This window comes from Monodon monoceros, unplaced genomic scaffold (assembly GCF_005190385.1).
Source record: "Monodon monoceros isolate NGI ecotype Baffin Bay Population unplaced genomic scaffold, NGI_Narwhal_1 Super_Scaffold_20, whole genome shotgun sequence".
NCBI lineage: Eukaryota > Metazoa > Chordata > Mammalia > Artiodactyla > Monodontidae > Monodon > Monodon monoceros.
In genome coordinates, this window is record NW_021703777.1 from 64,826,461 (window position 1) to 64,889,235 (window position 62,775).

The 62,775-nt window shown below is 45.2% G+C and overlaps 1 long non-coding RNA gene across 1 annotated transcript; it reads left to right on the forward strand.

The window, feature by feature from the left end:
• The first annotated feature begins 29,535 nt into the window (after positions 1 to 29,535).
• Positions 29,536 to 33,637, forward strand: LOC114902229. Its single transcript, XR_003795422.1, has 3 exons — positions 29,536 to 29,570; positions 32,254 to 32,340; positions 33,134 to 33,637. It is a non-coding gene; the product is annotated as an uncharacterized LOC114902229 (long non-coding RNA).
• Positions 33,638 to 62,775: the final 29,138 nt, after the last annotated feature.

Sequence of the window (62,775 nt, forward strand, 5' to 3'; positions counted from 1 at the left end):
GGCAATCAGTAACAAAGACCCCCGTACCCGCTCCCCTGAAATGTGACTTTAACTTTGGGGAAAAATAAAGTCACCCAGTTTGCTCTAGCTCTTGTTGGCAGGGTGGCGGATCACTCACCCTCTGACAAGCTCACGTGAACACACATACGGTCGAGTGCATGTACAGCATACCCAGAGGCAAATCTAGAAGTAATTATAGAACAAGCTTTCTAGCGCCTCACACGCACTCACACCTCCTCCAAGAGCTATGAAAAGGAAAGAAACAGTTATCCCAGCTGTCTCTGGATACTGACTAGATTGGGAGGCAGATATCAGAAAGCGTCTGCACTTAGTCTCTGGTTATGAGGGATGGCAAGCTTACTTAAGTGACTTGATGCCAATTTGCGCTCATAAAATCCCAAGCTCCACCCCTTACATTCTCACCACAGAAAGGCGTCTTCAGTGGTAGGCTGAATTCCCCATCCAAGCAACATTCTGTGGCTGGAACTGCTGTAAAATGTCAACAAACACTCAGGCTGACCACCTCCCCATTCCCTCCATCTCACCCCCTCTCCTTCCCACCCTCCTAACCTGGTGGGCCCCCAAATGTTCCAGAGGCTTTTATCCTAAAGACAAATGACAGCAAACACTGTGGCACTGGGTCCACACCCACGTTAAAGGTTGAAACGTAAAAGTAAAGTAAACCAATTCCCTTATCTACACATGCCAGGCATCTAGTTTGACTCCTCCTTGCAACCTTGACTTAATTGACCAGGTATTTGACAGAATTTATGATGCAGACCCAGTTCAGACGTTGAGATGAACCCTCGGGCCTATCACGGTTTAGATGTTTGCAGGAATTCAAGGACGAAATAGAGTAATCTCAAATGGCTCAGCAGCAAGTCTTCTAGGATGGGCAACATAATTAGCAAGGTGCACAACCTTAATAAACACAAGAAAAGGTTGACTTCTGGGGAGGTCACAGGAATGAAAGAAATTCAGCCATTTGAGTCAGAAGGGAAAAGAGTATATCCAAAATGCACTATGTTTTTCTGCATGGTTTAAATCAAACCTGAATTTTGCTCTTCATAAAAATTGCAAAAACGTACTATGTTTTTTGCCATAAAATCAAACTTAGCAAGACTATAATTACAGGTAACCATGTACTTTTCAACGCCCCCCCCAGGAAAAAAAGCCTGTAATTCTGTCATGCTTATGTGGTAAAATAATTATGTAGTCTAAAGTTTTTGTTTAACTGCTTTTTACACACACACACCACACACAGAGACATGACGAAAGTTGTCAAGGGGAATTTTGCTTTGAATCATTTTAGCTTCTGGGGCTTGATTTTCAGTACCATGAGCCTGTACCAAGCCTGTGAGTCTTCTGTCTGAAACACGAAGGCTGAATTTGGTATTCTTATTTTAGGTCTAAGAGATCTGGCTGTGCTTTAAAGAACACAGAAAAGAAAGAAAGAAGAGAAAGATGGAGAAAATCTCTTCAAATTCCAAACGTCTAGCAAATAGCCCACCTCCATGCCACTCTGCCTCGGTGGACGACACGAGAGCTACCCCTTCTAAGAAATTCATAGAATTAATAAAAAGGAAGGGGAAGGGGCAGGAGAACTGATATACATTGAAGGCTTGTTTTATTTCAGGCTGTGGGCTAGGGATTCAGCAGACAAAAATCTCCTTTTACCTTTTACCTCTTCCTAAGAGGTAGGTGTCATCATTACCTCCTGTTGCAGTTTTCTGTTGCTGCTTTAGATGTCCAAGATGCCTTCTTCAGTGACATGTCTGCATTTCAGTTGGAATGGCTGGAACAGCTGGGACTGGCCAGCATCTCTCCCTGCCTGCCTCCCACTTTGGTTAGCTCAGGCCCCCTCCCAGCATGGCAGGTGGCTTCCCTTAGAAGGAGTATTCTAAGAAAGGAAGCGGAAGTGGTCAATCTCTTAAGGCCAGTGCATGGAAACTGGCACAGCATCACTTCAGCTATATTCTGATGGTCAGTCCCAGAACCCACCCAGATTAAAGGGCAAGGGGCATAGATCCCACCTTTAGAGGGGAGTAATGTCAAAGAATTTGTGGCCATCTGTAATTCACCACCCTTCCATTTTATAAATGAGGAAACAAAGTCTTGCTTTAAAACTCCTTCAGGGTCATATATCCTATAAAAAACAGAGCCAAATCTGAAAAGGATGAGTAACACAGAAAATATCCGGGATGTTCACCATGAGATGGTCTCCTGTGATGCCATGCTATAGTGGTTAAACTGTTCTCTCTCTCTCGGCACCCACCTCTGGTTAACCTAACACACTAGAAATGGAAAGGAAGGTGAGTGTGAACCCACCATTTCCTCCACACTTTTCTCAGCATCCCAAAGAACATAGGGGACCAACAAAGGAGAGTTTGGGCCCTACCTTACATTTCATTTTCAATTATAAAAGAGTATAAGGAGATTCTTTTTCAACGGATGGCTTTGAGACCACTGTTCAAGACCACTGTTTTCGTTGCTTTTACGTACTCTGTATTGACACCCCTCTCTGCTTTTCTGAACTGTTTTCCTACAGCCTGGCACAGGGAGTATTTACTGATGTCACTTGCTCAGATCCTTTTCCATTCTTTAGTGAGAGCACCTCAATTTTCCTTTGGAAAACTCCTTTGCCCCATTTCATGTTGCTCTGATGATGGCAATGGGGAGATACCAATCCCTAATTGCAGGAGTAGATACAAATAAGCCTCAGGGATTCGTTCAGGGCTGGGCCAGTGAAATATCTCCCTGAGAGGTTTTGTTTTGTTTTTTTGTGGTACGCGGGCCTCTCACTGTCGTGGCCTCTCCCATTGCGGAGCACAGGCTCCGGACGTGCAGGCTCAGCGGCCATGGCTCACGGGGCCAGCCGCTCCACGGCATGTGGGATCTTCCCGGACCGGGGCACGAACCCGTGTCCCCTGCATCGGCAGGCGGACTCTCAACCACTGCGCCACCAGGGAAGCCCCTGCCTGAGAGTTTTGCTGGGGGAAGGGGTGCTTCATTTGCACTGATGTTAATCAGCTGGTAGAAAGTGAGCCTGGAGCTCCAGGTAACCATCCTGCCACCATGTGGGGAAGTCTGCCTCAGAATGAAGCCAACCCACAAGAAAGCAAAGTCAACAGGCAGAGAGGCAGGACCCTGATGGCATCTTTTCTAGCTCTGCATTCAGCCATACCTCAAAATCCAGACTCACTCCTTGAAATTCCCAGTTACAGGGGTCAACACAGTTGCTTTCGAGATTAGGCTAGTTTGAGTTGGGTCTCTGTCACCTGCACTGAACGTGGCTTCACACACCCTGTTTGTGTGCAACTGTGGTCTCTGCACAAGCATCAGCAACATCCCTCATTCAGAACTCTGAGCTCAGCCGTACCCTGCAATCTATAGAAACACGCACACAACTGAAAGGATATTAGTACGTCCAGACAATGGAGTATTCAGCACTAGACAGAAATGAGCTATCAAGCCACAAAAAGCCATGGAGGAAGCTTACATGCATATGACTAAGTAAAAGAAGCCAATCTGAAAAGCCTACATACTGTATGATCCCAACTTTATGACATCCTCCAAAAGGCAAAACTAAGAAGAGGGCAAAAGGATCAGTGGTTGCCATGGGGACCAGGGATGGAGGGATGAACAGGTGAAGCACAGAGGCTTTTTAGGGCAGTGAAACTACTCTGTATGATACTACAGTGGTGGTTACATGTCTTTATACAGTTGTCCAAACCCATAGAATGTACAACACCAAGAACGAACCCTAATGTTAACTATGGGCTTTGGGTGATGGTGATGTGTCAGTGTAAGTTCATCAGTTGAAACAAATGTACCACTCTGGTGAGGGATGTTGATAACTGGGGGAGGCTCTGTGTCTGGGGGACGGGGCACGGGCTGCATATGGGAAGTCTGTACCTTCTGCTCAATGTTGCTGTGAATCTAAAACTGCTCGAAAAATAATCTATTAAAAAAAAAATATATATATATATATATGAAAGGGCATCTAGTCCAACTTTCTCCTGCAATATCCCTGCTAAGAGATTGTCCAACCTAATCTAGAATTCTTCCAGTGATGGGAAGTACTCACCATCCACAGCAGCACATTTATACTGAGCTGTTATCTTTTCTCCTAGAGCCCCCTTCCTGAAAGGCAGACATTGGCATCCTCACCAGCTTTCCAAACACCTGATCCATTGCTCCTTTGCCTTCCATAGTAGTTTGGAAAGGACTAAAGGACTGATAAGGGAAAAGGAAAGGTGCTTGCCTACGCATGGACGTGTAAAGGAACAGGAAACACCGGAGATGCGTCGCCTGCATCTTCACTAAGGATGACTTGTGATAGAGTTTTTATCATTCAATTTTAAAAATGAAAAAGAACCATGGCTCAGAAGCAGCACCTGGATGAAAGAGGGGAGAGAATTCATTTTGAGCTGCTCATTTTCTAAGAGCTCTGTAAGCGTGGAAATAGAAAGAGATAGAAGTAAGCATAATGGAAGGTTTTCACCCAATGGCTCTGTGCACCATGTGTTGGATGTCTTGCAGTTCTATGGATTCCGCTACAGAGAGCTATGCCTGGTACACAGTGGGGATGTGATGATTTTTTTAAATTGTCAACCTTCTTTTTAGTAGAGGCTGGGACGAAAGGTAGAATCACTAAGTTCAAAAGGCAAAGGAGGGAAGGCAGATTGGAACTCAAATAAAAAGAACACAACACACACACACACACACACACACACACACACACACACACCCCTTGCCATTAGAAAGATCACCAACTGACCAGAACACTTTAACTTTGAAAAAAGTAAGATCTTTAAGTTCCTCGAATGGGCCTTCCCTCCCCTCCACATACCTTGGTCGGTTTCTATGGTAGCAAATGGCCCACACTCTCCCCTCCCTTTCCACACTCAGGGAGAAAGAAGGACTAGTGTTCTACAGTTATATTCCCTTGCTACTCTATTAGGTTTTATCTTTCTTATTCTGGAAGGTTTCCTCCACCCTCTTTCTCTATTTCAATGTAATATATAAACTGAAGGTAAAAGAAAAAGTGGAAATAATTCTCCTTTTCATTCAGGGCAAAATCTGAGATTTTCTTCTCCTCTCAATGATTTAAGTCTTAATAGCCTAAGTCGTTTTTCTGGCGACACAGAAGACCTATTTGATAAGTAATCTGGTGGCAATAGCTCAGAATATATTCAAGTTTTAAACATTACTTGGAACAGCTAGTGAATTTTCACTGTGTTTTCATGGAGAGTAGGAAAACTCACAGGGCTCGTTTTCCCAAAGCCTTTTAAAACGTTGAGCATTAGGAACTGACAGGACTGCATTATTGATAAAGCCATGGTTAGGAGTTCTCGTCATTAAATGAAAGGTCTTAAAATATTGGAGCTAGACAGTGCTGACTTTCTCTGAGATCATTTCTTCTTCTTTTCTCCAGTGGAAAGAACCCTTCAAGCATACAAGGATCCTGCTGCTTCTCTCTCCAACCCATCATTTGTACAGAAGACTAAGGAGCCGAGGGGAATAAGTATCAGTCCCCCAGAAATGATTGCTCTTGGGACACTTGACGGGCTACTGGGATCAGGTGATACACACAAACAGAAATGGTTCAGAAAGATTCAGACAACTGAGCCAATTGTTTAGCAGAATCTTTGGTTCCAAATTCCTCCGTAGATTGGACACATCTAATATTTGCCCTCCGACTTTCCCTTGGGGTGCTTGAAAGTTCACCTAAGGACACTTCAGGCCTCCTTATTTGTCTTTGCAGAGAAGACAAAGCCTCTCCTCACAGCCTCAACTCCTTAGCATAATGTTCGAAGCTAAAAGGAAATCAAAACTTCATACATATCCACCTATGTTATGAGAGAACAAGCTTCACTTCCCTCCATTGCCTGAATCACCTGGATGGTGGAATGAAACCTTGTTTGGGGCCAAAGCCACTGATTCTCGTTGCTTTGTCCGGCTCTCAAAAATCACAGGAACCATCAAATTCTTTCTAAGCTCTAATCAGCATCCCTGGCTCAGGGTATTCAGGAGTATCTAAAATATCATGGGTCATAGTGTGAACTATAGAAATGGGGCCCCGAGGTAGCAGAGATATGTAAGTTACTTGGTTTGTGAACATGGAAACGGTGATGTGATCATTTCTTTAACAAGCATGAAATTCAGTCACTGCCTAAAAACATTTTCATTCTAATGGTATTCTGTGAGAGTTTAGGATTTTCACCAATGCATTGTTAATGCATCTCCCTTCTGATTGAAAAAGAAAATGGATAGCAGATGAGAAAAATTTGATGCGATCGTTTTTAGGAAATGCACAAATGACTCACGTACTCACTTGATTTGACAGGAGTACTGGTTTCTATATAAAGAAGCAACCTAGTCCCAAAATAGAGCTGCACATAGCAGAAAGTAGCTTGTAGAAGAATTACACATTCCAAGCCTGAGGAGCATGAAGTTTGGTATGCTGGGGCATCTCTGCTGGGAATGTTCTGTGAGGTCCATTATTAATTCATTTGGAATGTAAAGTTAGCTGCTCCAGGATCTTAACTGTTTTACAAGATAGGAAAACTCCCGTGTATTTTGAGACAATTCTTAACTGGCTCTAAAAGAAAACAACAACAACTTAACTTTCTTGCAAAGAATGTGTACCCCCATTCTAACTAAAAAATATATTTAGCTCAATGGTAAATAAATTATAACAGATTTTGTGCCATACATATGTTGAATGTCCATTGAGATTAGGCACATGAAAGTACCTGGTAAATTGTAAACGTTTAAGCCTTTTATATCTTCGTTATGAAAATGAAGTGGAGTTCTTTTTCCAGCCTGGATTGTCCCGTGATCAATTGTTGGGAAGTAGTCTATTAACAGCTCAGTCAAATCCTCTCCCAAATCCCTCCTTACCTGGACCTGGATGAGGAGACAGGGTGAAAAGAGCCAGGCTGAAGCCTTTCTTGTGTTTATTTGCCATAACAGCCGGTAGAGCCAGGAGCCAAGGCATTCCTCTCTCCCTATCTGCAGGCAAGAGATGGAACCATGTCTTCTGGATGAGCTAGTGCACTGCTTATCAACCAGACCCGCTGTGATTCTAGGGCAGAATGTGGCAGGCTCCCTGAGGTAACAGCACACACCCAGCCCAAGAACATTGTGGAGAACAATTTCCAGACAGTTGTGCTGGACAGCAGCCGGCTCAAGAAATTCCTCAAATTGGCCAAGCGGCATCTTAAGGGAGCCCTTCACAGCTTCTCCCTCATCATTATGAAATAGCCTGACCCACAGGAGGCCCTTCTGTGGCACGACCTGTCCCCCTGTCCCTCCATCCCTCCTTCCCAGTTCAGCCCCAGGCCCAGGGCCACTGGGCTGTGCTTCAACTCGCTGTGTCCTCCACCCTTCATGCTACACTATTTGCTTGTTTATTGTCCAGCTCTCTACACTGCAGTGTAAACTCCACAGGAGTAGAAATGCTGTGTTCTTCGTTGCTTCGTCTCCAGAACCTAGAAGGGTAAATGTAGCACTTCTAGGTGTCGTGAAAAAGTCAACACATGAAAGAATCTGTGCATTTTCTAAGCACTGAGAAAAGAGGCAGTGGAGAGAGCCTGGGGAAGCTAGAACTGTGGACGGGGATGGCAGGGGAGTCAGGACCGGAGGGGGCACAGGGAGTGTGGGCATGAGAACACAGATGGAGAAGGGCTCTGGACGTGAGGCAGGCTCCCGGGCTGCACCACGCACTGGCTCAGTCTTTTCACTGATTCCAGGAGGCGAACGAAGAGGATGGCTTTGCAGCCGGAGGCCACTGCCAGGGGCAGAAGATGGAGAGGGTGCTGTGGCTGGCCGGCTGGTGTCTTGGGAAGCAGAATTGAGGCCAACGGCCCAAACTGGGGGATAAGACGAGGAAACGACAGGGCGATGGTGAGGACGGCGCAAGGAGAACAGAACAGGCAGGTCACATCCACTGAAAATGCTTCGGGAACCAGAGGACCAGCTAAAATGAGATGGGAATAGGGAGGGTGTGGCTCAGGGAAGCAGAAGCAGAGGAAGGGGTGTGGTGTCTCAGGGAACCAAGGGGGTGAGTTTATCTGGGATTTGGATGGGTGGCTGATTCTGGAATCTACGTGGGAAGGATGTCGACAAGGAGGGAGAGTGACGGGGAGGGACTCCTGGACCTTCCTGGGGGCTGGCCACCATGCTGCACAGCCAGCGTCCAGTCTGTGCAGGTACAGACAGGCTGGCCCGTAAGCTCACAAGGGCAGGGACTGTATTCTCTGTGCCTTGCACATACTAGGTCTCAGTAAATATTTGCCAAATAAACTTAATGAATAGAGCAGATTTTGTGCAGGAACAGGTCAGACTGTTTCCTGTTGTTCGCTGTCTCGTGTGGGTCTTACCCTGGTACCGAGGGGACTCACGTGCCTTCCCTGACAATGATACTACCGATTAGGCACATACCATGTCCCAGGCACTATTCCAAGAGCTCCATATGTAATGACTCAGTTAATTGTCACCACAAACACACAAGACACGGCTAATACTGTTGTCCCGCTATTTACAGACAGACTTAGAAAAGCTCAGTGGTTTGTTCAAGATGATACAGGTAGGAAGTGGGAAAGGCAATGTTTGAACCCAGACAGTCTGGCTCCAGAGCCCTACCACCCACAGCCTGCCGCCTGCCTCTCAGGATGCTCTACCGTCCCGCCTCTCCAGGGCCAAGTCCCTCTATCCTCAGCCTTCCTCTTGCTTTTTCATCTTCTATGCAACTTGCAGGTGGAGGGGCTTTATGTTTGGAAAGGAATGTGTGAAACGCAAGGGTGAAGAAAGCAGCAGGTTGGGGAAAGACTGGAGTCCCAAGCTCTGTGTGTGTGTGTGTGTGTGTGTGTGCGGTGTGTGGTAGGAGCTACAGTTGTTAAAAATGACTTCTCATATATATTTTAAAAAATTGCTTCTCATCTAACCCACCAGGGTAAGAGCACCCGACCACAGCTACAGGGCTGGGATTTGATCAGGATGTTAGTATGTCAATTTAGGGTCAGAGCATAGGAAGTTGAGGACTGGCTAATTGGAAAAGCAAGAACAAAATGAAGACTTGCAGCTTATTCCCAGGGTGGGAAGAGGAAAGACTATCACTTCTTGAACTTAACTTAAGCATTCAGTTCAACCACCTCTGCATTTTGCCCAGAAGTCTCGAGACCTGAAAAAGAAACTACAGTCAGCCCTCCATACCCAGGGATGCAAAACCCACAGAAAAGGAAGCCAGACTGTATACAATATTTTATATAAGAGACTTGAGCATCGGCAGATTTGGGCAACTGAGGGGCCTCCCAGGTACCGAGGGACTGTGTACTTAGAACTGGGTCGGTGGAGTGAAATTCAATTTAACTCCAACGATAAGCCAGGTACTCTGAAAGGTGCTTTAAAAAAGGAAAAGTGGCATTCATCTATTTCTTGGTGTTTTGCTTTTTCCACCTTCTGTCCTTCTATTACATAACATCAGCCCCATTCAGAGCAGAGATAATGCTTTACAATAGTCCCGGTGCTCAGTGACCAGAAACACATTTGCTGAACACTGGTGGCTGTTGACAAATGCCACAGCCCCACTTGAGCATTAAATCATCCGCAGAACCTTGATTGCTCCGTATGTTCTTCCCATGTGACCATTATGTATAGGTAACAGGCTCCAGCAGGGGTTTAGAGGAGAGTATTCTAGTTTGTTCTGCAGCCCTGGCAAACATATGTTCACTTGTCCTCATCAACGTGATGCTGAAAAGTTGAAAAAGCCAGTGCTTTTAAAATGGTTTAAAAAGAAGGGGACTTCCATGTTGGCACAGTGGTTAAGAATCCACCTGCCAATGCAGGGGACACGGGTTCAAGCCCTGGTCCAGGAAGATCCCACATGCCATGGAGCAACTAAACCCGTGAGCCACAACTACTGAGCCTGCACTCTAGAGCCCACAAGCCACAACTACTGAGCCCGCACGCCACAACTACTGAAGCCTGTGCACCTAGAGCCCGTGCTCTGCAACAAGAGAAGCCACTGCAATGAGAAGCCCGCGCACCGCAACGAAGAGTAGCCCCTGCTCGCCTCAACTAGAGAAAGCCTGTGTGCAGTAACAAAGACCCAACACAGCCAAAAATAAAAGATAAATAAATTTATAAAAAATAAAAGATACACCAGAAATATTAGGTATTTAACCATGAAGTAGGATTAGTCAAATTTATTTGCTTACATTATCATGTGTGTGAGGCCATGTGAAGGTCAATGAAATCATGTGGCATGATCCCTGCTCCCAGGGAATGTATAGGCTAGTTAGGAAGGAAAGATTTACAGAGGAAAGAATGGATGATATATTGTGATGCATATAAAGCGTGTCAAGTTGTACTTAAGTAGAAAGAGGAAGATCAATAGGGCTGGAGTGGCCATAGGAGACTTCTTAAAAGAGCTGGAAGTTGAGCTGGACTTTGAGGGATGAGTGAGATTTGGATGAGAGGGTGCATTTGAAGGAGGAATGAATGTGGCATCTTGGAGAGGGGTGGAAAAGGCTGCACTGACAGAAGGCATTGTGCCAGGATTGAGTGGGAACTTGGGTTGGATGAGTAAGATGCTGCCAGATGATGGAAGGATTTGGAAGCTGGAAGCCAGGGCATTTAGACTTGTATTTGAACTTGCTAGTGCCCAAACCTAGTGGGGAACCTCAAGGTTCCAATAGGCACGAGGTGCTCTCACAGTAGGGTTTGAGGAACCAAAGGAAATAAGAGAAGAAACATTGCGACCATAACTAATGTCAGAAATGGACCACAATTTAATGACCGACTTGAATGATTGTCCATTTCTGACATGTGTTTTTCTACAAGAAACAAAGAAGCTAAAACCACTGACCCTGGTGCCTTGACATTCTAGGAGCAAAAGTCCACATGCAGGATCAAGCAGGAGTGAAAGGGAGATAGGGGAGAGGGGGTAAAGGGAACCACAAATCTGCAGGAGGATGGTGAGGGCCCGGAACCCTAAATAACTGGCTGCTGGAGCAGAACGTGCCCAGAAGCTAAAGTAAGCAATCAAATTGCTTAAATGGAAAGCGGATTGGCATGGGAACAGGATTCATCTAGAGGCTGATGCCATCCAGTCAAGATTTGTGAATAGAATGTAAAGGCAAGGTAGTGGAAAGGAGAACCTTGGGTGTTCAAGGAGAGAAGCCAAAGCGTGAGCAACCAGGAGTGCATTCATCCATTCATTCGTCTATTCAGCAGAAAAATATTGGGTTGGCCAAAAAGTACGTTCGGGCAACGAACAAATGTTTTGGCCCAGCCAATATACTGAGTGCAGTCGTTGAGTTGCCCAATTCCAGGGAGCCCCATTCACATTGTTTCCTGTATAAATGGCACCGCTGGAGCCCCATGTAGAATAAATCTGAATGGGGCCTTTGGAGCTGTGCATCAACTTAGCCTGGATTGCGTGGCTGTTATGTGTCAGGCACCGCTGTAGGTGCAGAAGTATTAGGTTCAGGGTCAAGTCCAAGAATAGGAACCAGCCAACCAGATCCTGCCAGACTCCAGGGACTGGGCCAGTTCTTATTTGTGCCCACTCATTCCTGTCCTCCCAATAGAATAGATCTGAAGAAAGCTGCAGGTGGAGAGGTGCCAAAGAGGGAGAGGTGAAAATTAAAGCACATTTATAGACAGATGCTAGATTTACAAACTAGCCTCTACAAAGCCCCCAGGGGGTTGCCTTCCTTCCACGATGAAAGGTCAGCATGAGTACCAACAGATTCAGCCCCTCTGGAGACAGACCAGACGCCTGAAATGGTTTGATTCTCCAGCCTGTGCTGTGGAATAAATAGCTTTACTCCCTCTGGAAGGCCAGTGGCGGAGAATAATTCCAAACCTGTGATGATACCTTTCTCTCTACCTCATTAAACACTTACTTGAGTGAGAAAAGTGAAGTCAGTAAACATTTATGGACTGCTCTGCCCTAGTTTCTGCAAAACTTCAACTTTTCCTTCTCATCAGCTGTGTGATTTACTGAACATCAGCTAACAGTCACAAGCCTGGTATCTGGTGAGTGCAGGGAATAAATGAATGAAACCCTGGCTTTGGGGAAGTGGATACTACTGTCATGTTGATGGCTTATATAGTGGGAAGCTGGCTTAATGTCACAGCTGATGTCTAATTGCTTAAAACGATGAAGAGAGATTTCCATAGAAAGCCTGAGTCAGCAAAGCAATAGAAAGGCTGAGTCTTTTCCATAGAAAGCCTCTGCTCACAGCTGTCTCCCATTCCAACTGAAATCCCTCAGTCCTGAGGTCATTGTTGGAGATGGGGTCATCACAGTGTCAGCCTGTGATGCTGAAGAATAATCCATGATGCCTTTAGCTGAGAGAGCAGAACTGGTCTCAGCTAAGGAGCAGAAGAACAACAAGGCTGGTGGAGTGGTCATCATCTTATCTAGGGAAGATAGGAAAAGAATCCCTCTTTTCAAAGCATTCAGGATACTTCCTGCAGATAAAAATGACAGAAACTCAAGTCAAACTGGCTTAAGGATCACAATGGAATTTCTGGGCTTGTGTAACTGGAAAATCCACATGTAGACTTGGTGGGTTCAGGTATGGCTGGGCTCGTAGGCTCCAATAGCATCCATAGGTCCATAGGTCCACAGGTCCCAGGCCAGCCTCTCCTCTCTTGCCCGTCTTTGTTCTCAGGCAGGCTCCGGCCAGGTGGTTGTCCTTGGAAGCTCCAGGCTTACCTCAGCCACATAGCTCGCAACTCTCAGCTCAAAGGAAAAACCTCTTTCCCAGTATCTCCAGTAAAAGTTCCAGGATTGAGTCTCATTGGCCTGGCTTGGGTTACAATCCCAACCCAAAGGCAATCATCTTGGCCAAGAGGATAGAAAATGCTGATTGGCCAGGTGTAGATTATGTGCCCAGCCCTGGAGCAGAGTGGGTGAGATCAGCGCCACTGGATCCCTGGGACCAGGAGTGAAAACAGGCTGCTTACACTTAGGAAATGAATGCCAGGCAGGTCAAAGAGCAGAACTCCAACTCATGCTCCCCACCGCCCACCATGTGTAAATGAACAGTCTCTTCTGGGGTCTTATTTGGCTCATATGGGTCCTGCTCATGACATTAAAATAGAACAGGGCCTACCTGGGCCAGGGTACACTGCCCTAGAGTCCTTGGGAGCTTTCTACTTCTCTTGCTTGCATTTTGTGTGTCTCTCTGGAAGACAGAAAAATGGAATTTAGATGACATTTCTCAAAGAGCTTTCATGTCCAATGACTGGCCCACATGCACTGGACAATCAAAGCATCATGGGGTGGGCAGAGGGTAGAGATGTTTGTGTCTCCAGGTCTAAGTTCCACCTCTACCACCTGCTTCCCATGTGATCTTAGGTTAATCGAAGGAATTACTGTATACTCCCTACCTCAAAGACCAGTGAGGATGTGAATACTAGAAATTATGTGAAAGTACTTGATGGATTATTATTAGTAATGATAAGAGGTATGTATCAGACAGTACATACATTATTTTATGGTTATTATTATTTTAGGTTAACAGCTGATCTTTCAGCAGAAACTCTGCAAGCCAGAAGGGAGTGGCAGGACATATTTAAAGTGATGAAAGAGAAAAACCTACAACCAAGACTACTCTACCCATCAAGGATCCCATTTAGATTTGATGGAGAAATCAAATCTTTACAGACAAGCAAAAGCTATGAGAATTCAGCAACACCAAACCAGCTTTACAACGAATGCTAAAGGAACTTCTCTAAGCAGGAAACACAATAGAAGAAAAAGACCTACAAAAACAAACCCAAATCAATTAAGAAAATGGTAATAGGAACATACATATTGATAATCACCTTGAATGTAAATGGATTAAATTCTCCAACCAAAAGACACAGACTGGCTGAATGGATACAAAAACAAGACCCTTATCTGTGTTGTCTACAAGAAACCCACTTCAGACCTAGGGACACATACAGACTGAAAGTGAGGGGATGGAAAAAGATATTCCATGCAAGTGGAAATCACAAAAAAGCTGGAGTAGCAATTCTCATATCAGTTAAAATAGACTTTAAAATAAAGACTGCTACAACAGATAAGGAAGGACACTACACAATGATCAAGGGATCAATTCAAGAAGAAAACATAACAATTATAAATATTTATGCACCCAACATAGGAGCAGCTCAATACATAAGGCAAATTCTAACAGCCATAAAAGGAGAAATCGACAGCAACACAATAATAGTGGGGGACTTTAACACCCCACTTACACCAATCGACAGATCACCCAGACAGAAAATAAATAAGGAAACAAAAGCTTTAAATGACACAATAGACCAGATAGACTTAATTGATATTTTTAGGACATTCCACCCGAAAGCAGAAGAATACACTTTCTTCTCAAGTGCACACAGAACATTCTCCACAACAGATCACATTTTGGGTCACAAATCAAACCTTAGAAAATTTAAGAAAATTGAAATCGTATCAAGCATCTTTTCCAACCACACCGCTATGAGATTAGAAATCAGTTACAGGAAAAAAACAGTAAAAAAACACGAATATATGGAAGCTAAACAGTACACTGCTAAATAACCAAGAGATCATTGAAGAAATCAAAGAGGAAATAAAAACATACCTAGAAACAAATGACAACAAAAACACGACGATCCAAAACCTATGGGACACAGCAAAAGCAGTTCTAAGAGGGAAGTTCATATTAATTCAAGCTCACCTCAAGAAACAAGAATAATCTCAAATAAACAATCTAACCTTACACCTAAAGCAACTAGAAAAAGAAGAACAAAGAAAACCCAAAATTAGTAGAAGGAAAGAAATCATAAAGATCAGAGCAGAAATAAATGAAATAGAAACAAACAAAACAGTAGCAGAGTTCAATAAAACTAAAAGCTTGTTCTTTGAGAAGTTAAGCAAAATTGATAAACCTTTAGCCAGACTCATCAAGAAAAAAAGGGAGAGGACTCAAATCAATAAAATTAGAAATGAAAAAGGAGAGATTACAACTGACACTGCAGAAATACAAAAGATCATAAGAGACTACTACAAGCAACTATATGCCAATAAAATGGACAACCTGGAAGAAATGGACAAATTCCTGGAAAAGTACAACCTTCCAAGATTGAACCAGGAAGAATTAGAAAATATAAACAGACCAGTCACAGGTAATGAAATTGAAACTGTAATTAAAAATCTTCCAACAAACAAAAGTCCAGGACCAGATGGCTTCACAGGCAAATTCTATCAAACATTTGTAGAAGAGTTAACATCTATCCTTCTCAAATTCTTCCAAAAAACTGTGGAGGGAGGAACACTCAACCTCATTCTATGAGGCCACCATCACCCTGATACCAAAACCAGACAAAGATATCACGAAAAAAGAAAATTATAGACAAATATCACTGATAAGCATAGATGCAAAACTCCTCAACAAGATACTAGCAAACAGAATCCAACAGCACATTAAAAGGATCATACACCATGATCAAGTGGGATTTATCCCAGGGATGCAAAGATGCTTCAGTATATGCAAAACAATCAATGTGATACAGCATTTTAACAAATTAAAGAGTAAAAACCATATGATCATCTCAATAGATGCAGAGAAAGCTTTTGACAAAATTCAACACCCATTTATGATAAAAACTCTCCAGAAAGTAGGCATAGAGGGAACCTACCTCAACATAATAAAAGCCATATATGACAGACCCACAGCATACATCATTCTCAATGGTGAAAAACTGAAAGCATTTCCTCTAAGATCAGTAGCAAGACAAGGATGTCCACTCTTGCCACTATTATTCAATGTAGTATTGGAAGTCCTAGCCACAGCAATCAGAGAAGAAAAAGAAATAAAAGGAATACAAATTGGAAAAGAAGAAGTAAAACTGTCACTGTTTGCCGATGACATGACACTCTACATAGAAAATCCTAAAGATGCCACCAGAAAACACTAGAACTAATCAATGAAATTGGTAAGGTTGCAGGATACAAAATTAATGCACAGAAATCTCTTTCATTCCTATACACTAACAGCAAAAGATCAGAAAGAGAAATTAAGGAAACAATCCCATTTACTATTGCAACAAAAAGAATAAAATAGGAATAAACCTACCTAAGGAGGCAAAAGACCTGTACTCAGGAAACTATAAAACACTGATGCAAGAAATCAGAGACAGATGGATATACCATGCTCCTTGATTGGAAGTATCAATATTGTGAAAATGCCTATACTACCCAAAGAATCTACAGGTTCAATGCAATCCCTATCAAATTACCAATGGCATTTTTCACAGGACTAGAACAAATTTTACAATTTGTATGGAAACACAAAGGACCCCGAATAGCCAAAGCAATCTTGAGAAAGAAAAACAGAGCCAGAGGAATCAGGCTCCCTGACTTCAGACTATACTACAAAGCTACAGTAGTCAAGACAGTATGGTACTGGCACAAAAACAGAAATATAGATTAATGGAACGAGATAGAAAGACCAGAGATAAACCCACACACATATGGTCACCTTATCTTTGATAAAGGAGGCAAAAAACAGCCTCTTCAAGATGTGGTGCTGGGAAAACTGGACAGCTACAAGTAAAAGAATGAAATTAGAACACTCCCTAACACCATACACAAAAATAAACTCAAAATGGATTAAAGACCTAAATGTAAGGCCAGACACTATCAAACTCTTAGAGGAAAACATAGGCAGAACACTCTATGACATAAATCACAGCAAGATCCTTTCTGACCCACCTCCTACAGAAATGGAAATAAAAACTGAAATAAACAAATGGGACATAATGAAACTTAAAAGCTTTTGCACAGCAAATGAAACCATACACAAGAAGAAAAGACAACCCTCATAATGGGAGAAAATATTTGCAAACGAAGCAGCTGACAAAGGATTAATCTCCAAAATATACAAGCAGCTCATGCAGCGCAATATCACAAAAACAAACAAACCAATCCAAAACTGAGCAGAAGACCTGAATAGACATTTCTCCAAAGAAGACATACAGATGGCCAACAAATGCATGAAAAGATGCTCAACATCATTAATCATTAGAGAAATGCAAATCAAGACCACAGTGAGGTCACTGTGGTCATCATCAAAAAATCTACAAACAATAAATGCTGGAGAGGGTGTGGAGAAAAGGGAACCCCCTTGCACTGTTGGTGAGAATGTAGATTGATACAGCCACTATGGAGAACACTATGGAGGTTCCTTAAAAAACTAAAAATAGAGCTACCATATGACCCAGCAATCCCACTACTGGGCATATACCCTGAGAAAACCATAATTCAAAAAGAGTCATGTACCACAATGTTCATTGCAGCACTATTTACAATAGCCAGGAGATGGAAGCAACCTAAATATCCATCAACAGATGAATGGATAAAGAAAATGTGACACATATATACAATGGAATATTACTCAGCCATTTGAAGGGATGAAATTGAATTATTTGTAGTAAGGTGGATGGACCTAGAATCTGTCATACAGAGTGAGGTAAGTCAGAAACAGAAAAACAAATACCGTATGCTAACGCATATATATGGAATTTTAAAAACCGGTACTGATGAACCTAGTGGCAGGGCAGGACTAAAGACGCAGACGTAGAGAATGGACTTGAGGGCATGGGGGACAGGGTAGGGGAAGCTGGGACGAAGTGAGAGGGTAGCATTGACATATATACACTACCAAATGTAAAATAGATAGCTAGTGGGAAGCAGCCGCACAGCACAGGGAGATCAGCTCGGTGCTTTGTGACCACCTAGAGGGGTGGGATAGGGAGGGTGGGAGGGAGACACAACAGGGAGGGGATATGGGGATATATGTACACGTATAGCTGATTCACTTTGTTATACAGCAGAAACTAAGAAAACATTGTAAAACATTTATACTCCAATAAAGATGTGGGGGAAAAAATAAAGAACATTCAAAAAAGAAATTCAACTGAGTAAAATTTAAAGATCTAAAATTAATTAGTTAATTAATAATAAACTGGTCCAGCCAGTTTTTATTTGAACCCAAAGAGTAATCCCCTCTGTACTTCAGTTTTCCCTTCTGTAAAATAAGGTTGTTGGGTTAGAACATTTCTGAGGTCTCCTCAGGACTCTGAGGTTCCCTGATTCTGCGGCTACCTCTGAACCAGGGTATCTGGGGACCCTATAAGACATTGAGTCCAAGTAAAGATAAGGCCCCAAAGGAGGAGCACTTGGGGTTATTTCAGAGGCCTTGGCCTAAAGGTACATACTGTGAGATTTGGCTTAGAGGGCTAAGTACTGCTTGGCTGAATTCACAAGTCTGCTTTATTGAGGCATGACCCTGGAAATATTCATCAGCCTTATGGCACAAAACCTGAGCAATAAGAACTGCCCATCAGCAGGGACCCGGGGTGCCACACGGTGCACGTAGGATGGCTGTCAGCCCTGACTGAAGTGCAGCTGCCTTGTCACTTTTCCCTCTTGCCACCCCTGCCAAGGCTTATCTCCCAGCGGTGATATCTGTCCGCACCCCGGCACCTGCCACAGCCTGGAGCCACCAGAGCTACCTGCGGCTTGTGGTTTGCCAGAAGAGTGACCTCTACCACCATAAGAGCCAGGGTTTCTGCCTCCAACATTTCGGTTCTTTCCTGAAACAAAATTTGAAGATTAATTGTAATTGCCTAAGGGCATTGTAGCTTCTGCCACCTCCCTCATTCCCACATCATTCACCTTCTCCACCACGGCTGCCACCATAACCACTGAAGTTTTTGCCCATCGAGAAAGTGGATTCTGTCAAAATCAACTCTTAGGCACCACCAAAGAGTCCACAGTGAGGTGGATGAAAAGTTGGCCAACCCTCAGTCATACAATGCTCACCTCACTTTCACAGCAGTGGGACTTCCGCGGTCATCCACAGTGTGGCCTTCCTGGATAATAACTGGTTGCACAGAACCATGGTCACTGAAGGTTACCAAAACCGTGCCTCTCTCTCGTGGCCTTATTTACTGTTTACTGTTCAAATAACCTCTTTTTTTTCTTTTAATTTTATTTATTTTTGGCTATGTTGGGTCTTTGCTGCTGCGTGCGGGCTTTCTCTACTTGCAGCGAGCAGGGGCCACTCTGCTGCTGTGCATGGGCTTCTCACTGCGGCGGCCTCTCCTGTTGCAGAGCACGGGCTCCAGGCACACGGGCCCCAGTAGTTGTGGCATACAGGCTCAGTAGTTGTGGCTCACGGGCTCTAGAGTGCAGGCTCAGTAGTTGTGGCGCATGGGCTTAGTTGCTCCGCGGCATGTGGGATCTTCCTGGACCAGGGATTGAACCCGTGTCCCCTGCATTGGCAGGCGGATTCCCAACCACTGCACCACCAGGTAAGTCCCCAAATAACCTCCTGAGAGGAGTTATGCAGTGTCTTCCTTAATCAGGTCAGCGGGCCTTCTAGAGTCATCTCTTGAAAAAGGCCTGTTTGGCTCACCCCGAGGGTTTCTTGTCCATCCAACTTATGTAGCCTTGCATGCATGGCTGCTTATACTTCTTCCACGGTGGCCTTGTGACAAATGCAATGTCCCTGGAGTGACTGGTGTTTGCCTCTTCCGACACCTCCCAGTTGGTGAACATGCCCCACTGTCCTCAGGCTCCTATTGATCACCTCCAAGTTCAAGTCCCCAGTGAGAAGCCTCTGCAGCCGTGAGACTTAAACATGGTGGCTGTTATAGCAGACACTGCCACCACCCTCCCTCAGGGGCATCCACGACAAAAAGGGGCTGACCCAGACCCAGATCTCAAAACTTGCTTGTTTTATGAACCAAGTCAATGGGCTGGTGAGACACCTTTTCACTCTTTTTCCCCCCAGTTTTATTGAGCTATAATTAACATACAGAACTGTATCAGTTTAAGGTGTACAGCATAATGATTTGACTTACACACCTTATGAAATGATTACCACAATAAGTGTAGTAAACACCCATCATCTCACATAGATAGAATATTAAGGAAATTTTTTTTTTTTTGCGGTACGCGGGCCTCTCACTGCTGTGGCCTCTTCCGTTGCGGAGCACAGGCTCCGGACGCGCAGGCTCAGCGGCCATGGCTCACGGGCCCAGCCGCTCCGCGGCATGTGGGATCTTTCCGGACCGGGGCACGAACCCGTGTCCCCTGCATCGGCAGGCGGACTCTCAACCATTGTGCCACCAGGGAAGCCCTTAAGGAAATTTTTAAATATTTTTTCTTGTGATGGGGAACTCTTAAGGTTTACTCTCTTAACACCTTTCATATAGAACATACAGCAGTTAAATCATATTTAACACATGGTACATGACATCCCTAGTATTTTTTTATCTTATAACTGGAAGTTTGTACCTTTTGACCGTCTTCATCCAATCCCCTCTCTCCCCACCCCTGACACCCTTTCACTCTTTCGTGGCTACCACACACTATTTTGTCTCCTAAGAAGCTCAGACATGAGATCTGCACTTAACTGGATGCATTTTCCTCATCCTGAACACTCTGGTGTAACTATTCCACAACTTCATTGCTAAGCCTTCATTGTTTTAATTGGTTTAGAGTTTCATTGTATCTCTGTCTTTTTTTAATAAAGCAAGCTCAATTCCCAGCATAAATAAGTGGTTGAGGGAATGTGAAGAAGTGGCTACCAATCCCTAAGAAAGAAGCATAACTAAAACAGAACCCCCATGCTCAAGTTTAGGTTGTAGAGATTGCATCCCATAGATTGAATAAGGTAGCAGTTAGGGTGTTGATTAAGGTTGAGGGGGAAATAGGAAGCCAAAAGGCCTGGAAGAGCTATCCCCTTCCTCTTAGCCTGGCTGAGGACCCTCCTCCACCTAGGACGACAGTGTCCATGAGCTGCCCCCCACTTTGAGAAGGGAGGGAGCCTCTGGGAGAACATCAGATAATACAGGAAACCGCTTCACTGCCGTGAATGAGTCTCAGGGAATGAGACTGTATTTGTGGCAGACACTGCAACAGCCAATCGCAACCCCCTGGCCCTCGCTCCTTTTGCTACAGAAGCAGAAAAGGGCAACCTCTACTTTCTCAGTCTCCTTTGCAGCAAGGAGGATGCAACACGGCTCTGGCCAGTGAAATGAAAGGAAGTGGAGGTTTGTTGAGTTTCAGGAAAATCTTTGGCTTTCATGCAGCTGGCACTGGCCTCTCTTCTAACTGGTGGAAGTCAGGATATGGGAGCAAAGCAGGGGGAGGGGGGCACGTGGGAGTCTCTTCCCATCACTCTGTTCCCATTCTAGCAGTGAAACAGAAAGCAAGGCCATCAACTCTGAGTGAGGACATGGAAGGAGAGGTCGGGACACATACGAGGATCAGTGAGCAGACTCAGGACTGACCTGAGGTTCGAGGTCAAAGAGGTAAAGTGAGACCGGCCAGCATGGGAGGTGTTTTCCTCTAGCCTTGTTCATCGGCCTGCACACTGACATGGACTAACATTTAAGTAGGGTTCATGTTTTGCCAGGGAACTACAACAAAAAGAGAGAGGGAAAGGGGTTGAGGGTTCTTGCAAGGAAGTGACTATAGACATGGACCTGGGCACCAAATGGGGGATAGAGGCAACTGAGGAAGGGACGTGGGGTAGGCGGTACACTGCCTGTAGACTTAAGGGAGTCTCTGCCCCCCAAGGTCAGAGAATGGTGTGAGACAAGCCGTGGGGAAAGGGAGCTGGAAAAGTGGGAGGTGGTGGTCAGGGAGATGCTTGAAACTGAGCTGAAGGAGGAGGTGCAGTTGTTGGTCACGACCAGCTGATGATAAAGATGCGGTGTCCAGAGTGGAAATGCAGGCAGAAGAGATTATGCTCCCTCCTCCCTTGAAGTTAGATGCCCAGACCTAAGGCCTGAAACCTCAAAATGCTAGCCTCCCAGGGACTTCCCTCGTGGTCCAGTGGTTAAGAATCTGCCTTTCAATGTGGGGGACGTGGGTTTGATCCCTGGTCGGGGATCTAAGATCCTACATGCTGCAGAGCAACTGAGCCTGTGCGCTAGAGAGAAGCCCGCACACTGCAACAAAAGATCCCGCGTGCCGCAACTAAGACCCAAGGCAGCCAAAATAAATAATAAATTACAAAAAAAAAAAAGAACTGAAAAAGTAAGAGAAATCTTAAAAAAAAAAAAATTACTAGCCTTCCATTTCCCACGAAACTGACCCCTTAGAGCCAGTAATTGGAAGCTTTTCTCCAGAGCTTCACAGACTCTCTCCTTCCCTCCCTGTATCCCTATTAGCAAACTCCCAGCAGGAGCCCAGTTCAGGGGGCCCCCCAGCACCAGACAGGCAGCAAGATGGGTAAGGAGGACCCTGGCGGGCAGGGGGGCGTCATGGTAGAAATGGCAGCTTCGTCTCAGAGCAAGGCGGGGACTCAGGAATTAGAAGAGGTTGCAAGATCAGGTGGAGACATGCTCCCCTGGGCCGAGGGGGAGGGAAGCCAGGGCTGGCTCCAGGGCTGGGAAGCCCTCTCCTCCCTTAGCCAGGGGAAGGCCCCCAGTCTGAGGTGGAGGGGAAAGTAGAGGAATGGGTAAAGCTCTGCATGGCTCCAAAGGTTAGAAGGTGAAGGACTGAGAGCCAAGCTGGACATTGTGTTCATAGTCAGGATTCCAGAATGGGAAGGAATCTTGGAGGCATTAAGGTTAGATGCACTGCACATAACGGAAGTCTTAGGGTGGACATTTCGGGTGGTCCACGGTACATGGTAATGGTCACTCCTCAGTTGTCAGGGTCCTGGGTTCACTTTTTGCCCACCATCCTACCTGTGGCCTCCATTCTAGAGATGGTATTTCAGCCAAGTTGCTTTATTTTTCTGAGCCTCAGTTTGTTCAGCTGAAGAATGGGACTAATTACAGTCTCCACTTCATGAGGCTAAGGAGCAGACTAGTTAAGATAACACATGAAAAGTGCTTTGCACCCATGCCAACACAATAAAGTTTCACCGTTGCTTGTTTTGTTCAGCTCTAGTCCAGTGCCAGGTATATAGTTGGAGCTCAATAAATATGGAGCTCAACACATATTGCTTGAATTGTTATTATTATTATCGTTATTATTGATGAGGCTTCACACAGTACTCACACACTATATCCAGAACCCACTCCATTACCCAGCACCTAGGAACGGTCTAATTTCCTTGAGCCATCTTTATTTCTGGATGACCAGTTGCCAGAATTGGAACTGACCCAAGGAGCAATTGTCACAGAGCAGCTGATGGAGGGTCCAGCCCACGTCAGCCCAGCAGGGCCCAAGGACCTCCTCGGCCAGACCAGACGCTGCTCATGGCTTTTGTTCGCCTGTCAAATTCCCCCACCCGTCCTCCTCTGGGAAGAAAGAGCAGACACAGTTGAGTCCTTGGGAGGCCAACGCAGGCTAGAGGCTGGGAGCCTGGGAAGGAGAGCCAGGGGAGAGTCGCTGCAAGGGACCATTCTGGGGTGTTCGGCGCAGGCCTGGGAGGTGTTTTCCTTCCTTGTGCCATCGGCTGCGTGTGTGTGCAGCTCTCACTGGAGATGGCCTCCCTCCCTCTCTCCCAGAGTCACAGAGGGATTGTGGTGGGAAAGCTCAGGAAAGTCAAAACAAGCCTGGTGATGTGAAAACCATATGAGAACTTTCTGGGGCCCCAGGTCAGCCTAACAGGCCTCCCAGCTGTCACCGAGCCCACAGACACTGGCCCTGTGTGAGGTGGGGGGCCCTGGCCCCGTCGCTCAAATTCAACAGAGACCAAATTTAAAAGGAAAGAGAGACGAGGAAGGCTGCCGGTCGGTCTCTCTTTTATCATCTCTGTGCTTCCAAGGGCTTAGCAATACAATGACGCCAGGCCCTTTAAGTGATGCATAGTTATTGAGCGCTTGCTACCTGCCAGGCGCATCCACGGTGGGCCTCATTTCCCCTCTCATTCCTTTCACTCATCTCAGGGTTTACCTGATTCCCGCGTCAAAGCTCAGGTCTCTGAGGTTTATGGAGGTCAAGTCACCAAGGTGACACGGCTAATAAATGGTGGAACAGCCTGCGGGGGTTCGAATGCAGGCCCATCTGGCTGAAAACCTTGACCTTTGATTATCCGAGCTGCCTCCCTGGTGACCTTTTTGTTATTTCAAACAAATTTACCAACGTACAAAATTTTGCCTCAAGGCATAGCTTTCGGAATGTTCCCCATCCTAGAGAGAAATGGAGACATGTTTTTCCCTTCCGGTCATATTATCTAATCTTTGGACAATACTCTAACATACCAATTGTTATTTGTACCTGAAGTTACTGCACAGCAAAGCCTGTCAGGGTGGGAGGGAGATTATTTTCCAGAGCTCTCATTATTGTGATGTTAAAATTAAATGTTCTCTTAGAGCAACTAAAAAAAAAAAAAAAAAAAAAAAAAAACCTAATTCAGAAAGTGAGGTAAATGGCTGTGCAAGTATAATGGCTTGTTTTTCAGGTTCCCAAAGACCAGAAAAACGAGCTTGATGTACAAATACATGTGCAGACTTTCACCTGTCTATGATCTGCAATTATTTATACATCCAACATCTATCTTCTTGGGAGGGTTTCTTGAAAATCATTCAAATCCATTTTAAAACTCAGCAAACTTTTGGAAGGCTGACCAGACCCAAGTGTTCTGAATTTTTTTTAATTGAAGGATAGTTGATTTACAATGTAATGTTAGTTTCAGGTGTACAGCACAGTGATTCAGTTGTATATATATATTCTTTTTCAGCTTCTTTTCCATAGGTTATTGCAAGATATTGAATATCGTTCCCTGTGCTGTACAGTAGGTCCTTGTTGTTTACCTATTTTATACATAGTAATGTGCATATGTTAACCCCAGACTCCTAATTTATCCCTCCCAACTCCATTCCCCTTTGGTAACCATACGTTTGTTTTCAATGTCTGTGAATTTCTTCCTCGTGGACTTTAGGGCTGGCAACCTGGAGATGGAGTTGCTTCCAGAAGCTGCCTGGCTCACCTCTGGAGTCAGCTTGAGGCCTGATTATTTCTACAAGGGTCTGCTTCAACTTCCTCACGAAAAGACTCATGAAGAGTCCTCCCACTTAACTAACATGAGGGAACAGAAGGAGCATCAGGGTAGGAGCCAAAGCAATCCAGGCAGAGGAGGTGAAACAACCTAAATGCCATAAGACTGGTTAAAGGTGTCCCTACACATCCAGACAGAGGGGCCTAGGCAGCTGTTGAGAATGAGCTGGATCTGTAGGGATTAATAAGGAACAATCTTTTGATTGTTTTCTGATTTGCAACAAACCTTTTTCTTGTACTCTTTTTTTAAAATGCAACCCAGTATATAATATCTACTTTTTTCTTTTAATTGGGAGTTATCTGTATCTATAACTTTCTCTCTCTCCATTGTGTGTATACCTATATAAATAACTATATCTGTGCATGAATATGCTTTGAATAGCTCTTGACGGATAACTAGTAAACTGGTAACAGTGCTTGTTTCTGGAGAGGAAAACTAGGAGGCTTCAGATCAAGTTCAAAAGAACATTTACTTTTCACTCTACCCATTTATAGTGTTTGAATTTTAAAACTTTTTAAAAAGTATTGTTACCATTGCTAACATGGATTTGGCACATATCACACACCAGGTACTGTTGTAGCACTTCACATGTTTAAACACATTTAATCCTCACCATACCCTAAGAGGTAGGAACTCTTATTATGACCATTTTACAGATGAGAAAACTGAGGCACAGAGAGTGTATACCTCTAGTACGTGACAGAGCAGGCATTTGATTGCAAGTAGGGAGGCTCCAAATATGCTATGCACGTACTGTTTTCAAAAATAATAAAGATGCTCAGTTTTTTTTTTTATGTCAAGTGAAGTTGCTGCAGCCGTCTCAGACCTTGAGGGTGACACCACCCCTGGGTCCAGTTCTCAAAGAATAAGGGGTGGGTTGGGTGGGGTTTGGAGGGAGGTGGTGGTGGGGAGGACTGTGAGCCTAGTGCCTAGGTCCCCCAGCTTCTTTTTTTTTGTTTTTAATGTCTCTCTTTGGCATGAGGATGTATATATATATATATATATATTTTTTTTTTTTTTTTGGGCTGCTCACGGGCTTTCTCTAGTTGCAGCAAGCGGGGGCTACTCTTCATTGTGGTGCACAGCCTTCTCACTGTGGTGGCTTCTCTTGTTGCAGAGTATGGGCTCTAGGCACATGGGCTTCAGTAGTTGTGGCACCCGGGCTTCAGTAGTTGTGGCACACGCGCTCTAGAGCACAGGCTCAGTAGTTGTGGCACACAGGCTTAGCTGCTCCGCGGCATGTGGGATCTTCCCGGACCAGGGCTCGAACCCATGTCCCCTGCATTGGCAGGTGGATTCTTAACCACTGCGCCACCAGGGAAGTCCCCCGCCCCAGCTTCTTATTTGAGAAGCTGGGGTTGATTCTCTAGCAGACCTTGATCCCTACTATCCTATTGCTAATTTTAAAATACATAAATAGATCTCGCTTTCAGCCTTCATTATGTGAGCATACCAAGGGGGAGAAATTAACTGAAAGCCTCTCCTGGTCTCCAGTGGATGGATGGAAACTGAAACCCCTCTCCCCTGTTTTCCTTACCGCATTAAAGAGGCACGTTGTGTTCTCTGAACCTGTCAGGGCTGCAGTGAGAAGGGCACCCTCTCCAGAGTCACCGTAACCCTGAATCAAGTTGATTCACAGGCCGTCTGGCCGTGAACCCCACAGTACTCTATACTTATGCTCAAAGAGTACTAATTGCCTTGTTAACAGACCTCCTCTCAAGAGAACGAAACTTAAGCAGAGGAATATCAGAGCGTGATTTCCAGAGAAGTGAGCTGATCCAGAAACTAATAGCATTTCCAGCAACCAAGTCGCCGAAGGCCCGCAGAGCAAATAAGAGCATTTTAATGGTATTGTCAAGAGGATACGACTTGTCGAGGCAGATCTGCAAACCGGAAAGGGGGCAGAGACCGCTCTTGTCTAGACATCTGATTAGCGAGAAACTGTAGGATTATGAGGAGTGTGGATTTTTCTGGCTGCCGTGTCTGAGGCGGTCAGGCTTTCTGCACACAGGGCTGGATGAGAGAAACCTTTGTCCCCAGTGGAAAACGCTGGCTGGTCTTCATCCTCCCTTGGGCTCTAGCACCCAGTTTGGGACCAAGAGACTGTACAGTAGGTCCCCTACATACGAACCTTCAAGTTGTGAACTTTCAAAGATGTGAACGTGTGTCCACATGTCCAATCACATAAATTAGTTCACGTGTCTGGTGTACATGGTCACCTGCGTGCATCCTCTACAAGTGGTTGTGCTTTTGTGTACTTTACAGCACTGTACAGAGTACTGTTATTTGTGTGAAAAGTATTATAAACCTATTACAGTACAGCTGTATAGCTGATTGTGTTAGTTGGGTACCTAGGCTAACTTTGCTGGACTTAGGAACAAATTGGATTTACGCACACACTCTCGGATCGGAACTCGTTCATATGTAGGGGACTTACTTTGTTAGTTGATTTTAACCTGCTGCTGCTCAGGGCACTGGGCACTTGCCTGGGAGGGTCTGGGTTTCGGAGACAAGAGAATCACTGACGGGCACGTCACCTCTTCCTGCCCTTCCATCGGCAGTCCCAGCTTGCTGTCTGATCACGCTGCAGGCTGATCCCCTGGACTTGGGACCTCTGTTCTGCTTAAATAACTGTCCAACCCCCTCACCCCAGGACACCATGGAAACCACAGCACTTCCGGGTGGGAATTATGGGTTGTGGGCTCAGACAAATAATCCTCGCTTGGATGGAAATGAAGTCAGGTGAATCGGGGGGTGAGTGTGTAAGGACTGCAGGGCCTTGGATAATGGGTGGCACCCTGGAGGTGACAGGTGGGTTCCTAAAGGAAAGGGGCTGGGAATCAGGAAACGTGAGGTTCCAGAACAGGTTCCTCACCTCTAAAGGGAGGAAATTAATGTCAATATCACGATTCCAGTCCCTGTGCCACCCGAGTGCTTTCTGCACAGCGCTGTGGGCCATCCCTGCCCACAGCCCAGGGCTGCATGCTTGTTCATGGAAAGTCACAGCCCAGCCCTGCGTCAGCAGCAGGCTCTACAGCAAGTGCGATAGACGGGGTTGAAAATACAGAGTCGTTCCGTCAGTCTGAGTCCAACCAGGCAAAGAAAAACCACTGTGGATTTCAAACAGGGAGTGCATGCCGAGGAATTTGTTACAGGGGTGAGACAGTCCTGAAATTGGCAACAGCAGGAAGCAGCTACCACCTGAAGGCTGGGGAGGTGTGGGGTGAAGGGAGATGGGAGAACCAGAGCCGAGGCAGGAGCCCCCAGACAGGAGCCAAAACCAAAGCAGGCCTGTCTGGTGGGAGTTAGGATCATGGAGCAGCTACCACCCAGGCGGGGAGGGAAAGGGTACAAAAGCATCTTAGATTTTCTCCCTGTGCCCTCGCCTCCGATCTTCTCCTGGCGTACGGTCTTCAGGGGTCAGGCCCTGGCAGGGGAAGCGGAACAAGGCAGTGCAAGTTGGGGCAGATGAAGGGGGTCAGATATTCTGTGAAACAGTCTCCTCACCTCCTGTGCTCTGCCCTCTGCAACCACCAGAGTTAAACAACAGAATTAAATATTTGCATAATTATTAGTTTAATATCTTTTTCACCTCTTCCACACCACCAGCACTGCAAACCCTGAGCTCCATGAACGCAGGGACGGAGTCGGCCTTATTCACTGCTGTAACGCAGCACCCAGCATGGTAAGTGATTCCTAGCTGATTCTTTAGTGCATTTGTTAAGAATAATTGAATGAATGAATTGTTGTGTACTGCCCATCGTGCAAGCAATGGATTCTCAGAGTAGAGCCTGCAGGATTTAAAATCTAAAAACAGTAGCACTTAAACTCACCACACACTCCATAAAGTCTAGGAGATCACCCAGCCCCTAGGGTCGACCTTCCAAGAGCTCAACTTCATGCAACTTCAGTGGGATTTTAGAATTTAAACAGCTCTTACTGTGTTACCAGGACAGAATTTTGCCCCTTGGTGAATATGAAATTATTCTGTAAATCACAAAATAATGCATTTATCTTAGAGAGTATAGCAACGTTCATTACGTTTTACACGAGTAAGCCCCGCTTCTGCATCTACCGAGAGTGCCGGGGAAGGATTTTAGGGTTCCTCTTTTCTAAGACCTATTAACATCTAGCACAGATAGAAATTCCAGGGGATAACTTACACCAGTTACTCACAGGGAGAAATGATTAAGGGGAAGATGAGAAATTGGGTAGAGAGAAGGATTCAAAGAGAGAAACGGAAAGATAGCCTGAGTCGCTCACACATTCTCAGGAAGGAGGAGGTGATGTGGACCAGGTGACAGGAGGGCAGCAGGACAGTTGCCGTGGTTGCAGTGGGTGCTGAGGGCCGAGGGGCCAGAAAATGAGAAGTGAAGGTAGCAGATGCCAATTAGGGCAAAAGCACAGCTGAAACTTGACAGGGTGGATTCAATCAGGGCAGAAAGGGACTAGCAAATTGATAACTATAACAAACAACTAACATCTGTTTACTGCTTTCAGTGTGCCAAGCAACCAGCTCCACAGTAATTCTCAGGACAACCCTGCAAGGTAGATACAAGTATTTCCCCATTTTACTGGTAGGAAACCAGTAGATATCTGGGGTGTGTGTGTGTGTGTGTGTGTGTGTGTGTGTGTGTGGTGTTCTGTTTGGGGTTTGCAGCATCTAATCCCCCTTCCTAACCACACACTGGTTTCCTTGCGAGGAACATGGCAACTGGTCTCCCAGATGGTCCCATGAGCCTCCCCTTCTGGTATTCACACCCTTTAGGGTCCCCCCACCCCCATATTAAATAAGGCTGACCAATTCTGAGTGTTGCTGTATATTAACTTATTAAATCCTCCCAGTAATCCTATAAGGTAGGTACTAGTATGTCCGGTTGTACACATTCTTACAGAGGAGGAAATAGAGGTACAGAGAGCTTAAGCAACTTGCCCAAGATGGTGGAACTATCTAGTGGTGGAACTGGGATTTGAATCCAGTTTTCTCACTCCAGAGTTTGTGCTTAACTGAAGCAAAAGTAAATGTGTTGAAGGAAACTAGGTTTACACAGAACTGATGGAGAACCAGGCTGCAGTGGTTTCTTAACTCCCAGAAGGAAGGCATAGTCTTGCTGGATGCCCAGGTGCCCTGTGGTTTGCCCCCTCCCTCCCCGTTCCATCGCAGACCTCCTCGCCTGCCCCCCACCCAGCGCTGCTCTGCTCCAGCCTCCTTCCTCTGCCTGTAGCGCCGGGACCACATCAGAGCCCCGGCACTGACGCTGCCTCCTGGAACCGCCCCCGACGCCCTCCCCACCTTGTCCACCACCAGCTCCCTCACCTCCTTCGGGTACTTTCTCAGCGAGCTCTCCCTGACCAGCCTTTCTAGGATTTTACCTTCTGCTGACACTTTATTCCCCCTTCCCCCGCCAAGGTAGGCACTGTTGTCGCCGCACCCAGATTGTTTCCTGGGCTGGTGCACTCACCCCAAGCTGCTGTGAGTGTGGCCCCCAATGGCTCCGAGACGCCCTGCTTCTCTGGGGAATTGCCCTCGACCAACAGGCTCTGCCTTGGCTGAAAAGTTACAGCCCCTTCCCCACCCAACCCAGGGCAGCCCACAGCCAATGACTGAAAGATAAGGGGACCCAAGGTGCTGGCTTTCATGCTTCAAGGTGGGGACAATTGTGTAAGAGTTATATGAATACTCCAGGGTCTCTCGTGGATCAGACCTAAGCCCACATTCTTCTTGACTTTTTTCCATTCATTATCTGCTTCCTTCACTCCCTTTCATCTAAGAACTCTCGCTTAAAATAAATGAACAAACAAAACAAAAAAACCCACCTTCACCAAATCCCTGTCTCAGGCTCTGCTTCTAGGGAACCCAACCTAAGACCTTCCTGTTGTTTTTTTGAGTCCTCAGGCCTCTATGCATCCCAGGACTTGCACAAATCCTGACCTTGGTGGTCAAGCCAGGAGTCTTGAGCTGCTAATGCTGTTGCCCACAAGCTCATTCCACCTTCTCACCTAATTTCTCCAGCCTATGAAAGCTGGCTTCTGATCCCAGTGCGCTGTTCCTCCCTATCTTGGATGATTTGCCAGTAACCCAGCTTACTAGCTTGTTTGTCCAAAGGCATCTGTCAGCTCCTCTTGGGATTACTGGCCTCCCACAGTCTGCCCACTCAGGTCTCAGTCAAATGATAAGGTAAACAAGGGAAGTCTATTATCTGCCTCCAGATGTGATCTGAAAACTAGGTGGATGAAGAAAGGTACTCAGTAGAAGGCACCCAGGTGAAGCTGTGCTTCCTCATTGGGGTTAGCGATCAGAACGCATGACAGAGATAGGAACAGCCACAGGCAAGGGGGAAAGCTCCTTTTTTCCTGAGCTGGAGCCCTGCCAAAGCCAGCTGAGGGCCATTACCTAACTCATTCTAGAGGTTAATTCTGGCACATTTCACAGGGGTGTCTTAGGGCTGTGTTCCAGCAAGGCTGCATTGCTGCCAGCCAGGAGTGACTAAGGGACTGGAGATGCGGAATCAGTCAGGTGGGGCTCAGATCTTGAAGTTTCTGCGCTATTGACTTGTCAGCGACCTAGTTACCTTCCTGGGCTTGGTTTCTGGGCAGTATATGTTCTTTGGTTTCAGTAAGAGCAAACAATACTGTTTTCTGTGAGGGCATTTCCTGGCTGTGGGCTGCCCTGGGTTGGGTGGGGAAGGGGCTGTAACTTTTCAGCCAAGGCAGAGCCTGTTGGTCGAGGGCAATTCCCCAGAGAAGCAGGGCGTCTCGGAGCCATTGGGGGCCACACTCACAGCAGCTTGGGGTGAGTGCACCGGCCCAGGAAACAATCTGGGTGCGGCGACAACAGTGCCTACCTTGGCGGGGGAAGGGGGAATAAAGTGTCAGCAGAAGGTAAAATCCTAGATAGGCTGGTCAGGGAGAGCTCGCTGAGAAAGTACCCGAAGGAGGTGAGGGAGCTGGTGGTGGACAAGGTGGGGAGGGCGTCGGGGGCGGTTCCAGGAGGCAGCGTCAGTGCCGGGGCTCTGATGTGGTCCCGGCGCTACAGGCAGAGGAAGGAGGCTGGAGCAGAGCAGTGCTGGGTGGGGGGCAGGCGAGGAGGTCTGCGATGGAACGGGGAGGGAGGGGGCAAACCACAGGGCACCTGGGCATCCAGCAAGACTATGCCTTCCTTCTGGGAGTTAAGAAACCACTGGAAGGTTCTGAGCAGAGGCCTGACATGATCTCACTTTCGTTTTAACAGGTTTGTTCTGGCGGCCATGTTGAGAGTAGACGAAGAGGCCAAGAGTGGAAGCTGGGAGGCCAATCAGAGGCCACTGCAATAATCCAAGTGAGAGAAGAGAGTGGCTTGGACCAGGGCAGTAGCAGGGAGGGTGGTGAGAGTGGTCAGATCCTGGAAATATTTTGAAATTCGAACCAGTGGGATTTTCTGAGAATCTGAATATCAGGTTTGAGAGAGAGAGAAAGTCAAGGTTGGCTCCAAGGATTTTGGCCTGAAATCTTGAAAGATGGCTGACATTAACGGACATGGGGAAGCTGTGGGTGAGGCATTTTCATTTTCCTGTCCAATGGGAGCTCCGTTTGGACATGTTGGTGTGTAACAACTTGGATGTGTGGACATCCAAGTGGAAGTGTTGAGTGACTTGGATATAATTTTGGGAGTCATGGGTGAAAAGATGTCACTCAAGCTATGAGATCATACAGGGAGTGAGTCGAGATGCAAAAGAGAAGGGGTTCAGTAATATTTGTCAAACAAAGCACGCTGAGCTTGGGCCTCCCCACTGGACGTAGGGGTGTCTCCCTAATGCCCTGGGCCAGATCCACTTTTACGTCCCCCAAGCACTCACCTGTTGCAGGGAATGTCACTGATCTCCAGAAGCCCCCCACCCTTGGTGATTATGTTTCAGAATCATAAATACAGAGATACTCAAATTTAAACAATCACATCAAAAACCTACATTTTCAAGAGAGATAAAGTAGGGGGTGATAATAGGTTGTGTGAATGAGTCCCCACAGACCTGCTATCAGTCAAGCTTCACACACAACCCTCTCGGGCATTCCAACCAGGATCCTGTCTGTAAAAATAAGGCACCAGCTTTTATCAGTGCACCTGTTGTTCAAAGGGTCACCGGTCCCCAAGTGGAGATATGCAAAGGTCACCTGCTCACACCACCCCGTGGGAATGTTACCTGCCAAGCTGCCCATCCAGGCGCTCTGTGCCCAGGAAGAAGATGGCGGCAGAGCAGCGAGGGAGGAGGCAAAGCTTTCTGTGCTTCTGGGCCCTGTCCCCCAGCACCACGTGTGAGTCCAGCCTGTCACTGAATTCTCTGTCTCTCCCAGTCCCATGCAGACGGAGGCATGCCATCACAGGAAGACACTAAAAGAGTTTGCCTTTTCAGAAATTACTCTAGTTTGGAGACCTTTTTTAAAGCACCTGTGCTGTGGTAGAAGGAACACTGGAGTGAGAGGCCCTCCATCCTGGTTCTGCCATGAACCAGCAGGTTGGCTTCGGGAGCAAGTTTTACCTACTTGTGCCTCAGTCTCCTCATCTGTGAAATGGGTATCTGAGTGCCCCATGAGGTCATTCTGAGGGTTAAAGGAGTTGAAATGGGTAAAGTACACAGAAGAACGTCTGTCACAAATTAAGGTATATTTTATTTCATGTTGTGTTAGCAATAATATAGCTCTTGGTTGCTGTTATTATTGTTGTTGTTGAATTGACCCTGCCAATTAGCTTTGTGATCTTGGGCAAGTCGCCCCACTTCTCAAAGCCCTCAGGCTCCTGTCCTCGGAGGTGCTCTCACAGTAGTCCATGAACAGCCCTCCCTTCCAGGCTCTGAGAGTGGGGAAAACTCCACAGCTGCACATTTGAGAGGCCCAGTGACCGCTGAGGCCCTTACAGGAAGTGTGATGGCACCGTCAGAAGGCGGGGTATCCACACAGGAGGTGAAGGGGCTGGGAAGTGGCAAGGCTGCCCTCGCTCCCCTTACTCTGTTTCCCTTTCCCACTGGAACACAGGTATCTTCTCCAGTCCCCCCACTTCTCCTTTACACCCTGAGTCCCTGCAGGAGCTGTACAGAGTGCTCTGAACAGCCTATCCTGGTGGTGTTCTTTGTCTACAATTTCAAGAAAACAATCACATGTCATCTGTTTATTCCAGGAAACAGGTTCCGTAGTGACGAGAAGCCCCAAACTTCTGAGAAAGAGTGTTTACAACATTTGTAGAGTCTTGCTTATGTTTGCATTTCCCCTACTAGTAATAGTTTTGGCACTCCATCTCCTGCTGCACGCAAGTGCACTACCTGAGCCCGGGTGCACCTTGCCAAGTTGGGAGGGAATTGCTTATAGGTCGCCCGCAGGAATCGTTGGGTTCCTGGGGCTGTGCCAGCACGGGAAGAGGGAAGTAAAGGAAGAAAAAGTAAGAGAGCCTTGGGCTGGGAATCAGGAGCACACCCAACCGAGGCATATAGCACCCCAGGCAAGCTAACCATTTGGCTCCTGACTCAATTAGAAATAGCGCTTAGGGCTTCCCTGGGGGCGCAGTGGTTGAGAGTCCGCCTGCCGATGCAGGGGACACGGGTTCGTGCCCCGGTCCGGGAAGATCCCACATGCCGCGGAGCGGCTGGGCCCGTGAGCCATGGCCGCTGAGCCTGCGCATCCGGAGCCTGTGCTCCGCAACGGGAGGGGCCGCAACAGTGAGAGGCCTGCGTACCGCAAAAAAAAAAAAAAGAAATAGCGCTTAATTGCTCATCTTAGCGGTACCTTCAAGAAGAGGTTTATTCCTCTCCTACATAAAAGAAGTCTAGAGGGCTTCTGTAGCAGCTCCACAAACTCCTTAGGTCTCTGCTCCACCATCCTAGTTCATTGCTTTCATCCTTCAAGGTTGCTCCATGATCCAACATGGCTGCTAGGAGCTCCAGCCATTACATCCACATGCCAGGCAACAGGAAGGAGGAACCAAGGAAGGGCAAAAAGAGCATTCACACGCTCTACCTTTTACAGAGCCTTCCCAGAAGTCCCATACAACAACTCTGCTTACATCTCAATAGCCAGAGCTCAGCCACACAGCTGTTCCTGACTGCGGAAGACGCTGTGTTACCTACGGAGACACTGAGAGTGGTTTGAGGGAAAGGGGAGAATGAGGACTGTTAGTAGCAGCACAGCCTCCAGTTTTCTGTCCTGAGCAATTCTGCTCTGGTCCCAAACTTGCACACCCACCTAGCAAAAAAAAACACTTCATAAAGCACCGTATTTACTTGTTGCTCAAATATTCCCCCAGAGAATGTTAAGATTTCTCCCATCTTTGTTATACTATACTCTCCTACAGAAGAATTCTAATAGAGTTTGTTCCATGTCAGAACATGTCTAAGGATGCTTTAGCTTAACAGCCATGTTTAAACTCCCCTCAACTCTTGGTCTGAGAAGTTACCTGGCTCTGACAAGAGACCTAGGACTTAGTCTTAGCAAAGACACCATCAGTCTGGATCCTTTATTCATTCAACAAATATTTGTTTAACATCTAACCTGCCCAAGACATTGTGCTAGGTATTGTGGACCTGGGAACCAACACATGCAATGTCAGTGCCCTCGTGGTGCTCACAGTATAGGAAATTCACAGGCACTGGTAATACATGATGGAGAGGTGCTGGGGGCCAAGTGTGTGAGGCTCCCTGGCAGTTCCTCGGCACGTATTTGACCCTATCCAGGAGTGTCAGGAAGGCTTCCACAGGGGTGACCTCCAAGTTGAGAGCTGAAGTTCAAGCAGGGGTTATTCAGACTGTGAATAACAAAGAAGTCACAAGATCAAAGGATGAAAGATCCTTGTGGCCACAGTGCAGAGGAGGAATTGGAGAGGGGCAAGTGTGGGGGCAGGGAAACCAGTGACGAGCCTGTTGCTCCATCCAGGAGAGCAGGAGAGGCAGAGGCAGCTTGGATGGCGAGAAGGGAGGCGTACGAGAGGCATCCTGGAGGTGGCATCCAGAGAACGTGGTGACTGGTTGGTGAGGATCGTCTGTTTGGAACGGGAGGAGGGATCCAGACCTGAGGCGGGTTTCTGGCTCAGGGTTCCCGGCTTCAGAAATTGGCTGGTGGTGTATCCCAGGGCTGGATAACACAGCGGAACAGGCCAGGGCCTGTGGCTGAAGCCTGCCCCTTCCCCTGCATCATGAGGAGTCAGGCATGTGGACACTCCGGCCCGCACAGCCCCTGCACACCACCTGTCACACGAACAGCTTCTCCTGAAGCAGAAAGCATCCTCTGGGGGACTGACCCGGCCCAGAGGCCTTCGCAGATTCTGGGAGAAGCTTGAAGCTGTTTGAGCAGGGAATTCTAGGGCCTGGGAACATAAGGTGGTTCGGGGGTCAGCACAGGCTCAGGGTGGGCACGTCCCAGTGGGAAGGGGCACAGCCAAAAGTCAGCAGGAGAGGGGGGCCTCCAAGTGCCCTGGGGCAGAGGTCCCAGGACCCCGGGTGTAAGGGCAGTACCGGCCGGAGAAAGTAGGGTGCGAGGAGATACTGACTTTAGTGCTGGGCAGCTTGTGTTTGAAGGGCCTGTGGAGCTAACCAGGAGGTAGTCAGAGCTGTCATTCGGGGCCACAGAAAGGAGATTTTGAAGTCACACATCTGTCTTCTCACACTGGCTACCCTCAGCATCATGTATAAAACAGGGCTATGCTGGGCTATGGGACCTGCTCCCGGAGCCTCCTTCCTCCTCCGAGCATCTCCGGGCCATAAATCAGCCTCCCCAGGGCTGGCGGGCCTCGCTGGGGCAAAGCCTGAGGAAGCCTGTCCGAGGGGCCCAGCCTCGCCCGATTCACCAGATTCCTGTAATCAGTTTGGTTACACAACAAAATTCAGATCAGAGTGAGGATTAGCAGAGGAAATTCGTGCACGGCGCTTTGAACTTCCCAGATGAAAGCCCCCTCCCCCATTCGCACAAAGAAAGCCCGAGGTACGAAAAGGGACGGGACGTGAACACAGCGCCCCGACCCTCACCGGCCTCACTGCCGCCCGCTGCAGCCGACCGGGCGAGCCATTGGCATCCCAGACGGCCTTCCCCCCGTGGCATTCCACCCAGGTCTCCCGGACGGGGGGAGAATGGATTCTTTCCTCAGCCCGCTGCTCCTGGAATTGCAGGCATTCGGTGAGCCGGCCCCCAGCCCTGCCTTCTCCAGGACTCCCGCGTGCAGCCGGTCCCGCAGAGTAACGGGGACATTCGCGTCCTCCCCACCTCCCCATCCCACTCGGAGTCCACAGCCCACGGCTGCACAGGGAGGGAAGGAAGAGGGCCTGGTAGGGGGAGGGGGCGTGCAGCCAGGGCAGCCCTCCCGGCGGATCGGCCTGCCGCTGGCGGGTGATTGTTCCCAGATGGAGACTGTTAAACCCTGTCGGCCTCAGATACACACTGAGCGCTACGTCCGCATTCCTGGGATGTGTAACTGCCCGGCTTCACCTTCTGCGGCCCTCGATTCAATAACATGTCAAGTTCCCTCAATCTCACCCAGAGCTAAAACCCTTTCACCTACTCCCAGCCTCTGCATTTGGAACGCATATTCGCTGTGGCTGTCTAAATATTTAAGCTGGGCTAAGGGGGAGACATATGTAATTGGATTGATTACACTGAGTTGTCAGAGCTGAGTGGGTCTCACCTGTTAGTGCTGGCTTCATGATGAGCTTTGGAAGCCCAGAGTCATGGACTGTGCTCACTGGGCTCTAGGACTGATGATCATGGATGCTGTCCTGGCGGTTAGCAGCCCCGGGTACCTGAGGGAGGAGCATGGCAATTCTGCTGATGGTTCTTTACTTGAGGGCCTGGCTGCTGGAGGGATCCTGTGCCCTTGATTCCCCACTCGAGGTACCGGATCTGCCATGCTAGGAAGTGCATTCCACAGCCCTCTCCACCCTGACTTGGCATTGCCTCTCAGAGCTGTGATACTGCTCCCACCCTGGCAGACCCTTTCCACAGTGAGTCCTTTCTCTTTTACCAATCTGCAATAAATTAGGCTTTTATTCATACTGCATTGAATCTGCAGGCAGCAAGGATACCTTGGCATCTGGGGCCCAGAGATGGTAAGTGACTTGCTCGAGATCACACAGCAATTGGCGATGAAGCTGCATCTATAACCCCAGACCTTTGACTTTCTATCTGTTATGGGTTGAATTGTATCCCCCAAAAGAAATGTTGAGGTCCTAACCTCCGGTGCCTGTGAATGTGACCTTATTGGGAAATAGAATCTCGGCAGATGGAATCAAGTGGAGATGTGGTCATTACGGGGACCCTGATCCAATATGATGGTTTCCTATAAGAGGAGGGAAATGTAGATAGAGGGCCACACATAGAGGAAAGTCAGCCACTTGAAGATGAGGCAGGCATTAGAATTACACAGCCACAACCCAAGGAACAGCCGGAAGAAGCCACTAAAACGGGAAGAGGCAAGGAATTGTCCTCCTGTAGGGGCTTGGAGGGAACATGGCCCTGCCAACACCTGGATTTCAAACTTCTAACCTCCAGAACTGTAAGAGAATACACTTCTGTTGTTTTAAGTCATCCAGCTTATGGTATTTTGTTACAGCAGCCCTGGGAAACTAATACATCATCCAATAGCGTTTCTGATGCGAGAGGTGAGTGAAATTCTGGGTGAAAACGCAGCTCCTTGGAAGTGATGAGAGATGGCTCATTATGGGTCTGGACTCCTGATTACCTACCAGACCATGTTTAGTGTGCAAGTCGCCTTTGAGTAGGGCCTGGCACTCTGTACCTCCTCCTATCCGGAGGAGTGCCCTCCAGAGACGCCCTGGGTTCCTTATCAATTTCTGAACTTTAATTTACGAATTGATGTAATATTGGAGGACTTTTCCTCTTAATCCTTCTTTAGGCTGCCCAACATAACTCTGATCATTTGCATGTAAGTGGCCTTCCCCTCTGAGGGATTTCAAGGCACTTATCAAATTCTGTGACCCATGGGAGTGGCCTCTGGGGTTAGGAATTCCTGGTTTACATCTACTCTCTGACCTCACCCTGTCCCAATGACTTCATTAAACTGAGGCCTTTCATTTAGTGGACTTAGTACAGAAGATAAGAGCTGGCATAAAAGTACTGTGGCTCAGGCTTGGCCTGACTGTGAGCTGGGGGTTTGGGCAAATGGATGCTTTGCAATTAACCTTAATGTTTTTCTTAATTCTCAAGCGCCGGCAATTTTCCAAGAATCCATGGGCCAGCTCCCGGGTCTGTGGGGTTTCTTACAGTCAGTTGGTGGTTTGCATCCAGGGGTGGCTGTGTTCGTGCACTAACACCCACAATACTGGTCCATGAGAACCCCTGAGCCCACTGCTTTCTGTCAGCCTCACACAATGGCTGAGGTTAGTCGCCCAAACCCCAAATCTCCTGGTCGCGTAACTTTGGGAATAACTGTTCTAATAGACGTGTTCTATTTTCTTTCCTCACTGCTCTTCACCAAAGCTTCTTGTTTACTGTGGAATTGCTAGGAATCTAAACACATCAGGGGACAATGCTCCCTTCCTCATAGGCATGAGTTGAACTAAATGGAACCATACCTTTGCTTTCTTCCCAAACCAATGGGTGGAACCAATTTAAAACGTCATGATCATTCAGTGTGTGTGCAGACTCCCCTGTGTGTTTTAATGTTCGTCCTGAGAAGGACATAATGTTCTTGACTGTGTTTTATCTACCAAAGGCAGGCACTGCACTGCAAAGGCAATAGGTCTAAACAACTGGCCACTGCTTAAAGCAATTACGGTACAGCCACACAGTGTACCGCTAGGCAGCCACAGAACGTCACGCTTTGGAAGCAAATTTAATGACATGAGAAAATGTTTGTGGTCTTCTATTAAGTGAAAAAAGCTGCTTACAAAACAGAATGTACAGTATGAAAACAATTATGCAAAAATTAGGTATATATCCATTGAAAATCTGGAAGGCTATACTCCAAAATGTAGACATCGATGAAATACTCAGGGCCACGAACACACAATGGCCAGTTTGTGCGCCGTGCAAGAGCATCTCCTTGGGAGAACAGCAGTGGCTGACACCCTGGCACAGGGCTGGCCCTGCCGGGAAGGGCCATCTTTTTCTAATCATACATGGCACCATAGAGACTGGCGGTAGCTCTGGGAACGTGAGTCTAAATTGTTTTCTATGTGCTTTTTCATGATTTCCCAAAGTTCTTCAATGAGTATGTGCTACTTCTGTGTCAACTAAAAACCATGATATATAATATAATCAATCTTAAAAAGATAAGCGGTAGAAATTTGAACACTGACAGAATATTTGATGGTATTAAGGAACTATCTTTAAGTGTACTAATGATATTGTGGTTATATTTTTTAAAGACTCATTAGCTTTTAGAGATGCGTACTGACATGTATATAGATGAAATGATATGTGTGGGATTTGCTTCAAAAGAATACGGGAAGGGAATTCCCTGGCGGTCCAGCAATTAGGACTCGGCACTCACCTCCAGGAGTCCGGGTTCAGTCCCTGGTCGGGGAACTAAGATCCCATAAGCCTCGAGCCATGGCTAAAATTTTAATTAAAAAAAAAAGAAGAATATGGGAAATAGTTAAGTGGGGAGGTGTATAGTATAAAAAAGAAAGGTCATGATTTAATAATCGTTGAAGCTGAATGCTAGGTACGTGAGGGTGTGTAATACTTTTCTATTTTTGTATATGTTGCAAATTGCCATAACTTAAAGTTAAAATAAAGGTAGAAAACTATTTTAGGTTTTCTAAATGGTTTAGGTCATTGTGGCTGAGATTAACCTGCGTTTTCCCTTACCTTTGCTTCTGGAGAATTGTGCAGACCTTCTGCGTGCCTTCCTGAGTGTGCCTATTTGTACGGGGGTGTAGTGGCCAGTGAGGGCATGATGCCATCCTGCTTGGTGAAGCCAAGATGAAAGGCAACAGGACACATGCCACCTACCCACTTCTACCAAAGCCACCAGGGGTTTTACATAGTAGCGACATTATCACCACCACAGCTGAAGATAGACAAATAGGTCCCATAAACTGGATTGTAACTAAAGTTTAACCCTTGACAAGAGCCATTACATATCTAACAGGTTTAACAATGCAAAGATGGATTACCAGCAAGTCCTTGTCTCCACTGAGACAAAATAAGAGGAAAAGGATTAATTCACAAGTGCGAGAAATTGGATTTAGCTACATGGAAAAAAATTAGTACTGGTAATGGAATGTTAAATACCCACAGGATTATTGTATCAGCTAGGAATGCTTTCAGCTGCAAGTAATAAAAAAATCTTACAGTGGTTTAAGCCATAAGTATCAATACATTTGTCAGTTAACAAGGAGTGAACAGGTAGAAAATCTCAGGGTTGTTGAGCAGCTATTGGTGATACCAAGATATGGAGAAGCCAGGTGCTTTCCATCCTTCTGTTCTTCTATTTCTTAAGCAGACATTTTTTAAATCTATAGACTTATTGCCTCATGGTTACAAGATGGGTACTGGAGCTCCAAACATCCCAATCTTAAATAACCACATCCGAAGCCAGGAAGCAGAGGGAGGAGAGCAAGAGAAAGTTCTCCTGTGTAGCCCTTTTTCTCTTTTCTATTTTTCCAGAAGGGAAAACTGTTGCTCAAAAGCCCTTCAGCAGTCTTGCCTTTGTATCTTATTGGATAATACTTGGTTGCCTGGTCACCTCAAGCTGCAAGGGAGACTAGGAAAGTGAGTACCTGTCTCTTTAAGGCCCTACAGGAAAGAAGAAAAGGATTGGGAGTGGCTGCCGTAATTATGGAAGAGAGCTATGGCATATCTGCCCCCATTATTGAAGCAATTTTTGCTAATTCTAGAAAAATTGAAAAATGCAGGCAATTACCTATAACCACATCTTCCAGAGAAATCCAGTGATAATATTTTGGTGTCAGAGCAGTAGCTTTTAACGAAGTTAGATCTCCTTTATTGGGTACATGAAGATAAGTGGAGACAGAGCGGGTCAGCCCAGGCCTTCCAGGTCTTTCGCAGGTTTCTGAGTCAAGGTAAAAGGCTCAATCTTGACTTCTTCCATTCCTCAGGAATAGAAAGAGGGGATTCGGTAGAGTTTATCAGTTATGTGTTGCTGTATAACAAACCACCCAAAACGTAATGGTTTAAAACAACAACCATTTATTATTGTTCATGTTTCTGTGGGTAAGGAATTTGGGCAGGGCTCTGTGTGACGACTCTACTTCATGTGGCATTGGCTCCTTCACTCCACCAGCTGCATTCAGCTGACAGGTCAGCTGGGCTGGAAGATCCGAGATGGCTTCACCCATCTGTCTGGAATGCTCCGTGCTTCTCCCTGTGGCCTCTCTGGATTCATTCTGTCTGGTCCTCCAGGGCCTCTCTCTCCAGGCATCCTCTCTCTTTAGCAGAATAGCCTCGAGTTCTCTCCATGGTGGCTGCTCTTCCTAGGTGAAAGCAGAAACTAAAAGCAGCTTAAGGAATGCCTTGGAAGTTCCTGAATGTCATTTCCACCATTTTCTAATTAGCTGGAGCAAGATCCAAGGGAAGGGAAATAGACTCTATCTCTTTTTTTTCCTCGTAGAAATGTTTTTTTTTTGTTTTTTTGTGGTACGCGGGCGTCTCACTGTCACGGCCTCTCCCGTTGCGGAGCACAGGCTCCGGACGCGCAGGCTCAGCGGCCATGGCCCAATCGCTCCGCGGCACGTGAGATCTTCCCAGACCGGGGCACGAACCCGTGTCCCCTGCATCGGCAGGCGGACCCTCAACCACTGCGCCACCAGGGAAGCCCTGTAGAAATGTTTTAAATTACGAATTCACATCATTTAATAGATATAGAGCTGTTCCAGTTCTTTATTTCTTCTTAAATGAACTTTGGTCGTTTGTATCTTGCAAGGAATTTGTCCCTTTCATCGAAGATTTTGAATTTATGGATATAAGATTTTTTATAACATTTCCTTATTATTCTTTTGATGTCTGTATAACTTTTAGTGATGGTCCCGTTTTTATTTTTTTTTAATGAAGTATAGTTGATTTACAGTGTTGTGTTAGTTTCTGCTGTACAGCAGTTATACATACATAGGTATATATATGTATTTTATGTATATACATTCTTTTCATATTCTTTCCTTGGAGGAGAGGCAAAGGGCTTGCCAGATGGTAGATATTGTCATAACCATCTTGGAAACAATCTGCTCCATATTGCAACACATCTGCTCAGGGTTAGAGAAGTTAAAACACACACACATGCAAATGCACTAAAATTCAAAACTGAACACTGTTTCACCTTTGGCAGCTCTATGCCATGTGTGTATGTATATATGCACCAACTGTGACACTCTGTAATTCTTTGCAAATAGGAGCTTTCAGGTTTGTTGAGGAATCTCTGTCCACCACTGATGAGAATGTAGGACTTTATAGCCTTAGCTTCAAAGCCAGAATGTCCGGATTCAAATCCAGCAACACCTCTTTTTTGGACGAGATTAGCATTTGAATCAGTAGAGTGAGTAAAGCAGATGACCCTCCCCAACAGGAGCGTGCCATCACCCACCAAGCTGTCAAGAACCAGGAGCGTGCCATCACCCACCAAGCTGTCAAGAACCCGAATAGAACAAAAAGGTGGAGGAAGGGCAAATTTGCTTTCTCTCTCCTTGAGCTAAGACATCCATCGTCTCCTGCCCTCGGACATTAGCGCTCCTGGTTCTTGGGCTTTCAGACTCGGATCGGTCTTAAGACATCAGCCCCTTGATTCTCAGGCCTTCAGACTCAGACTGAATTATACCATTGGCTTTCCTGGCTCCCCAGCTTGCAGACGGCTGATCATGGAACTTCTTAGCCTCCATAACTGTGTAAGCTAATTCCTATAATAAATCTCTTCTTATCTACAACTCCTATCTCCATCTCCATCTATATACCTATATCTATTTCTATTTCTATCCTGCTGGTTCTGTTTCTCTAGAGAACTCTAATGCAAGACCCTTAGTTGAATTACATCTGCAAAGACCCTTTTCCCAAATATGGTTGGTCACTTTCACAGGTTCCAGGGGTTAGGATTCAGACATTTCTTTCAGACATTATTCAACCCACGACACCACCCTATTTAATAACTGCAAAACTATAAACTCTCATGCACACACACACACACACCAGGTCCTCCTGATACCCCTTATCCTGTTACTATTTCCTTATTTTCTACAGTACTTGCCACCTTCTAATGTACTCTATCATTTGCTTATGTATAAGGTTTATAGTTATTCTCCCCTCCCACTGGAATGTAAGCTCACCAGGGCAGGGATTTATGTCTGTTTTGTTCATTGATGTAACACAAGAATCTAGACGTAGAGCAATGCTTGACACAGAATAGTGACTAACTTCTTACAGAATGAGCAAATGAATGAATAAATGAATGCCATGTGTTACGGGGAGCCAGTCGTCCAACTAGCTCCAGGCATAACAAGCAAGAGTCAATACATGTCTTTTGAATAAAATGAGGTTAAACAGTCTTGAACTTGCCCTTAGGAGAATCCTGGGAGATCCTATTGAAAAGACAGTGATTCCCTTCCCAAGCTAATTTGTCAAGTTTTTTGTTGTTGTTGCTTTTGGGTTTTCTTACTCGTCAGATTTAGCTGCCCACTTTAGGAGCAGTGATTCTCCATTGGTGATTCAGTATTAACGTGCTTCTTGAGCTGGCTAAGCTGAAAATTACTGCCCCCAAATTAGAAAAGGTTACATTTCTAGAGAATATATGTCAGTCTCTTAATAAGGTATAATTAATCACACCAAGGAGCATCATGACGAAACTAGTTTCCAAAGAGCAACGTAAAGCTGGATAATTATAAATCAGGGAGCTTGATGACTCCAGGATGCTGCTAGATGGGGCACTGATGGCCCAAGCTGAGCAAACCGAATCTTCCACGGAAGAATAAAGACGGGGGCATGCTCTGTACCTGGTTTCCAGACTGCCGCCTCCCCCTTTGCACCCCGCTCTGATGCTCACTCTTGTTTGTCCTTTATAAGCTATGTTGGGGTATGTTTATTTCTTTATTTCCTGAAATAATGGCCTTTAAGACTAAAATACAATTGGCTGCTGAGAATGAAGTTTTGGAGCCTGAGTTTTGTGTAGCTGTTTTGTCTTATCTCAGTTTGGTTTGGTTGTTTTCACCTTCTGCAAAGTTCAGAGCACAAATGAAGTCTTTAAATACAAATATATTTCTTATTTTTAGTAAAACAGTAAGAGCTGTTTTGAAGGGCATTTGGGAAATGCAGATGAGCAAAAGGAAGAAGTATTTGAAACAGCCTATAACCCCACTGCCCAGAGACAGCCGTGGCCATCGTTCATGCTGAGTCTCACCACCACCTTTTGGTATCTCATGAACTTCCTCACTTCCCGCCCATCTCACTCCTTGTTCAGATATTTTAGGTGTGTTTAGGGCGGTTTAAAGATGGCATGTGCCGCAGGAGGCAAGGAGGCCGGTGACAACCAGCTGACACCCCCAGTGTTTTCTCCCATGTGTGTCCTCAACTCTTGGACCCACTCCTGCGGAGAAATCATCCTCTTGCGTTAGTCTCTCAAGGATCAAATCACAGGCCTCCAGGAAGGGTGTGGCCCAGAGCCAGAGCTCCACCCTAGAAGACACACCGGTTCTAGGTCTGTCTCAGCATTACTGTGGACCTTTAGCTTCCAGCAATCAAAGAATGAAAAGAACAAATCTATCCGTCATTCATTTGACAAACATTTACCAGTTGCCTGCTCTGTGCCCGGGTTCACATTATCTATCGCTGCCTAACAAACCACCCCAAAAGAAAATGGCTTTACACAACTATTTATTATTACTTCTTATAAATGTGTCCTTTGGCTGGGCTCAGCTCAGGGGTCCTTGCTTTGGGTCTCACGTGGTTGCCATCAGGTCGTGGCTGGGGCTAGAGTTATCCAAAGGCTCATCTGGGCTGGACGACCAGGGTGGCTCCCTCGCACAGCAGGTGCCCCATGGACTTTCCCTCTCCCCTCATGTGGTATTTCACCCTCCAGGCCTTCTCCACTTGGCGTGAGCTTCGCACAGCATGGTGGTCTCAGGGTACTTGCACTTCTTACATGGCAACTGGCTTCCAAAGGTGGAAGCTGCCAGCCCAGTTAAGGCCACACCTAGAGCAGGTACAGTGTCACTTCTGCCATAGCCTATGAGTGAAAGCTGTCACAGGGCCTACCCAGACTGAAGGAGGTGGAGAAATAGCTTCTACTCCTTGATGGGAGAGTGGAAAATCACACTGCAGAAGCGTATGTGGGATGGGAAATATTGTTACCAGCATCGTTGGAAACTACGATCTGCCACAGGTGGGCATTGTGTACAGCCAGGGTATACAGCATTGGGTCCCTTAGTCCTTAGAGCTAATATCTAGTAGTTAAGACAGACATTAAACAATTAACCATGCAATAAAATATATATTTCCACCGTGGAAAGCTAGGTGCCAGAAAGGAAAAGCATAAAAGAAGCTTGGTCAAAGAATGCCTCTCTGAATATGGGACACATAGACTGAGACCCCAATGATGAGCAGGAGTTATCCAGGTGAATAGCATTCCACCCAGAAGAAACAGCGCATGAGAAAAAAGGAGAGTGGGGTTAAAATGTACGGATGAAAGAGGGATGCAAGACGAAACTGAAAAAGTAAGCCAGGACTGGGTCATGCAGGGCATGGCAGCCCTCATTGAGTATCTAAGATTTTTTTCTTAGTGCAGTAGAAACTCTTGTTTTGTTTAGGTTAGGTTCAGCTGCAAGTGACAGAAACCCCAAATAGCAATCTATTAAACAAGGCAGAAATATATCACTTCCCCACATGAACTAAGGTTTGCATGATCCCTCAGAGGCTAGGATGACTGTCCACGGTATCAGGGACTAGCACCTTCAATCTTTCATCTGCCAACCTCAGGACAGAGTTTACCCCTACCTCATGGTTCAAAATGGCTGCTTGAGTGCCAGTTATCATATCTACATGGCAGTCAGCAGAAAGGAGGAGGGATGATATGTTTTCTCCATTTTGGGATACACATCATTTCCACTTACTGTCATTGCCAGAACTTAATCATGTAGCCACATCTATCAGTGAGGGAAGCTGGGAAATAGAGTCTTTCTCCTGTTGCCCGTGTGCCTGGTTAAAAATTGGATGCGTTATTACTAAGAAAGAGGGGAGAATGGATATAGCAGCCTCTGCTATAGTACTGAAAGGTTTTAAGGAAGGGAATACTTCTAACATTGCCAAAACATTTTATAAAATAAGACACTGGTTTCTTTGTCCAGAGTCCTGAGTTCTACAGTGCCCACCCCCACTACTGTTCTCAAGGTGACCTTGAGAATTCCCTTAACTTCTCCGGGCCTTTGATTTCTCATCCACAAAAGGGAGGCTAGCCTGCCCATCGCATAAAATTGTTATGTGAGCTGGTGAGGTAATAATTAATGGGCTTAGCAGGGGGTAGGGGTGAGTAATGGAGGATGTTAATTTTGAGAAATTCCCAATCTGTGACGTATTTAGTGATTTGGAAGCACCAAGGAAGCAAACAACACTCCATCTCTCTGATGTTCATCCTATAACCCAGCAACAAGCAAGAAGTCCTTAAGTGCACAGAAGTGCGATAACGTCCACTGTCCTTAAGTGGACAGAATTAGGCTGATATCGTCAGCTTCCTTGGAAATGCCAAAGTTAAACTGACTGGCTCCCTGAGCAGTGAGCAGTCACGAGCCTTGGTCACAGAGCTCAGATTGCTGGTAAGTGACTAGAATATCGTTTCCAGGAAAGCTGGACCACGCCACACAGAAAGAAACAGGATTTAGGATGAGGCGGTCTCTAAAACCTGGTTTAGAGGCAAAGTAGGGACAGAACTAGAGTTCATTGGTTCTTGTTCTGAAAGTTCCCCTCCACCTAACAATACAGGAAGATTAGCTGTTATTTATGGACTGCCTACTAAGCTAAGAGGCAGACTCTGGGCTAAGCTCTTGAAATAATTACCTCATTCAACACTCAATAGTCCAAAGAAGCAGGTGCTAATCATGCCCCCATGTTAAAGATGAGGCAATTAAGGTCTAAGAGTCCACAGTTCCTACAGGCTAAGAGCGTTATTTGTTCCAAGAAGTCTGGCTCCAGAGCAATTGAATATAAACCGCTAATTACCCTGCATCCAGCTACCTAAAGTCTTAAGATGCCTCACTTCCAAGCACACAGGTCTTGAAGGCCTAGTGTGTGCCAGGTCCTGGACTAGGTGTTGTACCGTGAAGACAAAAAACCAAAAACCAAAACCAGCGCTGGTCCTCAGGAAGTTTACAGTTGGAGAACTACACCAGGTAAAGGCGCTGCTGGGTATGCTGAGTGGTTGCTGCGTACACGGGAGGAAGGCCTAATCCACCCTGGAGACTGTGCTGGGGGCAGTCAGGGAAGGCTTCCCGGAGGAGGCAATGCATGAGCCACGTCTGAGGTCCCTGATCCAAACACACTTGACGTATCTGAAATAGTAGGCTTCATACTCACACATGTGTACACAGATATTACGGCTTTACACTACACCCTTCTGATCCATTAGTCCTATTTTCCTAATTTATTTATAAACAGAGCTCCAGGGACCATTGGTAAGAACAGCTGGGTGGGCTTTCCTGAAACTCAGCCCCCAGAAAAGACTCAGCCCCCAGGAAAGGCCGAGCCTTTCTTGGGTCAGCCCATTTATTTTATGGGTCAGCCCATTTATTTTATCATGTTTCTTCTTAGGTTCCAGAAGATTTTGGAGCAAAAGGCAGCCTCACATAAGCATCCAGAGAACAGAGGGAGGCCCACACCTGGGCCCGGCCCGCCCCCTCTGGGCCTCCCTGCCCGGCCAGGCCCCGCACCCCACTCCCCACTCCCCGCTCCCCGCCCATCTGAAGAGCCTGGGCCCCAGGTGTGAACCAGATTGTTCTTTCTGCTATTCACGTTTCTTCACCACAAGCTTGTTATGACCTTCACTCCCATATTTTATCCCAGTAGTTGTTTCCATGGAGAACATTTTCTTCTGTTGGAAAACACAAGGCTTGAAATGGAAAAAAATTAAAGCATGTGTTCAATTTTCAATTATTTTCTGGGGGAGTCCTACATGGAAGGGTCCACGTCCTGCATCCACCCACCTGAACATTCTTTCTCTTTTTCTTTCTCAACAGGGGAAAGAAAAATGAGAAGCCTGGGATTTTAGCCCGTTGCAAGCAAGAAGGATCCAGAAAGGGCACAGCAGGAATAGTGCAGGCAGCCTGGGTGATGTGCCTTGCTTCCTGAGAGGTACAGTATTCCGGATACTCTGAAAACAGGTAGTAGGTGCACAGAAATGTGGGCCTGGCACAGAACTTCTACAAACATGGGGTTGGCCAGCCAGGCTGATAGAGGGTGTACGGGGAGGGGAAGGGCTCTGAGGCGGCACCTTATATAGGAGGCAGAAAACTTCAGCTGTCCAGATCAGCGATGGAAGGCTGGATATTAAGAGTTGTGGGCTAAAGCTGCCCCTTCAGATTAGAAAAAAGAAAAGATAAAGGGAGAGAGAAGACTAGAAGGAGGGAGAGGATGAATGGACAGAAGGGGGGAAAGAAAAAGCACAACCAGAATTTCTAAAACCAGCTTCTGTCAGAAATTCTTGCCACCATTTGTTAAGGATTTGCCATTAGGACTAGAACTCCGATGTGGCATCATAGGGTGATTAAAAGCACCTGAGTTTTAGAGGAAATCAAAACTGATTTTTTTAAAAATAAATTTATTTATTTTGGCTGTGTTGGGTCTCCGTTGCTGCACGCAGGCTTTCTCTAGTTGCAGCGAGCGGGGGCTGCTCTTTGCTGGGGTGCGTGGGCTTCTCATTGCGGTAGCTTCTCCTGTTGTGGAGTACGGGCTCTAGGCACACGGGCCCCAGTAGTTGTGTCTCGTGGGCTCTAGAGCGCAGGCTCAGTAGTTTTGCAGCATGGGTGTAGTTGCTCCGCGGCATGTGGTATCTTCCTGGACCAGGGCTCGAACCCGTGTCCCCTGCATTGGCAGGCGGATTCTTAACCACTGCGCCACCAGGGAAGCCCCAGAACTGATTTTAAGTCCTGACACTGCTGCTTGTCAGCTGAATGAGCTAGGATAGGCCTCGTTTCCTCGAGAGTAAAAACAGGTGTGATAGTACCTGGTGAACAGGCTGTGTGCCCCACAGCGTGGGCTGTTCTGAGGACGCAGGTGGGCCTTTCCTCCCCGTGCGGGATTAGGAAGCCTGATGGCCTGGCCCGATGCTCCCTACTCCTCCCCGGGGAGAGGGGTCTCCTAGGAAGGCGTTTCTACCTCTGCTGGAGGGTCGGAAGGGGGCCTGAGGTGAGAAGGGCAGTGGCCCTGACGGCACCCGAAAAGGTAAGACTGTGCTGAGGGCGTGTGAGTGAAAACAGAGCTGTGGGAGGTGGGCGGCTATTAGGCTCCAGCCCTGCCCGGGCGTTTGCTGAAAACCACTGGACCACTAGGTTCTCCCAAGCGAATTAGTTTTCTTCTCTTATCCCTGTTTATAGCCGCGTGATATGCTGGCAGTCACCTCTCCATTCATTTATAGCCTCTATTCCAGCCATGGCATTCAGGCCGAAGCCCCCGTCTTCCGTTTCAAGGTTGATGGCGCATCTGTTCTCTCTTCAGTAGCTGTCCCCTTCTCTTGGGCTACGCTGATGTGTGCTAAACACACTCTTTTGAGCAGGCATTTAGCTCATATTCAGGTCTCAGAAGTGAGGCCAGTTTGCTGGGGGCCCATGTGCACAGTCGGGTGTGTGCGTGCGTACACATGTGTGTGTGCCTCTGTGTCCTTCTCCAGTGTGGCCCCTCCTGTCAGCCCCTCCACTCTCTTCGCAGCCTCTCTTTTAATAAATTCATCCCAGTCCTTTGAAACATTTTATCTTGAAACCCACAAGAATGTTAAGATTCTATCTGGGCTTCAGGAATTACCTATTTTAAAAGTCACTTCCAATTGCATGACCATTAATGTAGAAACATTAACCTTTCTGAATCTTTCCAGTTGTTCAGCAAGCAAACCTAAATGTGTCCTTTTCCTTCTTTGTTTAGTAAGTTAACTAATCATTCTGGCATTGTCCTCATTTTCGATGTTAAGAAACCCCACAGAATCTTTCACACTATATCGGTTTCTGAAAGCTTTTAAAATGGCTTGTGATCAGAAAAAATAAAAAAAAACAAAAAAACCCACAAGTGACATTTTCCGAGATGGGCTTTAAAGATTATTCTCCAGGAATGGAGTTAAAAGAGAAAAGTTACATGTAAGTAATTGCCTAGGAATGTGCCTTAATACAGAGATTTCTTAATGTGATGACACAGTCTAAACGTTCTGTTTGCAATTTCTTGAAACAACTTGCGGTACTTTTGTGCTGTGGAATGAGATACTTCTCTCCAATTAAGAGATTCTAGTGCTCAAAGAGAAAAAGAATATAACGCCTATTTGGGGGATATCTCCAAAAGAAAGGAAAAGAAAAACTAAACCTTATTAAAATTTGGAAAATCTAGTGGGCTTAAATGAAATGGTTGAGTACAGTTTACCTAGATAAGAATATTGCAGTACAATGAAACTATTTTAGTCTTGGCTATATGAAATACAGTTGTAACAATCTAACTTCTTAGAACCCTTGGGTATTTCACAGGGATCTAGTATTTCATTTCACCTATTCAGGTATGCTGAATTTTTTTCATAACATTTATTAATGTAGCATATAAATAGGCATATTTTAATGTTGAGGCAGAGATTCCTTTTAAAAATGACGTTTTCTTATTATAAAAAGATACACAGAAATTTACAGAGAAAATAAAAATCACCCATAATCAGACCATTAGGAAGAACTATTATTAACATTTTGGTATATTCCTTCGAGTCATTTTTCTGTGTGTGTGCATAAATAATGTAATTTTTCAAAATTGGGGAATGATGATGTGTATACAATTTTGTATCCTGCTTTGTCGTCTTTGTTGTTTATATTTAACATATGCTGGGAAGGTTTTTCCGTTTCATCATTCGTTCTTCTATACCATCATTAGTGCTGACTACGTAGTTTTCCGTTGTGTGAATGTACCATGATTTTTAAAAAAAATCAGTTCCCTGCTATGCATCACTTGGCTTCTTTCCTGGTTTTTTGTTTGCTTCTTTGCCATTACAAACAATGGTTTTGATAGGTCTTTGTCCATCTCCGTGATCAGTTCTCTAAAATAAAGGGTATGAACATTTGTAAAGCTGTTTATCCATAGGCAGAATTACCCTCCAGAAGAGCTGCACCAATTAACACTCACTCCAGGAATGGGTAAGGATAATGGGGAAGTCAAACGTGCAGACTGGGCTCGAACCTGGGCTCTGCCTCCCTCCCATCATGCGATCTTGGGCAAATGATAGAAATTTTCTGTGCCTCAGACTCCTCATCTGAAAAATGGGGGAAACACATACATTTATGTCACGTGGCTATTTTGAGGATTAAATGAGAGAAAGTGCTTGGGCCTGGGATGATGGTTCTTCCACTCATCGATTCAATTCACTTAACAAATCCTTCGTGAGTGCCCACCATGTGGCAGGCTCTGTTCTCGGCACTCGGGGTACACCGGTGAGCAAAACAGACCAAGATCGTGGCCTGAGTGGGAGCTCACATCCTAGCGGCAGGGAGGAGGAGACAGACAATAAATAATAGAGCTGAAAGAGAAATAAGTGTACGGTACTTTAGAAGATAATGAGCGTACTATGGAAAAAGACAAGGCAGGGCAGCGGAAGGATTTTCAGGAATTTGGGGGCTCAGGTTGGAATTTTAAGAAGGGTAATCAGAAGAGGCGCCAGTGAGAAAGTGACAGTTGAGCAAAGAGAGAGCAGACAAGCAGATAACGGGAGAAAGGCTCAGAGCAGGAGTGTGGTGGAGCCTCGGAGGCTGGCAAGGGGCAGTGTTGGTGGGGACAGAGGCGCAAGAGGGGAGGTGACAGAAGAGAGGTGTGGGGCAGATCACGTGGAGCCTCACAGGGCCTCTTCGCCTGCATGGAGTGGGGAGCTACTGCGGGCTTCTGAGCAGGGTAGCAGCATGAGGTGGCTTCCGTGTTGTAAGAATCACTGGCTGCTGTGTTGGAATAGACTGCATCGGTCAAGGGTAGAAACAGGGAGTCTGTTAAGGGGCCTCCACAGTGAGAGAGTATAGTGACTCTGATTATGTGGAAGTAGTGAAGGTGGCCCAACGTGGGCAGGTTCTGGACCTGTTGTGGAGGTAACACCAGCAGGATTTCCCACGGGTGTGAATTGGTTGTGGGGTGTGAGAAGAATAAGAGTCAGGGATTTATTCCATGGCTTTTGACCTGAGCACCTGGAAGAACGGAGTTGCCTTTCATTGAGATAGAGATCAGGTGTGGGGTTTGGAAAGTGCTAAGTTTGAGGAATCAGTCAGACATCCAAGTGGAGACATGGAGAAGGCAGTTAGAAAGATGAACATTCGGAGTTTGGGAGACAGGGCTAGGGTGAAGATGTAACTTCCGGAGTCATAGGTATAATTTTTAAACTACAAGATTAACTAAAATCGCCAAGAAAACGCATTTGCCTAGAAAAGAGGAAAAGGTCAATGACTGAACTCTGATGATAACCCACCTTCAAAAGATTGGAGAAAGAGGAAAAAACAGCAAAGGAGAGTGAGAAGAGCCAGCATCAAGGTAGAGAGAAAACCAGAGGGTCTGAAGTCCTGGAATCCAAGTGAAGAGAAAGGCTCAAGGAAGAAGGAGTGATCCAATGGGTCAAAGGCTACAAAGAGGTCAAGTTAGGATGAGGACGGAGAACTGATGGGTTCATATGGATTCTGCAGCCTCGCCAGATGACAGCAGATTTGATGGAGTGGGCAGAACAGAAAGCCTGATGAGAGTAGGTTAAGAATCTTGAGTAGGCAAGAGTGAATGGGCTCTAGTACGAAGTGGAAGAATTGGCTTTAGACGGGAACGTAGGAAATGCCCCTATATTAAGATGTGGCTTCAGATGCCGTCAGTGGGCAGATGTGGTAAAAGGAGGCTGTGAACCTTTTCTTCTGATTGCCACATTTTCTCATGTACTTATTGAGTGTCTACTGCATGTCCAGCACTTGGCTGCCCATCGGATCATTTTGTCAGGTTCCCCACAGCTTTGACACGCCTTCACCTCTCTGGAATAACTCAGGAATGTTTAGAGGACTTATTAGGTTTCAAGGGACAGGGGTAGTGGTACCCAAAGAAGCCTGGAGGGATGGGCACGTTTCCAAATGCCTCCCTGAATACCTGGGCTTTTCCTGGGGTCAAGAATTTGAAGCAGTTACCCTATCATCCATTACTAAACATTGATAGAAGCTTGTGCTAAAAATAGCTGTGCTAAAAATAAAAAGTCCCAGCACTTATCTGAATTTTGTCAACTAAACTATCGACGTCAGCATCTACATATTTGGAAACATCTGTACAAACGCTTGGATCTTTGGAAACATCAGAAACCTTGGCATCATTTGGCATTTTTAAAGCTTTATACTCCTGATCTAGATATTCTGGTTTCATGTAGACATAGCCAGGCAGTGTGAAGGATCCATTTAAAATCAAGTCTCTGTCCACAAAGGTCTGTTTCCATCCCCATACAGATACCAAGGGAGAGAACACAGTAATCACGGAACTATGAGAAACCAAATGTCATTGCCATTTTACCTTGATACTGTCCATGAAAATAAATATTCTCTTATATTTAGAGCTAAACCCTCTCACAAAATTTTCATTTCGTGCGTTAATTCTCATTCTAAACAGTTAAACTAGTTTGATGTCTTCTGTTACCTCAAGCAATTCCAAACCTTTCCTTCATCTTCTTTTTAATGTTTCATGAAATCTTAAACCTATTAAAATGCTTCCAGTGTGTACTCTTCATGGTTCTTGTCAAACCTCATGGTTAAGCCAGCGTTGTTTGTAATTGCCTTTGGATTATGTTACTGCAGTTCATATGAGCTGTTGGATAAGACGCTGCAGCATAACTGACTGGAAATTAAATCCAAGGCGCTGCCCAACTTTTTAAAAACCTGTGATTCTTTGCAGCCAGTTAGGTATTAAACTCAGCTTCCTTTACTTATACAAGGTATAATGATAAAGGATAGGCAAATCTTTTATCCATTCTTCTTTATGACTTAAGAGCACTTTGCAAACTGTTGTCCCATGTTTATACATACTTATTGTGTATAAGGTGCCACTCAGTGCAACGAAAAACAAATTTTTGGTAGTTGATTCAGAATCTTGGACACCTCTTTGTCCCTTTGGATGTTTAACTCAAGGATGTTTAAATGACTTTCTATATATGGTCTGATTCTATGTAAAAGGAAGGAGGCAGCTAGTCACCCTGCCAGCTTTTTACTCCTTCTTCTATGGATCTCTCCAATATATTTTAGATGATGTGAGTTTTGAGAGTTAAAAACCAGTGAGGATGCTCATTGCTATAACTAGAGCACTGAAGCCCATAAATGTTATTGTTATTTTTTAAAATCACACATTTATAAAAAATAAAATAAAGATTATAATTATTGATCAGTCTGTATAACTTGTATTAGATAGGGTAGCACAATTACTTGTATTAGGTAGGGTGCCATAACAAACCCCAAATTTCCACAAGACAGCACAACAGAAGCTTGTTTCTTGCTCATGTGACAGTAGGTGTTCTTCCCCAGCCAGTGACTGTTCCTACACACGGTCATTCAGGGATCTGGGCACCTTCCAAGTCAAATAGCCCCAGTTTCCTTAGAGTCCTCTGCACCTGGCTGACAGATGGAAGAGGGGAGCAAAAAAAAGGCACAGCTCATTACTTAAAACCCAACCCAGAAGTGACACAGCACTTCTGTTCACATCCCATTGGTGAGAATTAGCCATATGTCCTGATCTGGATGCAAAGGAGGCTGGGATATGTAATCCTTCATTGGGCAGCTGTGTCCAAGTAATAACTCTGAGCTAAGGAAGGGTTAGCCAGCCATCTATGCCACACTGTGTAATATAGTTACATTTTAAAAATATATTCTGCAATGCCTCCTACTGTTAACATTTGGAATATAGCTAACAAATTGGATCATACTATATACACTTACTATTTTATGACCTGGATCTTTCTTTGTTAACAATAAATCAAATCACACATCTGTCACATGTATTGTAGATGTACATCACTGGTGTGAACAGAGCATCGTTGCAAGTAGCAGCCAGGCATTTGTCTGGTGTGTCTATTTGGTAGCCAGTATCACAAAGACAGAGAACGCCATGAGACTATATAGCATAATGGAGCGAGTTCAGGCTTTGGGGTCAAGCATATCTGGGCTCAAGTCCCAGCGCTTGCATTTGCTAACTTGTAATGATAAGGAAGCCCTTTCCTTAACCTGTAAAATGGGAATAGGAGACTTCTTTTACTAGGTTTCTGTGAGGGTTAGTGAAATAACTTATGCAAAGAACTCAAATACCAAGATGGGTGATAACCTTATTTTTTTAAACCTTATAAGTGACTTTAAAGATTTTCAAGTTTTTTAAGAAAACTACTATATTGTTGGCATTTTGTGGCCTGTTGACATGCAGAAACATGTAAAGCAAATTATAGACTGCATATGAGTCACCTGGGGATCTTGATGCTGATTCAGTAGGGCATAGGTTGGGCCCATGAAACTGAATTTTTAGCAGTTCCCCAAGGTGATTCTGATGCATGTTGTCCTTGGGACCAAAACTGAGAAACACGGATATAAAGTCTCTGTCTAGGCAGTCAAAGGGAGACCAGCGGATGGCAAAGAATAGGAAAGCAGAAATCAAGAGAAAGGAATAAATGACCCAGAGTCAGAAGAGAAGTAAGAGATAAGAGGAATATCTAGCACAGTATCTCAAGAGGCATTTTGGGTGAGACAAATTTTCATTGTATTGGATCATCCCAAGCATTGTAGATATTTGGCATCCCTGTTCCCTGCCCACTCAATGTCAGCAGTGTCTCCACATTTATTGTGATAATGAAAAATGCCCCACATTTCCCCAAATATCTCATGGGAGCAGAGCCACCCATGATTGAGGACCACTGAACTAGTCCAAAAGCCTCACCTTTTCAGATGAGGAAGTTGAGTTTCAGAGAGGTGAAGTGACTTGCTTGTGGTCACACAGCTAATTGGTGGCAAGGCTTGGAATAGAACCAAGTACTCTCCTCCAGCTGAGGGTTTATTTCCACCGTGTGGCCATATTACTTTAAAATGCTTTTTGCACAGCAAAGGAAACCATAAACTAGACGAAAAGACAACCCTCAGAATGGGAGAAAATATTTGCAAATGAAACAACTGACAAAGGATTAATCTCCAAGATATACAAACAGCTCATGCAGCTCAATATCAAAAAAACAAACAACCCAATCAGAAAATGGGCAGAAGACCTAAATAGACATTTCTCCAAAGAAGACAAACAGATGGCCAAGAAGCACATGAAAAGCGGCTCAACGTCACTAATTATTAGAGAAATGCAAGTCAAAAGTACAATGAGGTATCACCTCACACCAGTAAGAATGGCCGTCATCAAAAAATCTACAAACAATAAATACTGGAGAGGGTGTGGAGAAAAGGGAACCCTCTTGCACTGTTGGTGGGAATGTAAACTGACACAGCCACTGTGGAGAACAGTACGGAGGTTCCTTAAAAAACTAAAAATAGATCTACCATATGACCCATGAATCCCTCTATTGGGCATATAAGCAGAGAAAACCATAATTCAAAAAGACACATGCACCCCAATGTTCATTGCAGCACTATTTACAATAGCCAGGACATGGAAGCAACATAAATGTCCATCAACAGAGGAATGGATAAAGAAGATGTAGTACATATATACAATGGAATATTACTCAGCCATAAAAAGGAACAAAATTGGGTCATTTGTAGACACAAATGAATGGACTAGAGGCTGTCATATAGCGTGAAGTAAGTCAGAAAGAGAAAAATATTGTATATTAACACAGATATGTGGAATCTGAGTAATGGTACAGATGAACCGGTTTGCAGGGAAGAAATAGAGACACAGATGTAGAGAACAAACGTATGGATACCAAGGGGGGAAAGTGGTGGGTGGGATGAATTGAGAGATTGGGATTGACATATGTACACTGTTGATACTATGTATAAAATAGATAACTAATGAGAACCTACTGTATAGCTCAGAGAACTCTACTCCATGCTTTGTGGTGACCTAAATGGAAGGAAATCCCCAGAAAAGGGGATATATGTATACATATAGCTGATTCACTTTGCTGTACAATAGAAACTAACACAACATTGTACAGCAACTATACTCCAATAAAAATTAATTTTAAAAAAAGGTTAAAAAAATTTACAATTAAAAAACAACAGCAACAAAAATGCTTTTAACTGCAAGTCATAGAAAACCCAATTTTATCTTCCCTCAATAACAGGGAAGTTGATTGGCTCCCTTCACTGGAAGGCCAGAGATAGAACCCACTTTGGATGATCCAAATTCTGAGCAGAGATTCTGAGCAGAGATGTGGCATAACACTTAGTTCCCCAGGCCTTCCCTAGAGTGGGGGTGAAGTTTGCTTATCCCAGGTTGTGTTGAACAGGAGTGAGTAGGTATCTGAACAAAATTAAGTTTCTGTTAGAAGAATGGACCCTCTGGGGCTTCCCTGGTGGCGCAGTAGTTAAGAATCCACCTGCCAATGCAGGGGACATGGGTTCAAGCCCTGGTCCAGGAAGATCCCACATGCCGTGGAGCAACTAAGCCCGTGTGCCACAACTACTGAGCCTGTGCTCTACAGTCCGCGAGCCACAACTACTAGAGCCCGCGTGCCACAACTACTGAAATGCCTAGAGCCCGTGCTCCGCAACAAGAAAAGCCACCGCAATGAGTAGTCCGCGCACTGCAACAAAGAGTAGCCCCTACTCACCGCAACTAGAGAAAGCCCGCGCGCAGCAACGAAGACCCAACGCAACCAAGTATAAAAAATAAAAATAAATTTAAAAAAATAAAGAAGAAGAATGGACTCTCCTGCTGGTTAGACCACCATCAGTGTTAATGATAATAACCTTGGCTCCTTTGCAGCTTATACTCTTAAGTAGCTATCTAGTCTATAACTATGATGCCATGCTTTTTTGGGTTCCCAGTGATTAAAGAATGTGCATTAAAAACAAAATTAGAGAGTAATTTTTTGACACATCAAACAATATATGGTTACATATCTGGTACATGTATCATTTCAGATTAGCTTTGGCTGTGTGTGACAAAAGACCCAAATAACAGTAGCTTAAAAGACAGAAATGTATTTCTCTTTTGACACATGTATGCAGCCCATAATGCGGCAGGCCAGCCTGATAGGGTGGCTCCACAATCACCAAGGATCCAGATGTCTATCTCATTTATCCACCATCCTAAATGGGAGGCTCTGTGCTTCATGGTCCAAGTTGGCTGTTTGGCTCCAATCACTGTGCCACACTTCAACCTGCAGAAAGACAGGAAGGCCTGTAGAAGGGTGTGCTCTCCTTTTAAAGACATTTCCTAGAAGGACAATATTAACTTCCACTCAAATTCCTTTGCCACACCTAGCTGCAACAGAGGCTGGACAATGTGGTCCTTATTCTGGAGAGCTAAAACATTGGGAATTTTATTATTAAGGCAAAAAGGGAAAAGGATACTGGGGATAATTAGGAATTAATGCTACATATACATAAATAAAAAAACAATGAAATATAAATTCTGAAAATTCCCATGACACTGATAAAATACATTTCAAGAATTGCTCAACAATAGTCAACTACAGTAGTTAGAATTCTTGAGCCTCACTGGAAAGTTCATCCAAATAAAAATTAAAAAGTGCCAGCCAAGTAAGGAGGAGCCAGTCTACTCTCGGCTCCTTAAAGGTGCTTCCCTACCCCCTAATACTGGGCAGCTCCCCCCTGGGTGAGAAGAATCAACTAGTCAGAGATAAGAGTCAATGACCCGAACAAATAAAGGGGGTGGTTATCCAATTGTAACCTGGATGTAAGGTGGGGCTCATATTGCTAAATTAAACATTAAGTACATTCGAAGGAAAAAGTCTGAAGACCAGAAATAGTTAAAAAGTAACTCTAGTCATTGATTGTATTTTCAAAGATCAGTAACAGAGTCTGAGTCATATCCCACAGCAACACTTCCTTGTCATTAAGGGATTTTGTTTGCTCACGTGCTGACACTGCTTCAGAATCTTGATGCTCTCCTCTTTCTTGGAAGCTTCATTCTCTTTTGTCTTTCCTCCCTCCTCTCCTGCCCTATCACCCGTACGCACTCTCTCCATGTAGAATCCCAAAGACCCAGAAATCAACAAATCAAGACACGACTCTCCTCAATGTGGGGCAGGGGAGAGGCTGAGGCAACAAAGCTAGACCAGGGCAGGAGAAGGGAACACAGAGCGTGGGGACACTCCCGCTGTATTAATCCTCTGTGTGACCACCACTCTTGAATCATACAGTCATAAGGACAGTCCTCCACCTGGACACCCTCGTCTCCTCCCAGAGTGGAATAATTTTCTAGAAAAATATGAATACTAAAGTTTATTCAATGTGAAAAAGAAGATCTGAAGAGAATACTTTGTTAGTCATGGTTCCTATGTTCAAACAACAGAAAATAATTTTGCTTTGTTAAAAAAAAAAATGAAAAAAGGATAGTGCAAGGAAAGTTACCAGCCAATATCTCTTATGAACATACCTACAAATAGCCAAAATAAAATATTAGTTCACTGAATGCAGCAATGAACTTTTTAAAAAAAGGATCCAAGGGTAAATCATGCCATAATTGGAAAGGACACCATGATACCACTAGGCACTGTTGTTCCTAAACATTCGATGCTATTTCTCATACCATTGCCACGTGCAAACAAACAAACAAACAAACAAAAACAAAAAAAAAAACCTCTCTAGAATGTCCTTGATTCTCTGCTTATTGGCTCCAGACTTAAAATCCTGGGCACGATGGTCCCACGAGCTGAGCCAAAAACATATTCCCAGGTCCTAGATGCTAGAGGGCAGAGGAAAGTGTATATCTGATTGTTTCAACTCTTACAATGGAATACAGGTCCTGCCTTTAGCCAAGATTCAAACAATAAGGAATTCCCCAAAAGGAAGCTATTTCAGATGCTGGATGGCAAAAAAAAAAAAAAAAAAAAATCCACCAGAACCAATAAATATTAAAGAAAATTTAAAAATTTCTTCCTCTCCCCAAAAGACAGCATGTTCAAATGGTTTTTATGGGCAACTTTTGCCAAATCATCAATTATAAAATTGTTCCAAATATTTCAATTCTCCCACATTAAGCTATACATTCACTGCAATCCCAATCCAATTTCCTGTTAGATTTTCTGGGGAATTTGAAAAACTGATAATAATATTTATATGGAACAATAAATGTTTGAGAAGAGCCAAGATAACTCTGAGATAGTTGGGAGAATCACTCTTCAGGACATGAAGATGTATTTTAAACCTATAATAGTATTAGACAAAATATCCATGGAAAAAGAAGGAAGCTCCTAAAGAGACCAATGCTTTTGTAGGAACTTGGAATATGATAGGGCGGCTCTGTCTTCCCCTAATTACTCTGCGAAGCCTCCCTGAAGATGAGAGAGGGAAGATTTCAGGAGGCATTTGGCAGTTATGGGGAATTAAAAGTAATGAGGAAACTGGACACATTTTCTACAATTTCCAGTTCAAAAATCACCATGAGGATTTCCCTAAACCTTTATTGCAAATTCTTTCCTTAGTAGATAGATAGATACATAGATAGATATAGATAGATAGATAGATAGATAATTTAAAAGAATAACTCTTTTGACCCACTTCCCATTAAATAGCTAGAGTTTTATGCTGTGCTAGAGACTAAAAAATAATAAATGTATTTAAATAGGCTCTACCACATTGAAAAATGAAAAGTACCCAAGCAAAATGAATAGTGACCAAATGAAAACCTTGGTATAAGTCATGGATACTTCATTGATTTATTATCTCACCAGAAAAACACACTAAGTACTTGGGGGCATTTTTTTTTTATCATTTTAGAGTAAAGAGAATTAACTGCTACAGATACAAGGAAACCAAAGGGAATATGAGTGCCAACTTCTTAAAACACAGAAAAGAAACACAGTATGTAGATCAGAGCTCTGCTATTATCAGGAACACATCTAGCGACTGCATGGGAAAACCCTATTAAAGGAAGGATTGTCTTTGACTTTGGAGGCTATTGGGTAAATGATAGTTATTATTTCTCGGAGAGTGGAACCAAGATTACCACACCACAACAAAAGGCATCTCTTAGCTTTGATGTTCACATATTTTACCTTGATAGACACAACAGCAAAAATCTTTCCATTTTCATGTTAGCCCAATCTGATTACAGAGGTCATTCATCCCTTCTTACACCTTATTATTTTGTTTGTGTCTAAATTAATATTTTACTAAATCATGCATTGCAAAAAAAATTAACAAAGTCAATAAAGATAAGTGTATCTAAAATTATCAAACAAACATTGATATTCTGAAGATTGCTGGGGATATTAAACCTATGTAATCTTATTCCCCAAAGTCCTTAGTTCTTAGCTTCCCACAGCTCCCCCCCCCCCCCCCCCCCCCATTAAACCAACAGTATTCATTGGCTCCTGGAAAAGGCAAAACCCAATCTAGTACAGAAGAGACATTCTCAGCTTTTTCCTTCAAATTAGATTTTAAAAAGTTAACACTTGGATAATAATTTTCAAAGGGCTTGACATAACATATCTAAGGGTGGTACTTCTGATAAC